Source organism: Microchirus variegatus (assembly GCF_963457635.1).
Source record: "Microchirus variegatus genome assembly, chromosome: 13".
NCBI lineage: Eukaryota > Metazoa > Chordata > Actinopteri > Pleuronectiformes > Soleidae > Microchirus > Microchirus variegatus.
The window spans coordinates 20,127,581-20,188,528 of NC_139814.1; the positions used below are offsets into that span (position 1 = coordinate 20,127,581).

The following is a 60,948-nucleotide window of genomic DNA, read 5'->3' on the forward strand; positions in this document are numbered from 1 at the left end:
TCATGCACTAGAGCTGGTGAAGACTGTGCGAGTGGAGGTAGATGAAGAGTCTAAGACATTAAAAATGCAGCTTGAGAATATTTTGTCTGGTAAAGACCTCTCACTACATCTTTAGATAGCAGTAAGAAAGTGGAGTTTGTGTAAACTGCCTCACTCCCTGAACCAAACCCCATAGAGAAAATCTGCGATTTTAGTCAGTCGATCCGTTGCTCTGTCCATCAGTTTTGTTCGAACGTGTTATTTTTTTCCACTGTGTTGGTTTAACCCAATCTTTTGGTTTAAGTGACACCAACTTGCCGAATGAGGCAGCAGTAAAGCAGCAGATCCTTCGTCCCCGTGAGCTAAAAACAAAGATTTTCCTCATGGAATTTGGTGCATGAGAGTGAACGGTTTACAAACTTCAGTTTCCAGTTGCCAAAGGCTGTCTAACAGTAAGATAACGTGTTGAGGACTTGAACTGGTGAACTTTATGGAAGGTCAGCTTTTTGTGAAGTGGAAAGAACACTCACTTCAAAATACACAAACGATTCAAACTTTAATGCCTTAAAACTCTCTTGCAGCCAACTTTTTGTTTGGGGAAAATTAGAAGAGATTTAGATTTTCTTGTAGATTTTACAGTTGACTATTTTTCCAATATTGCTAACAATAGCTAGCCTGAGATTCGTTTGCATCCATGTTTTTTTCTGACTTCTCAACTGGAACACGGTCAACTTGGAGGTGACGTACATGGAGCGTACCATAAGTCACCAACATTGGTTGTGCCCGATAGTTGGAGCTAGAACTTAACGTACTATTTCACCTCAAGGGAAGGGTGCCAAAAAAATGGAACCATTGGAGCTGCTTCTTTGAACTGAACCGTTTCACTCAATGCAAACGTGGCTTAATTCTTACCAGAACTTTAACTGTGTCTCTGGTAAATACAGAGAACTTTAGGTTATCCTGCATATTCTTTGAAAAGCCTTTTTTCCTGACTGAAGCATGTAAAGAATGCGACAAATACCCACAAAAATGTAGACTTTTTCCTCTCACACCTCCCACATTCACGCCTTTCCCAGTATCACATCCACATCCACATAATCCTCTCCAGCAGCGTTAGGTAAGACCATCAAGAGCTGTTGTGTAACTTTGCCAACACAAATTCATCCTGCTCACTGGTCCGCAGCAATGCACACACACACATACTATATATATACTGTATATACACACTGTGCACTATAATGCGGTGCCTTCAAAAGAATTTGCAGATAGTTAACTTTTTTTAAGTGGAGAGTGGGGATGCAAAGGGGCAGAAGATTCTTCATACAGTCTTGTTTTTTCACATTTTGGGGACTGGTATGGCCCCCTGAGTCCGAAATATAAGTACTAAAATGATTAAAAAGTTCATTTTGCACAATATGGGCCCTTTAAAACTTTGGGAATATTCTGGGAATTTGTGTGGATTATTGAGGGACATTTGCAACCCTAGTGGAGAGCTTATAAGTCAGGCTTGTGTCACAGGAAGTCGTGACACTGCTCATCTGTGTGTCATTAATGGTTTTTCTGACCCGTTTTCTGGGAATTATATATAATATATAAGCGGGCGAGGATTATTTTTGTAACATCCTGAACTGGCCAGATGCTCCGGCCACAGCTCGGTGTCCTCAGTTTCAGAAATGAATGATCACTTACTATAAAGTGATATATCGTGATTGTTTTTGACGGTTTTAAAGATCATTTTTCAGAAAATCAGAAAAGGCTAAAAGCAGCATTTGGTGTTTTGGACGTTCTGTTTATCGTTCTGAGTTTTTCTTTTTCATACGAGTTCTGAGTGACCACTCAACAATGGTGTTTGGGTACCTTGCTCAGGGGAAACCCCAGTCCTTGACCTGGCAAGGATTTTAACAAGCAACCCACCAGCTATGAACCAAAATCCTGTCTGTGCGGCCACGAGCTGCCTGCTTAACTGAACCTTTAAATAAAAACAGTAAAAGTATATGGTGACTATGCGCCTTTAACACAGCACTCTCCTGTGTCCTCTTCTTTCAATGGTGTCGTTTCTTTGTCTGAACCCAAGTGGGTCATTTTCTCTGCGATACATTTCACCTCACGTGATGGGATTTGGTCTCGTTTGACCTCCTTTCACTCTCCGCGTGATGAACTCACCTCCACAATTGACTTAAAGTAAAGTGATCAAACAAACGTCAACGGGACTTATCTATTACTGTCTCTTTTTAAGTCTCATTCGTCTCACCGTTTGCGATTGTGTGCGAGTCATTGCTGATAAATGACAGTGAACGTGACGATACAATGTCTCGTGTCTGCTGGTAACAGCACCGTCGCCTTTAACCCGTGACATTATCAGTGGAGAGTGGGAAATCACATGGTTCCCTCATGTACTGTAACGGTTTAATGTCATCATCACGTTGTCACTTTCTGCTACTTAAACTTAATCAGACCGGAATCACGTTTTTTGGCATGTGGACATAAAAGAGACAAATTTAATTCAAGTAGTGTCTGTAAACTGCAGGTCACTATCCTCACAGTCATGGTGCAAACATATCATAGAGTGACTCTGTGGTTGCATTTAGTAATGACTTGATAATGTGTTGATAAACTGTTGCAACCCTAGTTTAAAACCACATGCTGACGACCAGTCAATGTCCCCACTGGAGACAAACTGAAGTGTAGACGGACGGACACAGGAGACAGTAGACGTCTCTCAGAACCAAGTGTGACTCAACATTTCACATTTAGGATCACACGGTTCTTAAGACGGCTAAAGTAGCGCACAGTCTTTTTCTATTTATACCCGAGTGAGTGATAAGCTCTTGCATGTCTCAAATGTGTTCTGTCAAATCCACACTGACCTCGTGGCTGACGGTCAAACGCAAAGTTTTTTTTGTCACGGACGTCCGTGAAATTGTATGAAATTTCGTTTTCAACGGATCGAAATGTGGCGGTTCTCACTTTAGACTGGATTTTCATGGGAACGCACACAGTTATGTCTCCATCAAGGCCCATTTATACTCCATTTTTACATCCGTAACCTCCTAGCGTTGATTATGTATCCTGCTGCATTTTTAAGTGGTTATATCTTAGTGCATATACCTGCATGTCACATTAACGTCCCCACAACATGACAAAACACCTGAATCTCACACACCTGACAGATCTACCTCCAACTGCTGCTAATCAGGCTAAAGATAGCAGCAGTTGAGCCAGGGCTGTTCACGGCGTGACCTACTGTACAGACAGAGTGATCTCAATCCCTCACCTGCTCTGTTCTCACTGCTCATTTGTCCTTCACATCCTCAGTGTGGACTTCACGTGTGATGAGTTGGCTGAACATGGACAAACACGAGTGCAGATCTGCAAATGTATGAGCACAAGGAATGACTTGAAGATTAGTTTGATGCCTTACACAGACTACAAAAACCATTTGGTGCCATAAAAACATTAGCTTTAACCTTTAAAACGCAAAGTTATTACGCAAAGGTCCTTGTTTGGAGAGTCTACACTGAGCCATGTCCTGGTAGGACTTTAGTCAAATAAAATTCTTCGCTCCTGACGAACTCTTGGATGTTGCCAAGGTACATCATCAGCAGGCATGTATTTAAGATTTTATGTGGGTCTATAAACGTGGCTTTACTGGCTACCAAAACAAGAGCTCAATGACAACAAACAAAGGAGTATGATGTCAATCTCTGCCCAAGAACAATAGTACTCCACTATATCACACTTTAACCGTTAACTTTCTTACAGAAAAACATGTCTGTTTAGCTCTGGCCAACAGCCAGTTAGCTTAGCATACAATATATGCGTTAATACATGGAAAAATAATGACGACAACATCAATATATACTTTAGAACTTTGTTAGAAATCTGTTACAATTCATACTTTGGACCTTTAACTTTCTTGAAGAAAAACATGTATTTTCAATAAATATGTGGCTTTAGCCAGCAGCCAGTTAGCTTAGCATACAATATACATGTACAATGCCACTCTCTGCAAAGGAACAATAGTACTCTACTATATATTTTGTGTTCCATCATCTTGTATGTCAAAATGCAAAGTTTAACCTCCTTACATAAAAACATGTCTGTTTAATAATTATGTAGCACTGGCCAACAGCCAGTTAGCTTAGCATACAATATACGTGTTAAAACATCAATATATATTCCAGAACTTCAAAATCTGTTAAAATTCATATTTGCACCTTTAACTTTCTTGCAGAAAAACATGTATTTTCAATAAATATGTGGCTTTAGCCAGCAGCCAGTTAGCTTAGCATACAACATACATAAAACATGGAAAAATAATGACGAGCGCATTAAAAAATAAAATATTAATCCTTTCCCCTCTCACTTGCAGAATGTTGTTGGTTGTTTAAGCCTAAAATAAACATAATTTCCACTAAATCTCCAACTACACAAACCATTAATTTTACTTGCATGTTTACTTTTCCCATGCACATACATACATATGCTATAATCTCAGCAAGTTTATAGGGATTATGTTTTCATGCGTCCCACAACAAGGGAAAGAATGTGTTTGACAGGAAACAAAAAGACAACAACGAACCGTTTGTCTGTGTCAACAAGAACCCTCGACAATGACGCCAACGACTGTCGGTGACAAGCGGTCACATGTGAGCATCGCTCCCTCTCACGCTAACGCACATCCGACTTTGCACACCATCCGCTGCTCTCATTTGAATTTCATGCAAATCTGTCCAGTCACTCTGCCTCCCTGGGAAACACAGGCTTCTCTTTTGTTTAAAGAAAAAAAAAACATCCCCGCACACTTTTCTCAAGCTACACGATGCCGCCCTGTATTTATTTTCACTTTCCCTGTGAACTGTGTCATGCTGTGTTGTTGAAGGTGATGAGCGGGCTGGATAAATATGTTTGTTGGCCAAGTCGCCGCGTTTCAACACGAGGCCACAGATATGAGATGACTCAATGAAAGTCTCTCTTCAAGGTCATTTCTGAATTTGGGTATTGATAATTTGTGGTTACGGTTAAGCATCAGTGTCTAAGTATCAGAGATGAAGAAAATTCAGTAAAGGCTGCTCATTAAGTTTTATGTTCCGTGTCCAGTGAAAATTGCACACATGTTCCAGTCACACACTGATCCACTTAAGCTAAAATGAATGAGGGTTGTCATTGGACTTCTGTTTCACACATTCTGTTCCAGTAGGCGGAGATGAGGCAGGGGTCAACAGAGGTTTGTTATGGTCCGTGTCAGCACAATGACGTCATCCGCCCATGTCAGTAGTGTTGAGTCTGGGCCCCTTGTGGACGTAAACAAGCATCTACACATTCTCAGACCAAGTCGATTGCACAGACTGCCCAGCACATGCTCCCTAACGATAACGAGGATGCTCGCTTTTGGTTTTGCGAGGAGGTCCGCAAAGGATACTCTCCAAGATGCCACGATTTCTACCCAAAAGTTTGCCCCCCACTTGCTAGTGCTTGAATTCCTTGTACAGGTTTGGGTGCCGTAGATCTCCACTAACAGCCTCTCTTAAAACTAAGCATTATTGTTTTTCTTTGGGTTCTTTGCTTCTTAGCAACCAAACCAAGGTCGTGCCACTAATTACATTGGAAAGGATGATTAGATTTACACTAAGAAGATCACTGTGGGTTTTTAGGCCTTCAGTTATCAGTGAGATTGCCCTCAGTTGTATGTCCTTGTATTCTGGAGCGATGGGTTGTCCTTACACAACTTCAACCATGAGTCCATCGTTGTCATTATCTTACACATTTTCCCTTTTTTGACCAAAACAAGAACACATCACCAACCAGACTGGAAATATGGATGTGCTCACATACTTCCATAAAGATGTAGACCTGTGCAGGTGATGACATTTGTGTCACACAGAACCAAAGCAGAACTCTGTGGATGTGTAGATGCTAAAAGTATGACCCAGGCCACATCTTTCCAATTCAAAAATGTTGATTGTCACAAGACACTACAGAAGCTGGAAGTGAAATCCAGGAGGTTTTAATGCCAGCGTCACTAAAAATAAAAACCAAAACAGAAACGCAACAGGAATTCCTGAATGAGTGGTCAGTCCCACTTCCCACTCTCAAACTGCACTGTCATTGGGGAAGTACTGTAGTGAGCATGCCAACAGTTGAGCGGACTCGAAGCAGCGAAGTGTGTGTTAAGTAGTGTAGGAGAAGCAGACTGTGTCACATGTCAAATCTTCTGCTTCTCAGTTGAACAGCTCATGTGAAAGTGTAACCACAGCTTGTTCTCAAATGGCCTTGAAGAAATATTAAAGGGACACATTGGTATGCATAGTTTGGAAGACGGAACCTCAAAAGAAGAAGTAAAGGATGCTAATATCCAAAAAAGGAAGTGATGCAACATGACAGATGGCTGTCAAAACAACACAAAATAGCATATGCAGATGGTTTCAAAAGCATACGTTTTACAGATAGAAACTGGGAGACACTGCTGTTGGAGCAGTTGGGGTCACTGATGCTTTTTAAACACAGTAAACTTGGGTATTAGAGTGGTCACATGCTATGCTACCATCTACGTAAACTCATTACAGTGTGATTGACCTTCACAGGTGAATTTCCGTCAAATCAAAATAAACCATAACTCACTGCTGCATTTACTCAGTCAATGACGCCGTTGCTGCTCTTGTACGTCAACCCCAACAGACCCAGCTCTTCGTCACATAGGATTTGTTGTGTCTGATGGTCTACATCCTCAGGCAGGCGGCTAACGCTGCTATCAGGGCTGTCAGTGTGACTAAAACCGTGTCTCTAGTATAATAAAATAATAGTGTAACTATTCGGTATATGGTATGCATACTACACTACGGATCTCGGTGATGCAGTCATGGGGCGTAAAGGTAATGTTCTCAGTTGAAATGCAAGCCTGATCCAGGGCTTTACCATTCCAAACCGTACCATACCGTACTGTACCAAACCGAACCGTACCGTGAGCATCACGTGATACTTTCAGCCCATGAGAGAGAGTTAATAAAGGAGGCAGTGGAGGCTGATGAGGAGGCAGAGTGTCACTTGTGCAGTTGAGTCCAATTAAAAGCAGATTTAAAAGCCTCTCGGCATGTTCCCTGTATTCCTCAGGTGGCTTCCATGTCATGGAAACTTGGTTTCCCCTCCATTGGGACTCCCACACTCACGGGAGCCGTAACCAGACACCTGCTTTTGTTTTGCTCCATGCTTGCCAGGTGGATAAAAGAACAGATGAGGGTGGAGGAGGTGTTGGGTAGAGGAGGAGTTGGGGGTGGGGGTATCGAGGAGGAGAAGCAGGTGCGTCACAGATATTTGGTTTCAGCTTTTTGGTTCTCGACGCAGCGACGGGGCGATAAGTGGAAAAAAAACAGAAGAGGAGAAAAAGGGAAGAGCAGCAGCAGCAGAGAAAGTTATTCGCCTGTGAATGAAAGAGAGTTTCCTGACCACAGCTGCAGTGAAGGCAAAGGAGAAGACGGAGGCATATTTACAGGAAGAGACTGCATCTTTCTCAATCACCTCAACACTCTGCAGCGAGCAGGCGGTCATTCATCAGACTCTTGCAGCCTCTTAGCAAATATAATCACTTCTGGGGACATGAAGACCGGCAAGAAATCCTTCATAGGTGGGTGCTGCTTTAATTCTGTGTTGTGAGATGAGCGGGGATGAATGTGCAGAGCAGGATTTCAAGCCTGCGACGTCTCTGTCACCAAAATACTGCCCTTTCTTGCACACTAAATCCTCTGGCTCTTGTATGTTCATGACTGTTTATTAACGACTCAGCGTCCTCCTTGTAGCCTTTGACGTCATTGCGTCCACTTTGACAGCTTTTTGGCAACACAATTGCCTACATTTCTGAATTGAAAGGCTTCATCCAGAATTCTTTGTGTCTATTCTCTTCATTGTCTGGTTTGGTATCTGTGCTATTGCCCCAGAGCCTCTCACCTCCATCCACCCTGCAGCTCCCTCTGCTCTTCATCTCATGTGTCAGCTGGGAGGATAAAAGATACTCCTGGGCCTTGTTATAGCAGGGCCAGACTTGGATTATTCTCTCTAAATCAGTTTTGGTTGCTAGACACTGACGGAAAAAGGCAGAACTGAGAGAGAAAAGCTGCTCAAAGAAATCTCAAATAAAGATCTTGATCAACAATTTCTCATGTCAGTCTATTAAATAAGAAGCTATAGCTTGCTGTATTTCAGAAGATGGTACTCAAATAAGGCTGCAACTATTGATTATTATAATTATCTTATTATCTATTAATGCATTGATGATTTTCTCCATTAATCTATTGATTGTTTGCTTCAGAAAATTGTGTTTCCTGAACCCAAGAGAAGAAATAAATGAAAGCAAGGTTTAACCCTTTAAGGTACTACTCAACCATTTGGTCGACCACACTTTAAGTCACTATATCTCATTGAAAATGCATCAACCTGAACTCACTAACACTTAATGTGACTTGTTCTGAATGTTGTACTTTATGAATTATACAAACCAGGTTTATTATGAACAGACGTCTCAACCGTTTGGTAGAGGCCTGTATCTGAAATACTGTAGGGTCTGATTAAAAAAAGAAAAGAAAAAAAAATTATATCGTAAGTAAATAAAATAAAATAATAAAAAATGCAAAGAAATTATTTTTCCTTTGCTTTTTCTTGGTGCGTACCTTAAAGGGTTAAAGGATGGTGGCATTATTCTATCTTTACATTATACAATCTATTTTAACATCTTACTGAAAACATTTAAGCAAAAAAGGTTGGCAACATAGTTGCTTTGTTAATTAAGTAGCTGATGAACACTCAAGAACAGAATCTTTGGAAAAGAACAAGGCTCGTTGTTGTTAGTCGTTAAGCTAATTTCAGCTAACCAGCTGCTTGATTTACTGTGCAGACATGAAAGTGGTGTCCGTTTTCTCCTCTAACTCATCAATACAGGCATATTTCCCAAAGGTAGTCAAGTTAATATCGTCAGCAAACACGGCTATGTACTCCGTATTGTTGTTTCAGGGTGTTAGCGGTTAGCTGTACTTATATTTAGCATTCACTCTGTAGCCTCTCAAAGACAGCACATAAACACAACCTCACTCATTTGGCAGAACAAAATGACTTTTGCAGGTGGTCAGATCAGACTTTAACCAGCGGGCAGATTGTTATAAACTGCACTTGAATGAATAAATAAATAAATACGCAGCTGAGCTTTCATTTCCTCTTTTTCAAAAAGGACAAACAACCACTTTAAGCTGTTGTTTCCGGATTTAAAATGAAGTGACAACACACACTCCGTCACACAAATGATGTTTCATTTGAGCTCTGTGTGTTTTTAGTCTAATCTAAAATGCTGCAATTTCTTGTTCTCAACATCTGATTCAATTCCGGTTTGGTTTCAAGCGTCCAAAATGTAATCTTTTTTTACGCTTGGTTTCTTTCTCATTGAGTTAGTGTCTATTAAGCTAGCCTGTGTGCTAAATGGGTAATAATGGCTTTTTATGAGTCAATTCAAATGTAACACATAGTTTATTTGCCTTTTCCAAGTTAATTGCAAATGTTCCTAAAGCGATGGTATCTGCCATTGTTGGGGGCAACAAAAACGCCTTGTATGAATTGGGAGTGATGTCATCTCTGAGTTGACGCCAAAATATCTATTTAGCAATTTACGAAAGTGACAGCCATCTTAGAATACTACATCAAGGTTTGTTGGAGTTGGATATCCGACTTAAAGGGGGGTTCCAGTTGAAGGACCACCCCCCCTACAATTTGGAAACTTCCGACTACAAGTGGAACACTGCCACTTGGAAAGTTGTCACATTTATCAACATCCAAGCAAATCAAAAGCAACAGATCCACATTGCAGTGAGGCAATGTGACACATTTGCATTCAAAGTGAATGGGCCGCATTTCGGCTGAAGCCTCCACCGCTGGAGTGCAGTGTTAGTGAATCAGTCATCCACTGGTTTCATGGATACTTTAATTATCTGCTTCCTTTTTTACTGAACTGCAAGTTTCAGTTTAACACAGGAAACCTGCTGTACCAGAGTACTGAGCACATAATGACAAATCACATTATTACCACAGTCATTTCAGCAGCAACACTATAAAACACAATTATATAAACACAATTATTATCATTAAATGGAGAGTTTGCATTACTAAAGAGGCAGGGGCACCCTCACTCACTTGGCAGCATATTAAAGTCAAATGTTGGGGAATAATTTGGCAGCAACAGCCTGAGTCTGAGTCATCGCAAACGTTTCTATCTGAGCATGAGCGGCCATCTGATCACTGTAGAGAACTGAAAAACAACAACGTCTCAGCTCCTGCCCGAGAAAACAGGAGGGAAACAAAAGCAGCGTAATTCTAACTCTAACTGGTTTTCGAAATGTGTCGTTGAGGCCCCGAGGCTGCACTGCGACGCCGTCGGACTTGACCGTCACCTCAGTCTCTGCGGTTCTCTGTGTGAGTAATGCCAAAACAGTGTGTGTGTGTGTGTGTGTGTGTGTGAGGATGAACCTGAGAGGAGGAAGCTGCAGCAAAGCGATGAGATTTAAGCTAACGGCCAATGACATTAGGGAGACTGTGTGGGTGTGAGACGCACCGTGATCACTCCTCAGGGCCAGTCAATAAGACCCGCAGTGAAATAACAGACCCTTTCTCATTAGCCGGCAGACTTTCTCTCAGCCTCACGGTGGGTCACAGAGGAGCCGTTTGACGGTATGACTCATAAATCCACCGTCTGCTCTGCTGCCTCCTACAACCTCCACACTGGAGGTAATCAGCATGCAGGTAGTGTTCGATTAGACCCATGCTGCGCCTCCTGTGTATTAGCTTTCGATTTCAGTCAGAGGTAAACATCTGATTCTTTTGAAAGGGAAAAAAAATCCCCCGCAGGCTTTCTTTGAATAAAATGTCAGAACATGTTGAAAACATTTGATCTTCTCAAATGTCTTGTTTTGTTGTATAGAGAAAAGAACACACAGAAGATTAATTGATTAATCATTGCAGCCCGACTGAGCATCAGCACGAAGAAGAAATCTAATTTAAGACATTTAAGAGACTGCTGATCTACTGGGATTTTCACATATAACTATCTCTAGGGTTTACAGAGAAAGGTCCAAAAAAAGAGAAAATATCCAGTGAGCAACAGCAGCTCTGGGTGAATATGTGGTGCTGATGCTCTCCTAGGTGTCATGTGTACCTAATAAAGTGACCATTGAAGATAAAGCCCCACAAGGTTTTGTTTCAAGGCAGGGTTTTTGATTCTCGGCGTCACTGCGATTTTAAATGACTCTCACTCTACATGAGAGACTCAAACTGGGGCTAAGAGTAAAGTGCTGTGGGCCGAGGAACGACGGCACCCGATGAGAGGTTGACAGAGTTTCAATGGATTTGTTGGGAAGTGATTCACTCGAGTCTTTGGTCAGCGACAGCGCACCTGGGATTGGACAGAGTGATAGAAATCAGGGCAGCCTCTGAGAAAGTGCTAAATAAAACCTGACTAATCTGTCATGTGACACATGGCAGCTTCTGGCACAGGGGGAGGTTTTCATTAAAAGACGGCAAATCTATGTCAATGCCTGATTGGCTCATTGAAATCATCATCAATCAAATCAAAATTTGCTCAGCATCTACTACCATCTCAAATTGTAGTACATTAAATATCCACTAGTAAGTACTAGTAAGAAAACATTGATGCACTAAAATACTGCGATATCTTTATATGGATTATTTGAGGCGCTGTATCAATCTGCAAATATTCTTGACAATGGCTTTGTGTTGTATTTAAGCCTCCGGCCACTAGTTGGCAGCAGTCTTTCGGTCATTTGACTCCCTCCCCCCAATCCTTTCACTGGACAAATAAAAAAAAACATTATATATTATTTTTCTCTGATAACTTTTATTACAACAATTTACTGTAGCTCGCAGAATATTGTTTTGCGTATAGTATCCCGAGTTATCTTAATATATCGTATAATCATTCCTTTATCGGGAGTACGTGGCAACGGGTCCTGGCTTCACTCGTAAGAATCTGAACTCCCATGTCAAGGCCTTGATTTGACCGCCAAAGTGCTATGTTGACGTGTCGGAACGTCTCCTGCAACCAGGCTCAGATTGGACGACACAAATTAGCATCCACCCATAAGCGCCATATTTTTACTTATCGTCTATTTTTCTCAAAATGAGAACAAAACTTGCAAAATTGGTAGCATGCGAGTGAGAAGTAGACGCTCATTTTTGTTGTTTTTCTGCAACTAGCAACTAGCCACTGGTGGCTATTCAAGATATTCTTACTTCCTGACCAGCTTCATTTGGCAATCTGCAAAACTACATCCATTCTTTATATATGGTAACTGAACAGGATATACTGTGTATTGTAGCACAATTTCTGCAGTTGTAGTCGAGAAAGAACACTGCATCTAATCTTCAAACTGACGTACAGTAAATGAGAGATTCCTTTCTCACTTCACGATCTATACGTCACACGAGGGGAAATACCATTTCAGCCAGCTGCTCTCGTCGCTCTGCTTCTTTTCCATTACATGCCTCACACACCGTTGCCTCAGGACAGAAACATTGCAAATCAAAAACAGTACCAACGTTTAACCGCACACATGTTGAGTTACCAGAGATGAAATTTTAATAATTCACAGTAGTGACTCACACTATGGTGAGCAGTGTCGCCGTCGCGTAACTCATCTGCTGCGTTTCTCTGCAAACAGAGCAGACGCTGAGCTGTTTGCTCAGGTAGAACTTTTAAGACTTCAACAGGATGATTCACCGCAGGCTGAGAGTCCTTTATACATAACACAGATAAGACGCTTCATTTCCTATTTACACAAGAGAAGAAGTGCAGGTTCTGCAGAGTTTCACTTCCTTTAATGTATGCAGAAATGTCACATGACAAAGAAGGGACCGAAAACTCAGGAATTCCCCCGCAGACGCATGATTGAAACTCTGAGCAGGTGCCGTTAAAAACGCATAAGTCGAAAGTCCTCAAGCCAAACAATGAACTGTTCTGATCATCAGATATGTAGTTTTAGGGCCTTTAGGGCCTTACTCGCCCAAGACAATCTTTTATTTTTTTATTCTTAATACGTTGTCTGTAAACACAGCACAGTTTTAAGACACGTATTCATACAAATGAAAACCCCCAAATTACCAAAAACAGAGAAGAAGACGTGGGGCATGGGCGTAAAGCCTGTGAAGTCCAAATATTAGCAAACTCAAGAAATGTAAGGGAATTCCCAGAACACTACAGCGGCATAATATGATACAAGATTTTTCTGATTATTTAAGTTGTAATAAACTGCATTTCTGGGGGTTTCAGGGTGTTGGTCTGAAACAATATGACATTCAAAGGCACAGTCAGTTGAGCTACTGGAAATTCTAATTTTTCATCATTTATTTAAAGCGACACAATGTGGAGTTAGTTTTTGTTTCTAATATCTGGAAAAATAAAACAGTGTCGTCATATTTGTATAAAATGCTATAACATTATTACCGACTGTGGGGTTGAACCAGAGATCAAATCCTACATTGACAGAGAAATCCATTAATTGAGAGAATAATCTGCAGATTACCACATTCATGGCAGAATGTTTTGGATAATCCCGGGATTCCTGAAGGGTGATTTTTCTACAGCTCACTACAGCCAAGTTTTCACGTTGGAACACAGAAAATAAGTCCAAATAACGAGAACAGAAGCACAAAATCAAGGGGGAAAAGCCTTTAAAAAGACACCCGAGGGGGTAGTAACCAATAGTGAGTATAACAAAGAACAGGTGCAAACAATAAGGGCGGGGTTTAGGAGTCAGAACACAGGAAGTGAGTTATTTGAAATGAGAAAACTCCTTCAGGGACAGGAAGTGATATCAAATTGAAGCTAGAACGTTTGAAGACCTTAAATACTAATAATTTATATATTAATATTTGCAGTAAAGTGCACATACTTTACACCAGTGAGGGCAACAAGCGAAAGCATTTGGGCTTCCTCCGTGTGGGATAAAACAGTTATTAACACTTGCTTATCAAATAAACAGAGGACAAATAATCTCCGTCTCTGCCTCTCTCTCTGCTCCTCAGGCAGCAGTATGGCCGCCTGCATTATGACACACTTATGTAACGTATGGGGGTTAGTGGACCACAGCGCTCTGACAGCTGCTCTCATCCCTCGCTCTGAGCTTTAATGAGCACAGTGTCATCTGCAAATTCTGTGAATTTATGTAATACGGCAGCGCCAGAGTTCACCTTCACAACCGTGACCTTGTCAGACCACTGGATTTATATCTGAAAGCACACATTTGATTCTCTGGAAACTGCGCTGCTTGTGTATGTTGCGACCGTGATCGAGTAACGCGACCTCTTCGTTAGCATCGCGGCTCGACCTGAGCTATAGAGAGGCACGTAGGATTTTAGTTTGAGCCTGGGCTCAAAAATGTAAAGACATTAAATCGGCATCTGCGAGGAGACTCTGTCTGTAATATAAATATAAATAACTGTTATATGTTATTTATCAAGAATTATCGCGGTATCGGCCGCCATCTTGATTGCCCAAGGCGTTTTAGTCATGGGACAGATCTGTTGTGTTGTCGGCTGCGATGTCCCTTCACATGACCATAAGGAAACTAAATTGACACTTTTTCCGAGATCTGGCAAAGCTTCACCTTTTTTTTTTACCGACATCACAGCGCAGTGCATGCCGAGATACCCACCGCCATTTTGAAAGCCAAGTTTCATTCCCCTTTCTATTGCTATAACACATTACTATTCTTACAAAGCTTCATCAGTGATTTTAATCCATGTCCCCAAAGTGTACGATCACAATGTGTGTAAGACAAATCGAAATTTCATATTTCAGCCAAATGGTTCAGGTCTGCTCTTCAGCCTTTCAAAATAAAATGACAACAAAAACAGAAAATCATCAGCTTCTGCAGGTTTTTCTTGCTCTTTTCTATAAGTGCCTTCAGTGTCTTTGTGAGGAGCTAAAGCTTTCCATTCACAGAGGATGAGGAGGAGGAGGAGGAGGGGGGCGTGTGAAGGACCCCCCTCTCACCTCCTCCTCTTCCTCCTCCTTCTCTGCGGTAACGCTCTTCGTCATCCTCCCGCCTCCTGCAGGCACTGTATGGCTGCAGCGGAATCCCGTGACGTCACGATTACCAAGTGGTTGCTGTGGTGACAGCAGGAGAGGGTTGTGGAGGGGGCGGGGGGGGGGCGTGTCCTCCTCCGCCCTCTGGACCACATGCTCTATATAGAGGCTGGTGCGCTCCGAGCTCAGCGGCACTGCGGAGCGAAGCGCGCTCGATTTGGATTCGTGCGTCTTTTTTAAAAAAAAAAAAAAGAAAAGAGAAAAGAAAACACGTTTCGAAGGAGAATTACAGAGAGTTTTTGTCTTCTTGTTTATCCTGGATATTCGTATCTCCGTCGACATGGCTGTGACTGAAGCTGGATGTGATCTAACTTACTGCAAAATGAGGGGGATTGTCTCCGTGCTCGCCGGTGAGACTATTATCGTCATCGCTGACGCTCATCACTGAGCACGACTACATGTCTAAATGTGTCATATTTTTCTATACGTGTTGATTCGTTTAAAAACCTCACAGTAAATTATATTTTGTGCAAAAGTCGCTCTTAAAAATTGCTACTCTGTGAATGAAATCAGCCTTAAATTCACACAAATTGGATTATTTGCGTCTTGTTAATAATCCAGAATGGAAGATGCCATTGTTTGCGTTTGACTGAGTGACCCATGTGGTTGCACAACCTTATAAGCCTGCAGAATTAAGAGGTCTATAAATCTGACCCCAAAAACAGCACATTTGGAAGTGACACTGATCGGATTAAAGCTCCAGCTCCAGCATTTCCTTCCCCGGCAGTCAGTCACTGACAAATCCTGAGCATGTGATGCTTTTTCCTTTTCTTAATGGTCCACTCCTCTGTCTCCCTCCATTTTCAGCTTTCATCAAGGAGAGAAAAATGGGTCTGAATGACTTCATCCAGAAGCTGGTGTCCACACCACATATCTGCCAACAGTGAGTATCTCAACGTTAAATGTATTCAAATGTCAGATTACAAAGGGAGTTTTTTGGGGGGGGGCTTTAAAATTAGACACAAGTCACTTCCTGCATGGGCTTTATTTAGTATGATCAGCCCATTCATGATCAGTGATGCATTTCTGCCAATCCAATCAGCCACCTGAGTCTGGCAGGACATTCTGTGAGCGCTATAATCTGAGGCCAAGAAGCTGCAGAGTAAGAATAGTCCTTTCATGACGAGTCTTCTGTTAACCAGAGCTGCATAATCACCTTTCCTGCAAATCCCCTCCGTCCCCTGGACGAGGTTGAACCACTTAATTGAGTTATTACATGACACGTGTGATGATGGCACTGTCCTGGCCCGGACACATCAGGGTTCTGGTGATTGGGAAAATTACCCGAGCGTCACATCTGTTCCAGCTGAGTCCAGCAAAAGGAGGTGACCTCACCTTGTCTTGTCTTGGAAGGGTCAGCAGCTTAAGCCCTTTCTCAGACAAGGTTAGGCAAGTTCCATGGCTGACGAGCCTCAGCTAAATCTGGCCTGTCTGGACGTTTCAGACGGTCATTCACAATTAATCAGTTTTCAGCCACAAATCCATAGGATGATGGTTCAGATTGTTCTGAACTGTGATTTCAGAGCTTCAACAATTCACTATTTGGTGTAATTCAATCATTTAGGTATTGTTTGATGACCTACTTTGAAATACTATGTATGCTATTTTTTTGTCCTCCATTCCTACGACGACTTCTCCTTTTTCAAAAACCAGAAGTTCGAGCACCACCACTATGTGAATGCAAATGAGATATGGTGCAGGCTTTTCCCCCTCGAGCACCTGTCTCTGTCTCCTGAAAACAGATGTGCAGCCTTGTCTTTATTTGATTTTGTGACTTGAGAAAGTTTAAAGTGACTCTTTCTTTTCCTTCCAGCGTCGAAGTGAACGCTCTGATGAAGATTGATGAGAATCAAAATGAGGAAAATAATCAACTTCCTGATAATCCGGTAAGGGGAAATTGTTCGGCGACAGATTGTCTGACTCAATATCTTCCCAAAATTAAAAATATATTCATAATCCTCCTCCTCTTCTCATCCTCCAGATGTGCCTCAGTTCACTGGCTGACGAATCTCAGTAAGTAGCCTCGTTAAATCCTCCTGTATTTTAAATGTCAACGAGATTTGCAGCAGAAATCTAAATGTTATGTTCGTGTCTTTCTCCACTTCAGGATCAAACCCTGTGATTTCGACTACCTTAAAATCATCGGTAAAGGCAGCTTTGGAAAGGTAAGATTGCGACTTTGATGTTTGTTTATCTATCTGTCTCATCTCGTGCGTCATTTGTCGTCGTTAACATATTAGTGCGATGACTCTCAGGTTCACTGAGGCAAATATTTGTTGTATTACAGGTTCTGCTGGCTCGACACAAGGAGTCCACGAATTACTACGCTGTCAAAGTGCTGCAGAAGAAGATCATCCTCAAGAAGAAAGAGGTAAATACAGTCAGTTTATAGCTGTATCTAAAGTTAGAGATCGACTTATGTGGGGTTTTCTACGGCTGATCTTAGGAAAAGTGCAGCCAATAGCCAATTTTCGCCTGAAGCTGACAAACATTTATACCACAAAACCTAAGGTTCATCTCTCCAATTTGATTTAAATATTAAATACACGGAACAGGAGACTAAAAAGCATATAAATTAAAGTACTGGATGGAAGATTCTGAGTTAAAAGAATGCAGAATTTTATATCAACAAGTCACAAAACGCTAGTTTATTAAATATTTATTAGGCAAGACTGGCCCTAGTTGATCTGGTCTGATAACTGGGCTCAACGACTATGTGCAAAATGAAAATAAATGCCTATCACGTGCAACAAAAAGCACCAAACTTCTAAAAAGAATTTGTAAACGTAAAAAAGGTAAAAAATAAGCAGCGATTGGTCTACCTCGACCGAACATTACATTTCCTCATGTAGGACAGGTGAATAAACCGTCATATCGTCTTCTCTTAAAGCAAAAGCACATCATGGCTGAGCGCAGTGTGCTGATGAAGAACATCAAACACCCGTTCCTGGTTGGACTGCACTACTCTTTCCAGACGACCGACAAACTCTACTTTGTGCTCGACTACGTTAACGGTGGAGAGGTGAGTCCAGTAAAACGGTCTGAGGGTCAGAATTCTCACGCTCGCGTTTGGAAGCTAATGACAGGTGTTTTTAATTTTCCCTGCAGCTCTTCTACCACCTGCAGAGGGAGAGGATCTTCCTGGAGCCCAGAGCCAGGTTTTACGCTGCGGAAATTGCAAGTGCACTGGGCTACCTCCACTCCCTGCACATCGTTTACAGGTAACACACAGTCCTACAGCACCCCCTAGTGGACAAACGTGAGCAAAGGTTAGGATGACACATCAGCTTTGATGCACTTTGAATAATCCGTCTTTTGTTTTCGTTGGCAGGGACCTGAAGCCTGAGAACATCCTGTTAGACTCACAAGGCCACATTGTCCTGACAGACTTTGGTCTCTGCAAGGAAGGTCTCGAGCCCAGCGGCACCACGACAACCTTCTGCGGGACTCCTGAGGTACACAGCCGATCTTTAGACGATCACACCATCTAATTATCCCAGAAACACCACTGAGGATTCATTAGAAACGCCCGACTTGTATTGACTCGTTGTCGTCTTTGCAGTACTTGGCCCCCGAGGTTCTGCAGAAGCAGGCGTACGACCGCACGGTGGACTGGTGGTGCCTGGGATCCGTGCTCTACGAGATGCTCTATGGACTTGTGAGTGAAATCCTTTAATTTTTTTTTCTGACAACCGTCCTGAGAGATCCGCCCACATGCTGGAAATAGAACTCCGATGCAAAGAGGAAAAACAACTGTAGTGCAGTCCAAAATCCGAGCTTTTTAATCCAACAAAGCAGGCAAACTGATCTGGTAAAAACCAGAAAATACAATCTGGCATGGACATGTGGCAAGTAATGGAGTATATATGCTGCATTTTATTTATAGTCAGATCTCCGATGTCAGTGCCCAGAGTTAGGATTTCAAGATTGGCTGCCTCTAAAAAAACACTGCTACTTTTACCATTAATCGGCAAATACAGAGTAGACGTTGTTCGACTGGTATCTTCAACAATGGCTAGCCCGGTGTCCATGTGGGTGACATCACGCCTGGTGCAGAGTTCCAATTTAAATAGGGACAGGATGTGGGTGTGGCCAGGTAAATGGCGGGGAAACTAAACAAAGACCAGGAACAGGATGGGAGGCAACAAACGTCAAACAGAAACCACACAAAAAAACACATTCGTGCATAAGATCCAGTCTCAATCCCAGTCCACCGATTTCTTAGGACGGATGTTGATACCGGATCTGTCTGCAGCTTCAATTCCTGTTTGTTTCTGCTACAAATAAACTCAAATCGTTCTTGTGTTTCCTTCACAGCCTCCGTTTTACAGTCGCAACACAGCCGAGATGTACAACAACATCCTGCACAAGTCGCCGGTGCTCAAACCCAACGTGTCCAACGCAGGCAGAGAGCTGCTGGAGGGTCTCCTGCAGAAGGACCGCACCAAGAGGTTGGGAGTGAGGGACGATTTTGTAAGTATCTGATTCTGGAGAGCTTGTGTGATGCGGTGTGTTTAGTTTGTTTGTTTGTTTGTTTGTTTGTCGTCAGTCTGCTCATCCGGATTCTCTCTCCCTGCAGCTTGAACTCAAGTACCACTCCTTCTTTTCCCCGATCAACTGGGACGACCTGATGGCCAAGAAGATCACACCTCCGTTCATTCCCTCAGTGGTACGTTTGATTTAGGATTCTACCGATCATTCTTCTCTACGTACTATTTGAAAACGGTGAAAACTACCTTAAAACTTCGACCATCGCAATAATTAAACAGTTGCAATAATCAAATACAGTTAACAGAGTTAGGTTACACAGAATTTTCCAATAAAACTCGAAATATTGCTTAACAATAATCCCAACTTGTGTAATCTTTCGCAGACTGGGCCCACAGACCTGCGACACTTTGACCCCGAGTTCACCCACCTGCCCGTGTCGTCGTCCCTGTGCAGCGACTCCATGACTGTGAGCAGCAGCGTCAAGGAAGCAGCTGGAGCCTTCCCGGGCTTCTCTTACGGACCTCCGGCGGAACAGTCCTTCATGTGAGCGCCGTCATCTTCTCCTGGAAACAAAATAGAAGCGAAATGGGACAAAAGCGCTGGACTAAGAGCCTTATTCTGGGCAGAGGGACCACAGGGGGGCGCTGCAACTCAATTCTGATGAATGGATTTAAGTGATTAACGGAGAGGAACCGGCGAGGAGCATTGTCTTGAGGGATCTCTGTGTTTGACTGGACAGATGTGGATCCTCCTGTTACGACACCAACCCACAAATACGTGTTTGCGTGCCAAGCACAGATGCACCCTGGGTTCAAAACACACGGCTCCCTGACGACTGTGGTGACGTGACACGAGGAGAAGTGCCTGAGGTTCAACAGGCAGTTTGGACAGTGACGGCAGCTTTGACCACGAAGAGCAAGGTTTAAATAAAAAGAAAAGAAAACACAACAGTTGATGAGCTGTACAGTGTCACGCCTTCATTACATGTCCACATTATGTTAAATACGCTGTCGTCATGTTGACAGATTTGTCTTGTTTTCATGTAAATGCTCGATTGCACTTGAGGAAACAAGGGTCGCTAAAAAGAAGTCGAAATATTCCGCGTCTGTGGATTCATCTTAACTTTGAATTTCATATCCCAACACAGTAATGACTGCATTTCAATGGTGTACACTAGTAACGATCATACTGGGACCAAACACTTTAACTGGGATTGACTTGTTTTTCTGACCCGTTTGTCCTCATAAGATCAAAGTTTTACTGTACTGTGTCCAAGAGGAAAAAGTTACATATATTTTATTGCAAATATCCATTTTCAATGTTTAAAAAAAAGAAAAAAAGATAACAGATTAATACAGATAATTTACATATTATAAATGAAATATAAATATATATGTATAAAGTAGATTAAATGACAGCTTTATTTTTTTGGTTTTTCTAACTCTTGATCATCTGCATCTAGTTGACTTGTGTTATGGGCTGCAACGATTAATCGATCGATAAATCGATCGTCAACTATTCTGATGGATTAATCAGTTTGAGATGATTTAACTTCTTAAATGTGGAAATCATCAGAGCTGAGTCCTTTTTGGTCTGCGGACGAAATAAAATCATTTGAGAACGTCGTCATTCTGTGTTTTGGGAAATTTAGATCAACTTTTTTCCCGACACTTTATGGACCAAAACAATGAGAGGTCCATAGATTAATCGATTAAAAAGTTGCAGCCCTTCTTATGTCTCTGTATATCAGCTGTTGACAAACTTTACCACTTTAATGTTACTGTTGCCGAGGTTGTTCGACCAGCAATAACAGGCCGACGTCAATGAAAGCACACACTCTTTTATCAATCGTCGTCTTTTCCGTGACTGATTTCAGTGATTGCTGTTTTTTTGCAAACACTCCAAACTATAAAAAAAAAAAAAATATATATATATATATATATTTTGTATTTATGCATCATGTAGAGAAGAACTGTGAATGTCTTGTGCCTGTCCAAGGCGGCCTGATCCATGTCTACTGTATGTACATATCTCTTTTTCCCCCTTAAAACTTCTGCTCCTTTTTAATAGGAAAACACACGTTGTTTTTTAAAAAGTGCTTGATTAATTTGACGCAGAGCCACTACAGTAGGCGGAGCAGGCGCTGGTTCTCCAGTCGCAGTGCCGAGTCACTCGTGGTTCTGGAAAGTGCAATAAAATCTCATTAATTAAAGAAAAGAAGAAAAAAAAGAGAGAATTATCATAATTTCTTGTCTTTAAGACAAAAGCGTAAGATGTAATTTATGCTTCTTTGACATTCATTAAGTTATTACATGTTCAGCTTTTGCATACAGGAGGCTGAGGTTTTCAAGCCCGCTGACGATAATTCCAGAACACAAAAGTTCAGGCAAAACGCACAGCTCTAGACATATTTTTCTTCCATATTTGGAAGCGTAAACTTTTCAGTTTTATACTTTTTTTTTTTGGACGTGTATTTATTTTCATGCCACTGCTACCGTGTAAAGAGTTTCATTTACATGATCGACAGGAACATTGAAATGTAATCTGTGTCAGAAATGGCAAATAAAATCTCTAAATTCAAGGTTTTCAAAGTGTGTTGTTCCTTCTTTGCAATGTGAAGTAAAGTCACCTACGTATAAGTATTTTACAAAAGAGTGCATTTGAGGGATGTATTTAGGGGTGATGAAGTATCGCAATATTGATATTGAATATTACAATTTTTTAACTAATGCTACAAAAAACTTGTGGATTACTAATTAAATTAAAACAAATCGTTTCAGTCCACTAGATGGTGATGATATTGCATCGTATCGTAGTGTCTCTGGCAATTGCCAACCCCAGATTAATTTATAATATTAATTAATCAATTTTACAAATTAATCAATATTATCACATTGGACAAAGAGAAGAAGACAGGAATAACATGAATAAATAAATTGATAATACTAAATCATTTTGTGTTAGAAATTGTGAGAAAATTATATATATATATATATATATATATATATATATATATATACCCTGAATAGTTAATTCAACTCAATCTCTAATTCTATTCTTTGTGTGAAATATTCATTGTAAGAAAAACTATTTTTAGGTGGGACTGAAACATTAATTGATTATTAATAGATGATTAAATAAATGGTCAACTATTTCGATCGTCGATTAATCGGTTTGAGTGTTTTTTTTTTTTTACAATTAAAACAACCTTTCTTATTTTTCAGCTTCTTCAATTTGAATATTTTCTGGTTTCTTTGCTTCATACAACAACAACAAATAATTAAAACTGAATCGTTTTGGTTTGTGGACAAAACAAGACATTTGAGAACATTTGTTATTTCCAGGTTGGGGAAAAACTGGAAAAAATTTCATATTAATAAAAAAAAAAAATGATTTATCAGTAATCTGATTTCTGCTTCATAAATGTAAATATGTTCGTATTTCCTTTTTCCTCTATGACAACAAAACAATAACAAATGTCATTTTGAGATTTGGAGGGAAAACACATTCATTAAATAACATACCGATTAATCGAGTAAGAGAATAATCGTTAGCTGTTGCTCTAACACCCGGACACGATGCTGACATTTCACACAAAGCTTCAACTGTTCAAATAACACATGTTGGCAGTTCCCTCTCACCTGTTCCGACCCTGCCACACCTGTCGCCACCTCCTGTCCAAAGATGTATTATCAAATCTGGATAGAGCGCCGCCCCTTTGGCTCCGTTCATTCCTTTGGAGCTGCTCATATAGCATTGTGCTAAACAAAGTTTCTTACTTCCGTGTTTATTACGGGTTGCAGTATTATTTCTCCCATAATGCCTCCCGGCTACGTGAACGAGCGGTCCGCGCATTTTATAATACATCCATGATCGATGCTCCGGTCGCGCGCCAAGCAGCGGACTCGTGTGTGAACGGATGCGTCGCGCACGCGCAGTGGTGCGGCTCATCGTCAGGGGGCTTCCTGCCAAATAGTGGGTCGTCCCTAACAACAGACAAAGCTTGACACACAGTGGATTCCGCTGAAGACGCTGCTCTAAATGCGTTTCTCGGTCGCGCTCTCAATGGTAAGGCTCGCGCGGCGTCGCGTTTGTGTGTTGCAAGGGTGTCGTGCTAGCTGTTAGCTCCGCGTTTAGCCGCGGCGGCGGTGGTGAGATGCTCTCACACGCTGCCATTTGTGAGACCACTCCAATGGCCGCGGGGTGCCGACTAATCACTGGGAGGGAAAACTTTCACGGCCGGGCCAAACTAAGTCCAGTAGCTCTTTTTGTGGCCCTCTTTACTGCACACATTAGCGAGCTAATCCGTGTGCTAAAAGGTCTAAACATGACGATGCTGTTTGTTTGAAATCGGAAACGTTTGCAAGCTAACGTTCCTGTAAGAGAGCGTTCTCGGTGCCGTCTAATACATGGGTGACTGGATGATACGCTTCATGATTAGCCTGTTGTTTACATTAGTCGCTTATTTAACTTGTTGTGCTCGCTTGTCTTTCACATTTAAGCTAACCAGGACTACAGATTCCAGTATGTAGCCGGATGTGAAACACTTAACCTTCACAGAAAACAGTGATCGGGCTCGGTTATTTGCTGGAGGACAAACCACAAACAGGCTCTAACAGCTTTTAATGAGCATCGATCACTTCTCAGCTGCACATTTAAACCAAACAAACATAGAGTGAATGACGTCATAACCAGATGATACACACACATACAAACAGAAGCTGCTTGTTGCGTTTGCATTAGAGCTTATCCGATTAATTGACCCATGATGAAAGAAGGAAAACTAACCTGGAACTGTATTATATCGGGTGATTATGTTAGCCACCCAAAAGTAAACATGAGTGTAAATATGTGCTGTTAATATAGCTATATGCACATAATAAGCTATTTAAATTTACAAAGAAACTTGATCGACTCTGTGAAATGGTCTTTAAATGTAATCTTAAAGTTGCGTTGCATACATTTGTGTAGTTAATGAATCATTTTTAGATCGGAGAGTTGCACCATATTGGTTGATCTATATTATTGATCAGACAAATCTACCTCAGGCATATAGTTAAATGTAACTGTCAGTGTAAAGGTTTTAGGGCGCTTAAAATGCCAAATTTAGAACAAATTAATAAGAAGATTGGTTATATTTAAAGGAAATTGATGCAATTTTGATTATTGTCCTCAATCGATCGAGTACTTGTTTGGTCTATAAAATGTCAGAAAACGTTGACCAGTGTTTTCCAAACCCTTTGGAAGGATGTTCTCAAATGTCTTATTTTGTCCGCAAACCAAAATGATTCAGTTTATTTCTTAAATAATAGTCAAACCGATTAATGGATTATCAATTGACAATTCAGTTAGTAATGGATGAATAATTGACTAATCAGTGCAGCCTTACTTATTTCTGCCTTTTTCATTAAATTAATTCCATCAAGTGCATATTTCAGGGTTTGTGGCTGCAGACACTTTTTCTTCCTGCTCTGTGGTTTTCACTTTGTCCTCATACTTTACGCTTCCTGAAAAGACAGCAGTTTCTAGAAGGTTCCCGTGTCAGGCCACCGATATTCCTCAGGTGACGCTATTCAACCCGGGTGTTATGATCGTGGCAGAGTAGAGACAACAGTACGGGGCTTGATTACAGATGGGAGCAGCTGGTGGTGGGATGGTGGCTTCGATGGATTCAGTTCTGTCAAAATGGCCCCAAAAAATGGCAACAGTGGTAAAACCAGCACTGAGGAGAGTTGTGAGTTGGCTTTCCCGTGAAGTGTGAAGGGCAAATTCTGCTGTGATTGGATGATGGAAATCTGAGTTTTGCCTCATTATTTACTGACTGTGTGATGGAAAAAATTTACAAAAAGTTACAGGATCAGTTATGTTATGACAACAGCTATCCCGTCTTTGGAAATAAATGTGGATTACTTTCAAAAGTTTTTTCACCTACATAAGTAGATTTTGTCAATGAGTTTATATTGTATGACATGTATATGTAAAGCTCGAGAATGTTGTCAATAAACCTGGTGAAATAGACTTTTTTTCACAGCAGATTTTAATTTGACATGAAATAGTGGAACAGTGCCACTCCAGGTTTAAGAGAGTCAGAACACTTCCACTAAATACTTGACACTTATACCCATTGACTCTCAAAGACTTTGTCAGAACCCACAGATGGGACATTTTTAAGATTTTTTTTCCAAGCTTTATTTTTTTCATCACATGCTATTATAGATAGGGCTGTAAATTGTTCTCTAAATTATGCACAAATTTGCTCTCGGTCACAATAGTTTGTAATCTTTAAAAAGTGGCCCCTCAATTTCCAGTAACTTTTTTCTCATTTGACTGGGAAGTTTAGTTTAGTATTTCCATGGGAATTATGGGAACTAAAAGGAATTCTGTCAACCTAATAGAAAGTGTAGTGCTCATAGAAGGTGTGGACAAAAAGTTGTTTGATTTAGTTTTTTTTCCTTTTGTTGATATGTTCTTTTAATACTTAATTTCCAAGTTTTCTGCATGTGTTCCAGTAAAGTAATTGAGAAACAATTAGGGATGCATGATCTTTTTTTGGCACAATAACAGTTTTGGCCGATATTGGCTCCATTATCGGATGTCAAGATCCCCCAAAATGACTTAATCTGTAGGCGGAATAGACTCTTACCTCCTTGACTTCTACGTTTGTGCCCTCTACAGCTATTCTATTTATATTTTGCGCAGTAAAGAAATTGAATATCTTCATCTGCGGCAGTATTGGAGTGAAAAATATTGTGTTAATTTCACCATTGAGGAGAATAAATGACCTGCAGTTGGGCTCAGGGAAAAATTTATATCGATATTCAGCTTAAGCAATCCACGATATATTGGCAAAAATTCCGATATTTATATTCTGGAAATAAGGATACTGTATAGATAGTGCATTGATGGTCCAGTCGGTTCAGACTGGCACGCGTCTGATTCCGAACGTGCGCCCCTGACGACTGCTTGACACGTTCGTCGGATCTAGAATTTGCCGTCTGACCTATTTTCCGCGACGGTGTCCACATTATGTCAGGTCGATAAATGTGCTGTACCTGGAGCCGAGGGAAAAGACCAGCTGAGCGGAGCAGTGGGCAAAACCAGGTTAGATCTTATCCCCCTGTGACATCTATTGATACAACAGCTTGCACCTGAGCACTTAATGCTTCTGGAGAATATGTTTTCATTGAACTGCGGTGAAGTCACATGTAAGGCGGCACACTTCCTTAATCCCGCGGTAAACACAAGCACGGTGAGGACATGGGGCAACGTCAGGGAGACGCGTATCTCACCTGCAGGTCTCGTGCTGGAGATTAGACCAGGCTGCCCCCATTTACTTCACCTGCAGCCACCTACCCGCTGATCGTATGTGTGATAGCGTGTGGGCCGAGCGTCGGCGAGCCTTTGTGGACACAAGGGGAGGGGGAGATCACGCGTCGGAACACTACATAAAGCATCACCTCCTGACCATTTATTCCATGCCTTTTGTCTTTGTGTGAACCAGGGTCCGGACAGGTTTTCCAGGTAGAGAGAGTGGGCTGAGCGTGCAGACATGTCGGGACGCTCCGCTGCAGAGATGGACGACTCGCAGGAGCTGCCTGAGCTGCCGGTGAGTCCACACTGTGGGGACACAGAACCGTAATGTAGGCTTTTTGAATGTGCACTTTGCTCGTGCTGATGTTTAACAGCTTTTACTTGTTTAGTTCATCCTGTGGCTTCAGGTTTGAAGTTGAGCTGCAACTCTTTATTCTATTCTCTCAATTATATATTCTGTATTTTATTAGAAAAATGTTTGTTGGTAACCACTTCCCACACCGGGAAATGATGATGTCGTTTTGTTTTGTCCACAAACCAAAATGATCCAGTTTTAATTATTTCAAATCAGAGAGGCTGATTTGATTATTTAAATTATTCAATTAAAGTATTTAAATATTATTTTAGGCTTTCTTATGTGCTTCTTAGGTTTTATCTGAGGTTCACTGGAATATTAAAGCGAATAAAAGAGAATAAAAAGCCCTGGCAAAACTGAATTGTCACTGCTTGTAGTTATAATATTTATTATGAAATTTAATTCCATAGATGATTATAATTCTCTTTTCCTGTTGTCTTTCATGCTTTTAATGTGGTGTTTTATTTCTACTTACTGTAGAAAAACAACACTTGCAGACAGTACGGCATCTACAAAATATTAATATATGACATAATGGCAATTAAAAATACAATAAAGAAAGTTATTTGTAATTTTTCTTCTTGTCATCATTTAGCAAGTATTGTGTTTGTCTGTCGGTTAATGAGAAAACAAAGTGAGTATAAATCAAAGTGTTAAATGTAACTCTTTTAGTGTAACTTTTACATTAAATTAGTCAAATTTAACACTGTACCAGGGTGCATTTTGGACTTTATTAGACTTAATGTTAAATTTACTGTGTATGTACATTTATTTATTTGCTTTATAAAAGAGCAGACAAACTAAAGTCAAGTAAAAATAAATAAATAATAGTAATTTCAACGTTTTAGTTTCCACAGCGTTTGACTAAAACATTTTGCATAAAGCGCAAAATTGATTGTCTTGATTCTGTTGATGTAAAGCAGTGACTGAAAACAGAATTCAGGCTTACATTTTTTACATTATTGAGGGAAAAAAAAGATCAACATCACATCCCTGAAGCAACAGAGACGATTTAATTCAATAGAAAAACATTTCTGTAAATGTGTTTTTTGTGTGTGTGCAGGCAAAGAAAGTCAAGCGTGAGCTCGAAGGTGGACTGGAGAAAGAGCCGAGGTTAGTTCCTGATTCTTTTCATTTGCTGCTTAGTTACTTTGTTTGACAAACATCCACAAACACTAAATCTGGGGTTTGAACTTACTATTAAACATATTTTCCACTGTGGTTTGTTTGTCTGCCGTCCTTACTTTTTCATCGACTGCAGGAATGACATGTAATTAGAATGGACTTTTGTGTGTTTTTCTAGTAATCTCGGTGCTGACGGGAGTCCAGCGGCCTCGTACTCTGCCCTGTCAACGGCCTCGCTCGATCCAGGTCGGCAGGAAAAGCCCACAGGCTTTATTTCTATTTCTTTTTTTATGTCTCTTGTTTGTACGTACGGTGATGAGAAATGCTGCAGGAAAACATTCACAATGTGCCTCTGATTTATTTTTAGGTGATCAGGAACAGTCAGTCCTGGAGCGAGGGGCGACATCTCAAGAATGTGCTGACTCACTGAACCCGTACGCTCATTCTGGTACGAATCACGACAGCTTTGATTACACGTGTAGAGTTTCTTCATTCTGGAAAGATTTACACTACCGTTCAAAAGTTTGTGGTCACCTATACAATTTGTTTGTGTTTTCCATTAAAAGTCACACTTTTATTCACACTTCATAGATATAAGACATTGGCTAGATTAGAAATAATGATTTTATTCAAAATAATAATTTTGCCATTTTGTCAAAGAACCAACAAAACTGTTTTCAGCTGTGCTAACATTGCACAAGGGTTTTCTAATCATCCAATAGCCTTCTAACGTGATTAGCAAACACAATGTACCATTAGAACACTGGAAATGGGCCTCTATACACCCATGTACATATTCCACTAAAAACAGACGTTTGCAGCTAGAATAGTCGTTTACCACATTAACAATGTATAGAGTGTATTTCTGATTCATTTATTGTTATATTAATTGAATAAAGTGTTTTGTTTTTTTTAGTGACCCCAAACTTCCACTCTCGGTCTCATGATTCTGAACAAACTAATCATATATTTGATCGTGTTTTAGCAAACTGTTAGTCATGAAATGTAGGTGCAACAGTACATATTTGACCATTTATTTGCTGGTGTCCATGTAAACGTACTGTGATCTCGGTTTTGAATGATGCACAATAAAGTTTGTAAAGTTACAGAACTCGTCATCTTCAGCTGTGTTTTCCTTGTTTGTTTTTTTTCTTACAGCCACAGACTCGACGGAGACGCCTGAATACACCCAACAGGTTTATCAAGGAAGCAAGTGAGTACAGTCCACTGATGCAAGAACTGATGCAATTTCTGCTTGTGGAAATCAAACAACTTTCAGTGTTTGGAGATTGATTTTTGTCACTTGTCCACCAGTCGACTTCTCCTGTTGTTTGTTAGGTTAGAAAAGTGAGAGAAGTTGAATGTTGAGGGCTTGTGTTGCCGCTGTATTTGATGCGTACCTGACACTTTGCTCTCTTTCAGTCCATCAGTGACGTCATATACCAGTCAGGTGGCCTTTCCTTCTCTGGCCCAGTCCAGTGTGTACTCGACCTTCCCTCAGACGGGACAGACCTACGGCCTCCCGCCCTTCGGTTAGTCTTCTCTATCATCCTTTATTTTTAACACCCTCTTGCTCACTAAAACCACAATCACTCCTTAGATCATTTGCTTTAAAGGCCTCACTGTGCTTCGGTGCTGTGGACTCCTCCCGTTTGCTTTTGACCTCTGCTTCAATCACACAAGGCCACACAAAGGCTCTTGCCTCCGTCTCTGATGACCCACACTCCTCTCGCCCGCTCCTTCACATTCTCTGCTTCCCTTGCTCTCGTTTCATCTTCAGGTGCTATGTGGCCAGGCATTAAAACAGAGACAGGGCTGCCTGAGGCGCCCTCTGGTGGCCAGCCTGGGTTTCTCAGCTTCAGCACCACATATACCTCAACCCAGCCAGGCCAGCTGCACTACTCATACCCCAGCCAAGGCAAGCTGCAACCTCCTCACTCTGCCTCACCAGATAACGCTGTCACACTCTGAAGCACACTCTGAGTTTCCCTCTGTTGTGGTGTTGTTGTTGTTGTTGTTGTTCACTAGTTTTCTCCCTCAGGACGATGTTTTTCATCAGATCTCTATTTGTCTCCAGGCTCAAGTTTCACCACATCTAGCGTGTACTCGAACATCCCCACAGCGACGGCCACCACGACGGCTTCCACCACAGTGAGCCACCAGGTGAGCACTGGAGCTACACAAGTGTGAGAACTCTTCAACTTTTGCCAAAATAAAAGTTATTATTATCATCCAATTTCTCCAGGATTTCAGTACCTACAACTCTCTGGGTCAGGGTCAGTTCTCTCAGTACTACAGTTTGCCTCCCAGCTACGTTCCCACTGGGCTGCCCAGCAGCGATGAGTCGGGCGCTGGTGTGGGTGTGGGTGTGGCCGGATATTCTTCGGTGAAGATGGAGGAGGCGGCTTCAGCCGGGCTACCTCCCAGAGGTAATTTCCCCGCGCTGACATTTATTTGTCATTATAAAATCTCTCTTTTTTTAAATTTTAATATTCTGCACTTTACTTTGTTGTAATAATTTTGGATTAAATTGTTGTTTTATGCTATATTTTAGTCTTTACTTATTGTTTTTGCTCTCTCACCTTGCTTATTCTGCACATTGAGTTGCCCTTGCTGTACAGATAAAGCTGCCTATTTTACTTTACTCTCCCATCTTCTTCGCCAGATGCGTCCCCAACAGAAAACCTCCCAGTCGGAGCTGCTCTGCCTGTCAGTGTAGCGCCCCCTGCTGGAGCCAGAGAGCAGGACGAAGTGGGACGCAGGAACTCTGTGGGCAAATCCAAGGGCAAAGCCAAGAAGGCAGAAAACTCTCCACCAGCTGAAAATGACCTGGAGGTAAACGGGCTTTTCATATGTCTGTCCTTTGATGTTGAATATTTAGTTGTGACTGTTTTATTCTCTTTTTTTTTGTTAGCGTGTTTTTCTGTGGGATCTGGACGAGACCATCATCATATTCCATTCACTGCTCACTGGCTCCTACGCTCAGAAATTTGGCAAGGTTTGTTTACGTTAACGAATTAGTCTGTGAACTGTTTCGCACTCGTTTTGTTTTTGTTGTGTTTATTAACTTTGTTATTTTGTTGTTTCAGGACCAGGCGACTGTGCTGAACATGGGGCTGCAGATGGAGGAGCTGATCTTTGAACTGGCAGACACTCACCTCTTCTTCAATGACCTGGAGGTAACGACGAGCCGTGATTATTGAGAATCATGCACTACCGTTCAAAGGTTTGGGGGTCATGTAGAAATGTCCTTATTTTTGAAGGAAAATCACTTTTTTTTAAATGAATGTAACATTAAATGAATCAGAAATACACTCTATACACTGTTAATGTAGTAAACGACTATTCTAGCTGCAAACGTCTGGTTTAAATGGAATGTACAAAGGTGTATAGAGGCCCATTTCCAGTGTTCTAATGCTACAAAACCCTTGCCCTCCTATTTGAAGCTTTGTCGGCACATCTGGTCCTTGAATTTGAGGGTATAGGTCCTGGAAAGTCCTTGAATTTGATGCCAAACAAGGTGTTGGAACCCTGTGAATAAACCTGGTGTAATCAGATATATAGACAATTGTGCTTTTCTTGTTCCCTTTAAGGAATGTGATCAAGTCCATATTGAGGACGTGGCCTCTGATGACAACGGACAGGACCTGAGGTTTGTTCTCTAATGGACTCAACGAATACATGAGCCTTATTGACATCTTTGGGGGGGGGGGGGGTTTCTGTCAAAATAATCACAAATTTGTTTATTATTTTTCAAATCTCCCCCACAGTAACTACAACTTCTTGACGGACAGCTTTAATGGTCCCAGTGGTGGAGGAGGCGTGGAGTGGATGCGTAAACTGGCCTTTCGCTACCGTCGCTTAAAAGAGATCTACAATAACTACAAAGGAAATGTCGCGAGTGAGTTTTCTTTGATATGCAGTGTAAATGTTTTATATACAGCACACAATAACAAATCCATAACCCACAATTCTGTCTAGAAAATAAAAACACCACCCTTGCGTTTCACTGTTTCAATCTCCGTTGCTGCCGTCTTCTAATAATAATTTCCATGGGGATGAGACTTGAGAGGCTTGTGATATTTCACTTTATATGCTTTTTAAAATGTAATAGTTGTTTTCAGCTGATCTTTTCTTTATATATATTTATATAGAGAAAATTCTTTGTTTTTAATACATTACCACTTCACTTCAGTTTCTTTATAACTCTGTTTGTTTACCACCTCAGTGTTGCTTCAGGCAGGAGATTACAATGAAAGGTAAAACATGCTGCAGCTGCAGCTAAACAACACTTTGCTATGAGTTAAAGCTAAAGAATACTGAAAGACCCACATTACTAAATCCATAATTATTAATCCTCAACCACACGATTGATCTAAAATGAATCCACAGCTCTTGGTTCAAACATAAAAGTTGATTTAAACAGGTGCTCTAGTATGAAAGAAGACATTTTAAGATGTGCTTTTCCTGTTTGCTAGCAAAGACGTAAACATGTTTGACAACAGTGAAACTAGTTTCTCTGTACAATGTCCAAAAGGCAAAAGGAGGCAAACCCAAAGTTTGGATCCGAGGCCAAAATAAACAAACCTGTCTCTCTTTTATCTCTCTGTGTGTTTGTGTACGAAAAAACGTATACGTATATGTGGAGACATTTTGTCCACTTCCCACAATGTTTTTTTTCTCAGGGTTAAGACTTGGTTTTAGGATTAGGGTTAGAATTGGGTTTAGATTAGATTACACTTTATCGATTCCCACACTGGGGAAATTCACATGTTGCAGCAGTTAAAGGAGAGGGAATACAAAATCGAATAGAAATGGAACTAAAAAAAAGATTATATTACAAGAAAAATTGTTGTGCAAAGTCTAAAATTGGTACAAATCTGATGTTGATGTGTCCTTTGGATGCTGAACCCCACGCTGAGGGTGTGAGTGAGTGTATTTGCTGCATATGAAGTAAAAAAAATATTTATTCAATAATACATGTTGTTGTTGTTGTTTTCCAGGTCTATTGAGTCCCATGAAGAGGGAGCTGCTCGTGCGGCTTCAGTCTGAGATCGAGAGTGTTACAGACGCCTGGCTCAGCACCGCACTCAAGTCTCTGCTGTTAATCCAGTCCAGGTCAGAGCTCAGCTCAGCACAGCACAGCTCCAACTGGCATCTGTTTTATTTGAATTGCCTTTTTTTTTTTTTATACCAAGTATCAGGTTTCAGCAGACATCTACACATTAACACACTAACACTAACCCTACACAATTATCTGTGTATTCCACATTTCTTTAATTTGTACCCTCTTACTATTTAACCACTTCTTCTCAAATGTCCAAAAAAATAATAATATTCACGGAAAAATCACTCAAACAGATTAACTGATGATTAAAAATAGCCATTTGAAATGAAACAAGAGAATTACATGACAAAATATAACGAAAATGTTTGTTTTTAATCGTCTTAACCTGTGTTGTGAACAGGGGGAAGTGCATGAACGTGCTGGTCACCACCACTCAGCTGGTTCCGGCTCTGGCCAAAGTTCTGCTGTACGGCCTGGGAGAAGTCTTCCCTGTGGAGAACATCTACAGTGCAACCAAAATAGGTGCAGTCTGCATTTTGACACCATAAAGTATTTCATATTACGACAGGTAACGCGTGTTAAAAGTGTTGAAGTTTTGAATTATTCCTATGTTGCAGGAAAGGAAAGTTGCTTTGAGAGAATCGTCTCCCGCTTTGGGAAGAAAGTGACATACGTGGTGATCGGTGACGGTCGAGATGAGGAGTTTGCAGCAAAACAGGTGAAGTTAACATTTTTATTTCTCCCTTCCTGATCTTTTTCGTCTGACTAAAACCAGACATTTAAAATAAGAAGTTAGTCACGCTAACACATTTGTCTAAAAGCATGTGAACACACTGACAGCAGTAGATGAACGAGTGTCTGCCTTCGTAGTCCGAGTTAACAGGAAATGTCCCTCTGTCTCTGCGTAGCACAACATGCCGTTCTGGCGGATTTCCACTCACGGTGACCTCGTGTCCCTCCACCAAGCGCTGGAACTGGACTTCTTGTAAAGGGGGAGAAGGTGGCTGGCGTTGAGTGTCGCGCACTAAAAAGGGAAAAATGTAGTCGTCGTCATTGTCGTCGTCGTCCCGTTGGCTCATGGAGCAGCACTGAGTGACAAAATCCTCCACAACCCAGACTCCGACTCTAACCTGGCTCGTTAAATCCACCGATCATGCTCCCTCTGCGACGACGACCAATGACCCGCTGTGTGACGGCAAACTATAATTAATGAGACGGACTCTGGGTCGGAGCTGACGGCGAGTAACGGACTGGCTGACTTCAGGTTCCTCACGTCCAGCGCTCCGTCCTGCGGCAGCTAAACCTGGCACTGACTTAGACACAGAACGGAAAAAAACTCCTCCTCCTCCTCGGTCTTTGTCCCACATTTATAATTTAAAAAAGAATCTCCTGCAGTGAACACCATCCTTCTTTTTGCTTTTTCTTTCTGGACACAAACAACCAAAGGACCGTTGTTCTGTTTTTCTTTTTGGAGTCGTGTAGTTTGAAATAATCATATCACAACTTTAAGACTTGAAGGCGTCGTTTTTTAATTTGTGACCTCTCGTAGCCACTCCCATATTTATCATCATGTGTGTGAGATGTGCATTTAAAGACGAGGAACTGGTAAGTGGTTCCTCCTTCGCACCTGACCTCCTCACTGTGTCTCAGCAGCCTGAGCTCGAACAGTGATCACGTGACCTGCGGTCAGTGAATCACAGGTTTATGTGGATGAGCTGCTGGGGGTGGAAAAAAACACACACCATTTAGTCCACCATTTATTTCAACAATTTTACAAGCTTTTCCTCCATTTTCTGTTGTGCATTAAATGCGAGAATTGTATACATTCAAAACCGGCTGCTGGTGTGCAGTATTACATGCTTAGAATTAAAGGTCCAGTGTGTAAAATCTTTGATTAAATTTGGTAGAAAGTGAAGATAAAAATAACTCTTATTTTAAACTTAATTTGTGAGGCTTTGTCAGCTCTACAGATGCGGCTTTTTTGGACCACCATGTTTTTACAGTTGCCCACAATGGACAAACTAAACCTCTTTTGAGTTTTGATGCTAACTGAAGGCTACGGAAGTTCAACAACACACTTGGAGAAGGAAAGCGTGAAGTAAGGAATAGTCAAATACAACATGAAACGTCACCATTTTACACACTGTATCTTTTAATACTGTAATTTAAGATGAAATGTAAAAACATGGCCTGATATAAAGACAAATACTGTGGTAGCAACAGTTCATACAATCAGTTGATTATATGCTTATAAAACAAATGATTTTATCTTCAAATGGAGGTAATTTCTCCTAAATTTGACAAATCACCGGGCATAAAAATGAACTCTTCAAAATAAATAAGGATGATGATAATAATAATACAGAGTAGACGATAAATAATTAGTGTTCACTGCTGTTTTTGTGGAAACAAAACCATAAATGTTGAATTGCTGCATTTCGTTCATTTACCGCAAATATTTTTGTTTACAAAACCCGCAGGTTTTTTTTGTGTTGCAGCTGTCGCTATTTTCATTACCAGATAAATATTTTGTCTTGAGCTGCAGTCGTTAAATAATGATCAGTTATTTTGGTTTTCTATGATTCTCACCTGAATGCTGTGTGAAGAGTTTTCTGTTATTTCTTCTACAAAATATGGGTAAAAAAAGAAAATGGTGTAGAGAGTCACGCAAAAAGTTCACGTTGGTGGACGTCAAATACATTTGTTGACTCATAGATTCAAATTAGCTAATTAAAACTTACATTTACAGCTTTAAATATTCACAATTTCGGCCGCGTGGCGACTCACAAACTTGCTGAGTCATATCGGAGGAGTTTTTTTGTTTTTTTTGCAGTGCAATACATTTCTCATTAACTGTATTTCAAAGAGATTTTTTTTCCATTGTTGTCATTGGACGGTGAAGGAAGGGGGCAGAAGTGGGCGGAGTCAACCTTCCTGGGTCTGTATGAGATTGCGACTGAACAATACTGAGCCTGAAGATTTAGTTGTTTCTTGGTATTTTACCTATAACATGCAGCTTGACCGTTACGAATGTGTACTTCTGTTTGTGTGCGTGTGTGTGTGTGTGACTGTTTGTATTTATATCGTGCCTTTAACCACCACGTGTACGCATAATCTCAAAGGGAAAAACGTAAGCGTTTGTGTTGAAAACATTTATCACTGCGTTGTTATATTATCCAAAGTGTTATCTTCTTTTAACCCCCTTTTTCTTGTTGTTATGTTAGACTTTTTTTTTAACTATCCTGTCTGCACTGTATTTTTTAAAAAGTCTCTGAAAAAAAAAGAAGCTTTGTGTTGATTTTCTCTGCGTTTTTTCAAAAATAGATTTTTTTTTTCTTTTAAAGAAATCTCTGCTTTTTATTTGCTCTTTTTGAAAAGGAGCTTGCATTTGTGTTGTTGCTGTGAAAATCGCTTAGAGACAATCATGATCTGTAATTATACATGCTATCTTATATTTCATTTCTTTTTTTTCTTCTTTTTTTTTAAATGCAGGACCGTTTAAACCAACTGTCTGTGGGCCACTGAGCATCTAGTCTGGTCAGTCAGGGGTCGGTCAAGTGAAAAAAAACAATATTTGTGATGATATTTCCACAGTATTTCCAAAATAAGTTTGTTTTTGATAAAAAACATATTTATGATGCAAAATTAATTTTTGTTTTGGTCCCACAACCTTTTAGTTGAGTATACATTTAGAATAACTTGGATAAAATTCAGTTGTAATCAAACATCTGATTGGAAATTATTATATTTACATATCCAACATTTTAGATGTTGCACATTGGTCGCTACGTTAGGCTTTGAGTTGCTCTCATCATGATTTATATTGTGATTTTGGTCGCGAATCTTAAAAAGGATACAGAAAGTTTGGGTAAAAACATACAGAAGTAACCCATAATAACTTTGTGGCGGGCCACGTGGATTCATGCAGGCCACCTCTGACCGTTAGAAATGCAATATATAATACGTGTTTTCTTTTTTTCTTTCTGATGCCAAATAACTAAAAAAATGCTGTCTTAGTGTTTCATCTCATCTTCAAGGACCTGTGAGGATACGCTGAGTCATGTTAGGAGCCTGTCAACTGAGCATCATCATCATCATCATCATCCTCTCTGCTAATTTAACTCCACACGTTTTCACTATTTTCACAGTCATGCTGTAAGGTTTGTAAACCAAACACTCTCGGTTCAATGTAAATAAATTTTAGAGTTTCAGACTCAAGTTTGTTGTTTGTTGTTTGTTACTAATGATTATTTTCATAATCGGTTATTATTTTGTGGAGTAATGGATATTCTTAAATGTCTTTTTTTTTTTGTCCACAAACCTTATTATTCATTTTTAACAATTTCTTTGTTTTATGGAGCAAAGAAGCCTGAAAATATTCACAGAAAGGAGTCGATTAATGGGAAATAAAAAGCTTAGGAATGACGTGAAGGCATCTATTATGAGTCGAAGCTTTTAAAATGCTTCCAGTAAAGCGCAAAATACTTATATCAGACATTATAGACATGGCAAGAACGACAAGCTGCTGCTGACGTTCAAACCACCCATTTGGAAGAGAGTCATCCAATTCGGTGGTTCCCAAAGACTGGGTCGGGACCCACAGGTCGGTCGTTGAAGATTTGTTTATGGTCCCTCAAACGTATGTGTTGCATTTTCACAGATACGGCTGGATCACAAGTTTGCGTGGAACGTGGAAATTTACACCACGGCTAATTCTACCATCGATGGAGAACTAGCAACCGTCAAGTTACAAGCCCAAGTTCCCTTTCTACTAGGCCATGTGAAGAGAGGATTGCATATATTAAGTATCGTTTTAACATTAAAAATACATTTTGAAAAGTGCATATGAGGATCAAGTGTCTCCACTCTTGTGTCAGTCTGTATCTGTGGTCCATCAGGGACGAGGTCACGTCCAGCCCACACTGTCCTGTGATCCTGGAGATGTACACGTCGCATGTGTGAACTTCCGAGTGATCCAGGTCACGTGTAGAAGTTCTCGGCCAACTTCCTCATTCTTTTATTGCAGTGTACGGCACTGGGGGGTTCAGGGGGGCTCGGCCAGCTGCGATTAGCGACGCCTGTGTCGCCTAAAGGCCGCTCCTCGCATGGACCGTCTGAGACGACTTGTCTTAACGCTCGAAAGTCCACCTCATCACCCGGAGGTGATTCATCAGTCGTGACCCCCACTAACTCCTTTTTGGAGACGTTTGGGTGGTAGAATTTATAGTACATCACTTTTAAAAAGAGACCAAAGATGTGAACGGCAACCACACTGGCGGCTATGATGATGGGACGTAGGGTTGATATTTCTGTGCTCGTGTACCAGCACCACAGGCCGCAGAGAATGGAAATATCAAGCAGTTTGTAGCCGTGGTAGATCGTAGTACTGAACCTCGTCCCGCCTTTGACTACGTTAAACCAGGCGAAGTACCATATGAGGCCCACCGTGGCGTTGTAGAGCCTCTCTCCGGCGGTGGAGTCCATGAAGTGCGTCTTGCTTCGCCAGGCGAAGAAGAACAGCACCAACCACGAGCAAAGGAAGTGGGTGAAGATGAAGCAGGGCAGCACGGAGGCGAAGAATGCCAGGGCAACGAGGCGAGACGAGATGAGTAACAGGTTCCAGATGAAGTACATCACCGATGACATCACCTCCTGGTTCTTCTTCTCCTGCAGGAAGCTGCGCAGGCAGCGGTGGTACATGGTCACACTGAGGGCGATGGCAGAAGCTGACCCTATGGCCTTCAGCACTGTGGAGGTGGAGAAAAGGTCAGTGGGTGAATGAATGAATGAAACTGCTGACCAGTGACTTTTTTCAGAAGGCTAAATATAGATACTCAGGTTAACTTTGACAATACCTGCACTAATTCAGTTGTTACTGTAATGATACGGCCACAAATGCTGTGATAGTAGTCTTGAGACATGGGCATCAGCTAAGGTGCACTGTGGAATAAATCCAGAGGGTGGCAGCAGTACTGGCTTCACTTATGACAGGGGTTTTCAAAGTTTTGATACCTGAGGGCCAATTTAGGAACCCAACATTGGATTGAGGGCCGCCAAAGGAAAAAAAACCCCAGAAAGAAATCCCATTTGTTATATTTTTAATGACCAGATTGAAGTTCTACAGTTTTTTGGTCTGTATCCAGTAATGTCCAATAAACACTTAACAAACTTAGTAGCTCCTGGATTAAAACTATCAACTGTAATTCATTGCGGGCCGCCAGAAATGTTACTGCGGGCCGCCATTGGCCCGCGGGCCGCACTTTGAGAACCAATGACTTATGACACTGGTGCAAATATTGAAACTTTAGTTATGGCTTGATAATGACCAAACGTAAAGAGCCTCAGTCCCCTCTGAAAAATGTCTCGACCTGATATGGACATTGTTCTCCTCAACTTGAAGTAAAAACATGCCGTTGTAGCACGGCTCAACTCTACGCGGTTTAAATACTATAGTACCACCTCAACGTGGAGAGTTGGTCCATTTTTGTGAACGATATTACTTTTATTATTATTACTAAAAATAACTGCTCTTGTAGCCCCCGCGTTGTGTGTGTCATGAGATTGAAGTAAACTCTTGGAATGCTAACACGGTGGTTCAGAGCACCTGTCTCGGGGTTGAGCTGGCCGCGCTGCAGGATGATGGTTAGCATGAGCACGAACTGAGGGCTGCTCTCCGAGAACGTCTCTATGAGCCGCAGCATGCTGAGGTCGTGGCTCAGGAACACCGCGAATCCCTCCGGGCTGTGGACTTTTGTGATGCAGCTGCAGACGCACATCTCCACGACGCCTAGGTGCCTGCGGAGAAACAACCGTTAGATATCGAGGAAACCTACTTCTACGTATTTCTCTGAGGCACCATGTCATCAAATATGTACCGTGTTTACATTTCGATACCAAACGCGCGCTTGAGCGGGATTAGAGAATGTCACTAGTTAGTTCAGAATCGGCTGTTAAGGATCGTCTGACGTGAGCCTCCGCATAGGTTTTTTTTCACTTATAATTGGACAAATGCGGCAAAAACTTCCATGGAAGCTCAGCTTCTCTGGGAGTCAATGGAGCAGTGGGTGGTCAGGCGTGGACCGGTTATGACAGTTTCATAAGAGTCTTTTCTGCCTCAGTCTTGTGTGGATTTTGTGACGAAGTCTGGAGACAAACAGCTGGTTGTTGTGTATTATTTGCTCTGTGATATGGGTTCATTTACATGTGTACATATGCACTGTGAATAAATAACGCTAGCCTATTATAGCATTTCAGGTTTACATAATTATTGCGTATCTTTGTTCATTTGCAGAATTTATGTATAAATAACTGGGCGTGAAATGAGCTTCCCTTGTTTTAAAACCAACTGTCACTGGTAAATATAAAGCCTTGTGTTGAGCAGAGAGTAAACATCACACTCTTGTGTGTCGTAGTTGTGTCTCTGATCTGGTCGCTGATACCCAACAGAAAAGTTGGACCTGTGATGTCCTTCATCCTCTCTGTGTTCGTCCGGTTTTATAGAAGCACCTTTATTTAGGGAAACTTTGCATTGTTTCATCACAGAAGAATGTAGTACAGCAGCAACATGGATCAAGTTTCACTCTCAGTTTTGTTTAGAGACTTCCAGACCAGATCATTTCCAAGAAATCCAGTTTTAGAAAATGCTTTTTCTTTTCTTGAAAAAAAAAAATGCCTCGACGTGAACAGACGTTGTTTTAAGGACGTTTCCTGTTTCAGAGCAAACGACTCAGATGATGTAAGTCACTGTTGTCATTCTTTCTTACTATGACTGATTATATCACATGTGCTCACCACTTTTACATGACAGTCTGTGGTTTTGGTATTCCCCTTATATTCAAATAGATTCCCCTTCATTTTTTTAAATACATTCCGTATTTCTTTTTTTATATCTGTTTTTGGAGTTCTTCTTATGTTTAGCTTTTGTCTGCAGGTGCACAATATTGCAGAAATCTTTATATATTGTTAATATAATACATTTTACTGTGATATATTTCAGTATTGGAGCCTTTTGTCTGTGTAATTCTACACTCTAGGGCTGCAACTCATGATTATTGTCATCATTGATTAATTTGTCGATCATATATCACACTGTTTGGTCCATAAAATGGCAGGAAGTATGGAACAAATATATTCTCCATTGTCTTGTTTTGCCTTCAAACCAAACTGATTCTGTTTTAATGATTTCTTTATTATATGGAGCAAATATTCAAATTTAAGAAGCTGAAAAATCAGAGGGACACAGTTTGGTGCTGTTTTCTCTCTCGTCTGACACAATTATTCAAAGATAACAGCCTGAGTCTGCCTTCAACGCCACAATGATTAGAATAAACAAACAAGGTTTCTCTACAACCTGATGTAGATCCCCAGCTGGAACACATGCAGCAGCCTGAGCTGACACGGGCTCAGACTTTTCTCCACTTTTGTGTATCGCTCCAGATTCTCGTAGCTGTAGAAGAGCCAGCTGAAGGCCTGGACGAGCACGGACGAGCCCAGCAGGAAGAAGACCAGGATCCCCAGGCTCACGTATGCCTTTTCCTGGTAGAAACTCACTACTGTAAAAATGTCCAGTATTATGTCCGCCACCAGGAACAGCAGACCCAGACACATCAGGAGGAAGTCCACGGGGGAATATTTGAACTCAGCCATAGTTTCCCTGACGACGACTCACTTACATGCTGGAGCTGAGTTGAGTTTTAAATACAACTGAAACTATGTAGAGGCAAGGTTCACTGGTGTGAGGCCACTCCCACTAAAAGGAACACTGCCCTTAAGACCGAGTGAAGCAAATGCAGATCCATAAAATGCCAGAAAATATGGGTATGAAGCATTAAATCATACCAAATCTATCCCATTATTACATACATACATTATACTTATGCATATGTTAAAAGATAGTTATCAAATTCTCTGACTCCACCCCATTAAAATATAGTAAAGATTTGTTTGGGGACCCAAAAGATTTCTCCTGCGACCCATGAGTGGGCTTGGCCCCCGTCTTTGGGTATCACTGTTAAGAAAAGTGATTGAAAACATGTGAAATGAATGTCCGAAAAATATGTCTCGATGAACGCTGTAAAATGGACCAACTTTTGTAATATAAAAAAACATTGGTTAACTTGAACAACAGTAACGGTCTTTGCTAGCTGAGAGGTCTTTGTGCTGGAAATGCGTCTTTCCTGGATGTAAAAACACGCAGAAAAGCTCCGACTATTTAAAATTTCTACTAAAGATACGAAAAGGACGTAAAGAAAAAGAAAAGCAGACTCCTGCTGTGAGCCTGCAGTACCGTTGATAAGAGACGGAGGGAGACAGAGAGCAGGACTGTAGCAAAACCAGCTCTGTTTGTGTACAGTATATCGTAAAAATCGTGAAAATATCACTTCTTTACGTATTTTTCAAAAAAGTGGTCCGATACCAGATAATTTACGTTAATGTTCTATACAGACAGCAACGTTCAGCGCCCCCCAGTGTCTTGGAGGGGAGAATAATAATAATTTCACTTTACTGTCAGAAACAAAAGCAAACAAATTAACAGCTGTGAGTCACAGGTAATATAACAAAAGGCATTTATTTGATGTTAGTAAAATACCAGTTAAAACAGACCGAGCAGCAAAAATGTGGCTTTGCAACACTTTGTTGGAACATTGTTCAAACTAATTAATAAACCATTGACAGATTTAACAGGTAAAAAAACACTAATATGGTATTTTGGATAGACTGATAGATTGTCAAAGTCTGGACTCGGGCTGCAACTAACAATTATTTCCATCATCGATTAATAGTTTGGTCAAGAAGATGTTGATCAGAACTCAAAATAACGATGTTCGTGTTCAAATGTCTTGTTTTGTCCACAAACCAAATTAATTAAATGTATTTGTTTTATGGAGCAAGGAAATCAGATATTTAACAATTAAGAGGCTGAAAATGTGTTTTAATAGTTTCAATTAAACACAAACAGATCAAATAATCAGAATGGACGATTCATTTAGATTAGATTAATCGGTTCTGCCCTGAGAGTGAAGACTGACTTTGGCAACACTCGGTGAACTTTGACACCTAAAGGCAGAGGAATGGGTTGTTAAATACCGTAAAACACTGAACAACCAGTTCTTAGTTAAATATGTAAATATTCTGCACTTGACCTATGACACTGGAGCTGTTCAGCCAGTTCAGTAACACAGGAAAAGAAAAGCTTATGATCAAATCCTCATTCAAGTTCCTTCAAAGGAAATGTTGAATTAAATGTTATTTTCACAACAAAACTGCGCAACATGGTATATAAAAAATACCACCAAGTACAATATTACTCAGTGTATAAAGAAAGTAAAAATACATTCACTCGCTTGTGAAAAAAAAAACATATCAAATATCAAATGTAACCTGCGTTTTACTAGAATTTGAGCTTATTATAGAACTGCTGCTTCAGGTAGCGTTGCCTGTGGTGAAAGAACGAGAATACAGAACCATGTTCCTCCACCAGGGGGCTCATACAGGTGATGCCCATGCAGGTAAAACAGCAGCACAAACAAGTAACAGTGAGAGGTAGAGCGATTCATCATCATTGTTGTTCGCAGAGAATTGATAAATGTCACTAAAACTTTCAATTTGCATCCAAAAGTCACGACACATTTTATCTGAGGGATAGTGTAAAATCCGACCAGCATAATCTGGATTAAAAGCGAGTGTGTGGAAACATTTTGGTTTATATTTAGAGTTGTTTTTTTGTTGGTTCTCAGTGCAATATGTTGTTCTAATGGAAGTAAAATTGTGTATTTCCACCCCTGGTATGAAAGCTGTGAAGCACTGATGATTGGTAGGATTGCGTGGGATTATTGAAAACCAGGACGTGACTGTGCATATAGTCATTTGCAGGTGAGACACACAGCACCATCAGATGTGTGAAGACTCTGCTCTGTTTGTGTCGTCCGTCTTTGTAACGACTCTCTGCTCCGAGTAGAACAAAGAAGCGTGGCAGGCCATTCGTCTGTTGAGAAGCTGAGAGAATGGCGTTCCGTCCTGGACGGACATGTCTCTGACGGACACCTGGGCGTCGGGCAGGTCGTCGGGCTGACCCGGGTCCCTCACCGGGGGCCTCCAGAGTTTGGGGTGGAAGCAGCAGTAGTAGAGCGATTTGAAGAGCAGGCCCTGGAGGTAAGTGAGAGGCAGAGCGATGACGAGAGCGAGAGCGTACGACTCTGTCTGGACAGGGTCTCTGTAATTCCACCATGTCACCAGCAGGATTCCCGCGTCGGTGGTGATGAACGCGTGGTAGATGAGGCTTCTAGCTCGGGTTTGACCCTCTGCGACGTTAAACCAGCTAAAGTACCAAATGAGGCCTACGGTGGCCCGGTAGAGCCACTCCCCGCCCGCGCTGTCCATGAAGTGTGTCCTCTGTCGCCACGCCCACAACACAAAGACGGGCCAGAGCAGGAGAAAGTGGACGGCGATGTAGCCGGGCAGCACGGAGGAGAAGAGGGCGAGGGTCGCCACGCGGGGAGCGATGAGCAGCAGATTCCACAGGAAGTAGATCAAGGAGGAAGACCAGCCCTGCTTGGCTTTGTCCGGGAGGAAGGAGCGCAGGGAGCGGTGGTAATCCACCACCATCCACGCCATGGACGTGGTCGACGCAGCGATGCTCACAACTGAGAAAAAACAGAAGTTACACCATCAGTGTAATGGAGAGGAAGTGGATACACATTTGTGGTTATGTCATGTTGAAAAAAAAATGTCTGTATCTTTTCCTCGAGTGTAGATATAATAACTTGTGGGATGATAATAACCACAGAGGAACTCACACTGGACGGTCCTGGCCTTGTTGGTGCGCAGCATGACGTAGATCATGAGTGTGAGCTGAGGCGCGCTCTCGCAGAACGTCTCGATGAGTCGCAGCATGCTCAGGTCATGGGTCAGGTAAACCGCGTACTCAGACCCTTCCTCTTTCCGCCACCAAACCCTGAAGCCCTGACGTATGGCCGAGATGTGCCTGTGAGGATTGACATGTGAGAGAGGGACGGTCATGTGACGACGCCTACACCGTGAGAACATGACACACACACACACACAGTCACACAGCCACACAGCTTCTGACAAGAATGAAACTGACATCAAGATTCAACAACACATCATTGACTCATTATTTGTGCATTTTATGAATTCACTCCTTTCACATTAGATCACATTGTCACACCTGACTTGTATTCATCACCTCAGCACCTGTCACATCTGTATTGCCTGCTCGACTGTGATAAAAAAAACAAAGGTTAATTAAGTCTATAAGTAGCTTGTTTAATATTGTATTTTACAACACTTCATCATTTAAATCAACATTAGCAGGCTTTTAGCTATATAAGTTACATACTAGAGCTTTAAGAGCAAAAATGCCTCAACATTATGAATTTTCATATTCACAATTTTGAGAATAGGCTTTGTTTGTATTGTGTGGGGTTGCAACAACAAATTAATTATTATTATCAATCGTCAACTATTTTGCCTGGTATTACATACACACACACACAGTTTGGTTTTGATGACATTGTCTATTTGAATTTTGGATCCATCAATATTTTTTTTTTTTTTTACAATTTTGTTAAGATATTTTGAGAACCAAAACAACTATTAGTCAACTGCCTGACTATCCCTTATATGCCAATAAATCACTTTGTAAACTTGAGTTTTTATACATACTTCATATTGATCAATAATATTAACATATACACCACAATGTGAACTACAACTGTGCCATTAAATTGATTAAATGTATTTTATGTTTGTTTGTTTTGGTATTGACCTGAAGAGGAACCCCAGCTGCAGCACATGTAACAGGCAGAAGAGCTTCACTCGGTTCCCGAACAGCACGGTCCCTCCTCCGCTGTGAGCGGCGCTGAATCCCGGCAGCTCTCGGTCGTACTTAAACCAGAACCAGCTGAACATCTGAACCACGACCGAAGAGAGGACCATGAGGCCGACCAGCACCGCGAACCAGAGGAAGTCCCCGCGGCAGTAAAACTCTGTGGCCACCCACACGTCGGAGCCCCAGTCCACGAGGAAAGTGCAAACTCCGACCACAGAGAAGGCGAAGTCGATCCAGGAGTATTTCGAGAATACAGCGCCCTCCATGACGGAGCACCGCAGATAGCAGCAGCAGCTAGCTGACCTGTTGCTGCGAGGCTAACATTCAGCTAACACCGCGGACCGTTATTTCTCTCCCAAACTGACTCCACAGTCTGGAGGAAGTTGTCTCAACTTTCATAATTTGGCAAGAGCGTCAAGCAATTTTCATTAGAGCGATATTACAATGTAGAAGTCATTCTTTTTTTGGGAGAAAACTGCCTATAAATGTTAGATAAATAGCCACCGCACAAGTTAGCAGCGGTGTGTTTGTGTGCGGAGTTGTTAGCCCCGCCCACCACGGCGAACTGGTACAGTCCAAGGACGGGTTGAGACAACCCAATTAAACTTTTCTCGAGTAATCGATCTGTTGTTTGGTCCAGAAAATGTTAATAATCTTGAAATGATGATATTCCCAAATGTGTTGTTTTGTCCACAATTAATCAGTTTTAATGATTAGCAAAGAAACCAGAAAATATATTTACATTAAGTGGCACTCAGAACTCCAAATGTAGTTCATCAATTAGTCGGTTTTAAATTAATAATAGTAATTAAAGGTAAAGTGTGTGTACAATTTAGCAACATTTAACATTCACATGAATTTGCATGTTGCAGCTGAATGTTCCTTTTTTGGACTGTAGAGGGCACCATTACACTGAAAGTTTGTTTTATTGGACTGTTTTTCTACATATTATTTTAAAGACAATGCAAGAACAGAAATATATAGGTAGTTTTGCCTTTAATGAAAGTCCAGTGTGTGAAATTCCGGTGAATGTATTTGAATAAGGCAGACATTGAATATGAAATAAATATACTTTTCTATTATTTTGAACATCTATATGTGTACAGTCACCTTATTGTGTGAACTGTTGTTTTTAATTGCCACAGAATTAGGCTTTTGTATTTATATCCAGGAAGGCCACAGGAAATCGACTGAAAGAGCCGCGAGTTTGAAACCTATGTATTCTAAATAAGCCACACCCCTTATGGTTGCAACCTATTGTGAGAGAGGAGCGCGTGTATGTGTGTCCCCGCCGCCTCGCGCCTCCTTCTCCATCTGTGTGTGTGTGTGGGGGTTCCCGTTAGCTTCTGCTCACGCTTCGGTAGCACACAGAAGCTAACAAAATGTCGCGAGTATACATCGGAAGGCTGAGCTACAGAGCCAGAGAAAAGGACGTGGAGAGGTTCTTCAAGGGTTACGGCAAGATTCTGGAGGTCGACTTGAAAAATGGGTAACGTTCAAGCTCTTAAACTGTTTCCTTTTCGGATTTTTTCTTTTCTTCCGCTCGTAGCTAACGTTGAGCACGGGCCTAGCGCGAGGCCTTGTCGGTCGCAGCGTGTCTGGTTAGCTAATGCTACGTTGCACTGGCAACGACCGTCGAATAAAATGTGGCTACACCTTTTATAAAACCATTATTTCAATCCATTTCGCTCTTTAAGGTTTGAATTTAACGGGGTTTTGTATTTGGCGGGCTTCGGTGTAGCGCCGGTTTCCCCCGGTAACTGTTGAAGCTACTGTTAGCATATGTTAGACGTGGCAATGTCACGGGGGATCGTTTTTGTTGCGAGTAAATCGTTTTTCCATTGTGTTTAACCACAATCCCACTCATGTGTAGACTACTCAGCTTTTCCCATACGTGCTAATGCTTTGTAATATCATGTATCTCGTGTTATTTACGTTTCGCACAACTTTCAATTGCAGCATCTTAATCATACGCATATTTGAATACATTTATTCCCTTGGAACAATACAATATTTGTGCAATATAAATGGGCATATTTACGTGGGGATTATTTAATGAATCAGTTTAGGGTAGCTACAATAGACAGTGTAATGTGTGTGTATATCTATAATTAATGTTCTAAAATCGGATTAAAACGGATCGTCCATGGCTTTGTATGTGTGAACGGGCGTTTTGAATGTGACCGATAACCTATTGAATATGAACCTTCGTGCTAAATTAAGATCCAGAGTTACGATCGTTGAAATCGAATCTAACTCGCACGCGACAGCTCCACCTGAAAAGCCTCAGATTCAGCAGGACATGTTGTTCCCTAATATTGCTGTATACGGTCATTTACATTTGGTTTTATACTAAAAAACAAACAAAACAGTTTGTGTTTACCATACCTGGAACTGAAGTTCTCAATTGTCTTGTTTTGTCCACAAACCAAAATGATCCAGTTTGAATGATTTCTTTGTCATATGGATCAAATAAACTAGTACATATTCACATTAAAGAAAAGTCAGAAAAAGCATTTTATATTGGAATTTTTTTTTGATTATCACGGAGAAGAAGTTATTGTTTCGCAATCCCTGTCCATTTGCATTGCCAGCAAAAAAGTGTTATATAGAGTGATATATAGAACGCATTGGATGAAGCTAAAAAAACCCAACTTGTTTTAATTGTTTAAAACAACAACACTCAAAGTGATTTATTTAAATAGTAGTCGATTCATTGCGTAGTTGTTGCAACCCTAATTTGTATATGCTAAAATATTAAGTACATGTTTAATTGCACCCTGAACATAAAGTTTCTATGCATTGTTTTTACTTGAAGGTTAAAGCATGTCGTCTTCTCCTCTCCAGGTATGGGTTCGTTGAGTTTGATGATCCCCGCGATGCAGATGACGCCGTGTACGACCTGAACGGCAAAGAGCTGTGTGGAGAGCGGGTCATCGTGGAGCACACCAAAGGACCCCGTCGTGACGGAGGCTATGGTGGTGGAGGTGGGGGTGGTGGAGGAGGAGGAGGTGGCGGCGGAGGAGGAGGAGGAGGCGGCGGTGGAGGTGGTGGTGGAAGGAGTAAGTGTCCACAAGAGAACTGTTCGTATTTCACTTCAGTGATGTCTTTGCTAAGAACATTTTTATTCATTACAGGGAAACATTGATCTAAAATTCGAAGGGGCAAAAAAAATTAAAGCTCGTCCTTGGTGGCTGATGTGCATTTAATATAAAAGTTTTTTGTATTAGGAATTATGGGGAGGAGGAATCAAGGAAGCAACGGCTTTATTCAGATCTTGATAGTGGTACAATAGAAAAAAGCTTTCTTACAGCCAGGTTTCAACTGTGACATAAAATTGCCTAGTTGTTCTTTTGTCATGGATCTGAAAGCACTGATTCTTACACCAGTCCTATAATTCTGACCTCGCAGGTTTTTGATAACCTGTATAACATACAGATGTGTCTCAGTTTCAGTATAGTTCACTCTCTATAGAAGTAGTTTCGTGCCGTATTGTCTTGCAAATACAAGGGGCAGACAGTTAAATGAGTGTCGTTATTACGACACTTGAGATAGTTCTTTACTCTCAGCTACGTCCATACTACTGCCTTTTAAAAATTTTAAATGAGCGATTTTTAAATCTGATAAAAAATCTGATAATGGCCGTATCCACCCAGAAACACAGCTTTTCCTTTGTAGTCTTTTTGTTTGAAAGTTTTGCATCAATTCAAGGATGTCTTTCTACACATGAAGCCCCCCAAAAGGACACTAAACACAACAGTATACTGTTTATGCCAGGCCTGTAGGTGGCGCTGTAATGCCGTCACAGAAATGCACCACAAACAGAAGACAAAGTGGTGCTAGTGCATAAAGATGGCAGGATTAAGGGTTTTTGAGATTTTAAAAACTAAAGAGATGGTAGTATGATGGATATAGCCTAAAAGAACAGTGGGAGCAGGAGTAAAGAGACGTTACTAGTATACAGTATGACCTTAGTGCACAAGAGCCACCAATGACTTGAACCATTTCCATGTGTTGTGAATATGTGATGGGGAAATGGCAAAACTTTAACTGTTTTTAATTTAAATTTTGTGAAATTAAATATCTTTGTAATCTATTGATGTCTTATATTCCATTTTTTTTATTTTATTTAAAATGACTGTCAATTTAAAGGTAAAGATTTAACAAAGAACCTCAATGTTTTAATTGAAAGAGTCCTTTGCTGACTGCCTGCCCCTATTGCTGGCCATGGTGTCCCCCCTTTCCAAGAGTGTGGTTTGACCATTCTGGGCCCCTGGGCAGACCAAAAAAGGGAGCCATTGTGAATGAAGACCGCTTTTCCCATTAGGCCCAGGCCGGGTGGTGAGGATGCCATGGGGTTAGGATGAGATGTGGGTTCAGCCTGAAAACAGAAAATGTTTTGTAACAGTGAAATGTTTTTTTTTGTTTTTTTTAAAGAAAAGATTAAAAATAGCATAGACTCTTGATTTAGTTCACCGGAAGTACTTCCTTGATCAGTTATTATTTTAAATTTTTAAAATTTTCTTATCTAGTCATTAGGCCTGTTGAGCTTTTACAAAAAATGTGCTAAAATTGTGTCATAGGCTTAAAAATCGAGCTATTTCAAATAAATCGAGGACATATTTTTCCTTAAATTTTTTTAATCGTTTCCCCTTTTTTGTATATATTTTGTAGCATGTAGCTTGGAGTTTAGATTAACTGCAGCCTCTCAGTTTCTGCATGGTTCTCATTTCTCCTTTTCTTTCCTTGTTGCATTGAAAGGTGGATATGGACGCTGGGGACGGGACAGATACGGTCCACCTATAAGGACAGATTATCGGCTCATTGTTGAGAATCTTTCCAGCCGCTGCAGCTGGCAGGACTTGAAGGTATGAGCGACGCCTGTGGTCTCTAACGTTGACAGAAATGACACATGAAGCCTGTAACTCCAGTTCTCTCTCACATGCCTGGGTTTTATAGCAGAAAAAGACCAGTTACACCAGACTGATTCTATCAGACATGGTTATTAGCATTCCATGTGTTTACCCAAGTGACAAAACTCACAGTTTGCTTGTTTTTTGTCTGAAGGACTACATGAGGCAGGCTGGGGAGGTGACGTACGCCGACACCCACAAGGGCCGGAGGAACGAGGGAGTGATAGAGTTCAGGCTCTACTCCGACATGAAGAGGGCGCTGGAGAAGCTGGACGGCACTGAGGTGAACGGCAGGAAAATCCGACTGGTCGAGGACCGTGCGGGAGCCCGACGCCGCCGCTCGTACTCCCGCAGTCGCAGCCGCTCCAGGTGAGATACGGTTACTTGCATATATGACTTTGAATCTGGTTTAAGAGTTTTTTTACCCTTTAATTCACACAAAGTTTGAAATATTCCAACTCTAACTGCTCGTTATTTTTACTGAATTTTCATTGTAGCGTTTTTCACTGTTTTGAGAGTTGTGATCAGGAGATGCCACCTGTGATGTCTTTTCCTGGTTCAGAAGACTGTTGCAATGCTCTGAGGCGTTTAATCAATTATAAGGTTTAAAATACAGATATGTGGAATTGACATTGTACAAAGAACTTGGTTATGAATTTCAGAATAGAATAGAATATGACATTTTAATTTTTGGACACCATTTTTTTTATCATGCATTAGAAAGCAGATACTCCACCCACCACCTTTTTGAATGTGTAACATAAGCATCATGAAGCCATGACGTACATTAAAACTGTAATGGTCGAGTTATGCACACATCGGTGTTTATAGAAGCAATTGTTTCATAGCAGTAGCAAGAACATGAAACAATTTGTATCATCATTTTGGGAAAACACTTATAATCAAAAGCTTTCCAGCATTGAACCTTGTAAATGAACTGTGTTTTTCTTGTCAGGTCTCGCTCCAGGAGCCGCAGATCTCGCAAGAGCCGAAGCCGCAGTGAGAGCAGCAGTCGTAGTCGCTCCCGCTCCAGGTAAGAAATCACAGAAAATGAGCAGTGGTGGTTTTTTGTATTAGCTCTACATTGAAAATGTATTCAGATTTTTTACAAGTAATAATATTTGCGTTACCAACAGGGCGGCGTCTCGCTCCCGCAGCAGATCTCATAGCAAGAAGAACAAGGCCAAGGGCAAGAAGGAGGAAGAGGAACGCAGCAATGGCGCTCAGAAGAGCAAGGACAGCAGGAGCCGCAGCCCCAAGAGCAAAAAGGGCAAGAAAGAAGGGAAGAAGGGCAAGAAAGACGACTCCCAGTCCAGATCCCGTTCTCGTTCCAGGTCTCGCTCTCGGTCGGGAATCAAAGATCGTTCCAGGAAGTCGGGCTCGAAGGGCCGTGAGCAGCCCAAGAGCGAGGATGAGGGTGGCGAGCCCGAGAGGGGCTCTCGCTCCCGGTCCCGCAGCCCCATCGAGTCTAAATCCAGAGCCAGGTCTAAATCCAAGTCCAAGTCCAAATCCCGTTCTCCCTCACCTGCCAAAGCCCGCTCTCGTTCCCGATCCGCCTCACGTTCAGAGTCCCGCTCCAAATCCCGCTCCCCATCTCGTTCCCGCTCCCGTTCTCGCTCTTAGTTCATGTTTTGGACAGTTTGTCTCGATCCCAGTGTCTCCTCCCCTCGTCCTTCGTCCACATTCCCCACACCCCTCAACACTAGCCCGCCTCCTGTTTTTGATAAATAGCTGTAGAACACCAGACACTTGTGGTCGATGTCTTTTATGCACATGCTTCTCCATTTCATTTGACTCTGACGCAGCAGATTTTTTGTCATTAGATGCGTCTCGTATGGAGGTGTTTATTAAATAACAGGGTGCAAATCTCAGTTTTATAAGTTTCAATGATGATGTGGTGCGTGTCGTAGCCCCCTTTTTTTAATCACATGTATTCGCAAACTGTTTTTGTCAATATGCTTGGTGGGTATATGATCCAAATCTCGCCGTTGTGAAACCCTTGTATCGTTTTATTTCGGATTAAAAATTGCCTGTTCTGGATCAGTGACTCTTCCCTCTTTATTTCAGTTTATTTTATCTAGCACTTATTAGAATGTTAAATCAATGGTACTTTTGACAGATTTCGCTGGAAAAGCACAGGTTGTTTGGGTGGATTTTCAACAGCATAGTACAGGTGTTGGTGAATCTGGTAAAATATTATTGACCTTACGAGAGATGGTGGAGTTTTCAATACTAGGGAAAAGTTAGCTTCAAATTGTTTTTCTAGCATTACAAATTGTGTTAATTCGCTGATTTCAATGACACATTTATGGATATATTACAGTGCATAGTTGTTCTTTTGTCATAGCACTGACTTTGAAGGCACTGATTTTTACACCCAGTCCTATAATTCTGACCTTGCAGGTTTTTGATTACCTGTATAACATACAGATGTGTCAGTTTTATGATAGTTCACTCTCTATAGAAGTAGTTTAGTTCCATATTGTCTTGCAAATACAAGGGACAGACAGTTGAATGAAACGGCTGAATTTAACTTTTCTTTAACTGACTTGTGACCCATTTACCAGCAAATTACAGAGGAAGACTGTAGGGTGAGTATTGGAGTTTAATTCAGTAAAAAAACAGTACACTTTTTTTTTTTCATGCTAGTGCAGTACCTTTTAATATAAAAGACATTTTAATTAGGGCTGCAACTGACAATTACTTTTGTTGTTGACTAATCTATTACGCGTGTGCTGTGCCTGAAAAAAATCATAGATTTCTTACAGCTTAAATATTTAATTTATATGCTCTAAATCACACTTGATAAGTGAAAGAAGTTTACAATTAATTATAAACGCTAGTATCGACAGGGGCTGAAATTAAGTATGCCAAAGCAGCTTTACCTGCGTTTCACTGATTATTGCCGTAAAGTATGCAATAACGCAAGTGAACGAGCGTTTGCTAAGCTAGCTTATTCCATGATATTCCGACTGATTGACGTTTTCAGTGAAATGTTCCCAATCTTTGGAGACTTTGGGTCTTGTAATCGATTACGCCGACTAATCATTGCAGCCCTAATTTTAATCACATAAACATACAATAACCGTACATAATCTTGACATTCACTTCAAATGCGTCGTCTTTCCTCTTCCTGTGTCAGTCTCAGAAACTGTCCTCTCTTCCTGTTACAGTGTGATCCAGTGCTCGTCCGCCTGATGGCGGGCAGGTCACCACATCAGTCGTCGTCCTCTTCGGAAGAAGAGCGCGTCGTCCCGCCACTGTCGTCGCGGTAACACCGGGCCATGATGCGCAGCTGCTCCAGGGCCTCCTCGTAGTCGCCCATTTCAGGCCCCTGGGACAGGAAACTGGGGGCCACGCGGCGGAGGTCGAACGCGCCGACCCCGCCGTGCAGCTCTGACAGCCACGAGCCGAGCGCTGGCCCCGACTGGAGGGACGTCATGACGGGGACAGACGAAACCACAGAGGCTTGAGACACAGAGGAGAAGCGTTAAAGGTACATTGTGGAATAAATTAACCGTACAGTCAGTTTAGTGACAATTCTAATAGAAATTTATGCATTTGTACATTTCTTGTACAGTAAATAAAGTGATTTATAAATACATTTATCTTCATTCAAGCATTGCTAAAACAACAAATCAAAGAATTACATACAGCTGTTTTTAAAAATCAGTAAATGCAGAGTAGAAAAGCAAGGGAGAATAAAAGAAAGGTAAATGTACTCACACGGAGGTGGAGGAGGCTGACTCTGCAGGAAACCTTGAGGATTGATGGACGGACTGAAAATCTGAGGGAAAGGTGCCGTCAGTTTACTGGGAGTGGACACCAGCTGCAGAGCGCTGTAACAAGAGAGAGTGACAGTCAGATTTTTGTTGTTTTTCCTGTTGGGGAAATAGTAGTTCAAAGTTCTTTCTTCCAGAGTCGGGTCTCACAGAGGAGAAGAAGGGTAGAAAGATCTGATGTAAGACGACAGGACGTCTTCTCCGCTGCAGAGACTGTGCAGAGGAGTGGGAGGTTTAGTCCCTGGAGTCAAAGAGCTGCGGATTAGAAGGTGTTTTGATTTATTAATTAAAATGTCGATACTAAAAACAAGTTCTGCTAGAAAAACGTACATTGTAGATATTATTCAAACCTTATAAGTCTCTGTCCGTCATAGCCTCTGAGCGTCGTCCACTGTCCGTAGCATCGACCATCGCCTAGTTCAGAGCAGGCGGACAGAGGTTTCCAGGGCAGAGCGTCTGAGCAGGCACTCAGAGCGTCGGGCAGAGCGCTGCCGTACGTCATGGGAAAGGGGACCGCGCCGTACGCAGCCACCACCTATGAAGACACACAATCAATACCAGCGGACGGGGAAAATAAACAAATAGGTTTTTACTGTACGTGACGATAAAAAGTCACCTTTCTGCCTGAAACGGCCAGCGTTTCTGCCACCTGCCACATGGGGACGCTGTTGTTTCTCAGCCTGTAAGGCACAGTGAGAGCATCCAAGGCCAGAGCCAAGACCGCGCTGGAGTGAAACCACAGTGACGGCTGATGGAGAGAGGGAAAACAGCGAGACACAAATGTCTTTAGAGAGAAATCACTATTACATGTTAGTTCAACTTCTGAAATTTAACCTGAGTCGGTAAAATACAGAAATTTAACCGACTCAGGTTAAATTTCAGAAGTTAACTCAGATGTTGATATTACATTAAGAAACGAAGACTCACATCATAGTTGAGGTGAGGGAAGGTTGTGGGGCACGAGGGTCGCCTCCCGAGTCCACCACGAAGAGTCAGAGGACAGAAGAAGGAGCTGTTATTGGCCAGGTGGGCCGTCGCTAACGTGCAGTTCAGCAGGTGATACAAGTCCTTCACAGGAGTCTGGTGGAGTAAAAATGAAAATATGATTAATAAAAATAATTTTCTTACAACAACAACAGAGCCTGGACACTGGAGGGGGTCACTGAGTTAACTGACTCACAGACTCTGGGTGACTGACAGGTGCTAAACCCCAGGTGAGGATTCCTCTTCCACCATACGAGTCCTGTAGCATCTCTGTGACCTTTGACCCCAGGCCTGCAAAGCCATCGGCCATGTCGCACAACACCTGGAAACCCTGAGAGGAGACGGGGAAGAAGGGAAGTGTTCAGAGTCCACGCATGTGGAAATTGGAATTTCAAACATTGTTTTGCTTTAAAAAAAAAAGTTAATATTTTAAAGAACCAGACGGAGACAAACATTTGTATCAAAAGAATATACATCTATCTACCTGAAGATAATCACACTCTTCAATGAAGAAGTGCAGTTTGTCCTCAAGGTTCTCGAGCAGCGCCCCCTGCAGGAGAGACTCTCCCTGACCAAATGCCTCCAGTCGATGAGCCTCCCTGCACACACACACACACACAGGTAAATATAATATATAGATTTGCTTATTTTCATGTAATTGGATAAGCAAATCCATGTGTTGGGTAAAGCCTGACATCTGCTGGAGAACAGCAGGTACTGCAGCACCAACCTTTTGGCACACTCACTCAACATTTCACTTTTACCAGAGGGGGGAACTCTCCGTGTAGGAAGTGTGACTCTGCACGATGACCTACCCGTCATGGTTGTACTGGTGGATGACGGAGATGGTGCGAGGGTGAAGGTGGATCCTGAGGAAATCGGACCACACCTTCACGTTGCCCTCCAGTCTGTAGCGTTTCTGCACTTTAGCGAGATGACTGTTGACCGTGTCCACGCTCACTGAACGTCCTGCTGCTGCTGCTGCTGTGGGGAGGGTTTTTTCACACCGGTCACCGCTGTTCACGACAATACCGTCTATACGTTCACATGCACGGTTTAATCAAGCTAACCCTGACGAATGTAATTACATGACATTAAGAGAACTGAATTATTGTCTTAGTCTGCCTAAAATTGGACTTTTGAGTGAGAGAAAAATCTGATAACAGACGCCAAGTTTACCTGAAGACTGAGGCTTTGAGGAGAAATCAACCTCTGCGAGAATCTCTCCTTTCTAGAAAAAAAAAAGATATTTACAGAAAATCAAGAAGCAAAACTTTACTTTGGAAAGGCACCGAAAAGGATTGATGCTGTAGTGAATGTTTAAAAATGTCCGTGTTCAGACAAAAAAAATGTTTCTTTAGATCTTTAAATATTTTCTATTCGCCAGTTATAAAAAGTTAAACACACAAAATAGCAGTATCTAGAACAATTCTAACTCATTGATTGCACTACTACTATTTCCTGATTTTATAATGTTAATAACAACGTTTGTAAACATTGGTATCTTATTGTTTGTTGATTTTATAATTTATAACTATGATTTAAATTGTTCTATAGGAATAAAGCCTTATTTACTCCATTTAAAACATACATTTGGACACATTTGTGGCTCAGGCTGTAGAGGTCAAAATCATTGTCATTAACATTAAGATAAGGTCAGATTTAATTCTCATCATCATCATCACACTCACGTCAAACATGTCCAGCTCTTCTAGAAAGCTGTTCTTTGCTGGCGGACTTTGTTTGTGCATCTTCAGGTTTCCCTCCCTGCAAAAAGACCAAACAAACAAACACGTTTTTATATTATAAATTAGAACATGCAAACCATGCAAGAGACACAGTAAATACAGTCACAGAACATATAATACAAGAATGTTAATCCAGGAGAAGACAGTTTTAAAGGAAGACACACCCAAAGTTTGTTGTTTACATACGTAAAAACTGCATTGATTACGTACATGTGTTAACAAGTGTACCTAATAAAGTGGCCTCTGTGAGTGCCTCCTATTTTGGTACAAGCTTTGAAAACAAACCCTTGTGTTACCATGTGACAGCAGACGTGTCTTTGCCTGCGTCGTACAGATGTCCTTCCTGTCGCAGAGTCCGCAGACTTCCTGTCACAATAAAATGCAGAGATGAATCTGATTAATCTCTACAGCGTGAGATTATTTATACATTTATATACACGACTAGTAGTGGAATAAATTATAAAACCACTGACCGACAGAATTTTAAAGAACCTCGTACGTCGCCTTGAGACTACCAAACTTAAATGAAGAATGTGAGAGGGTGAAGTACCTTTGAGATCCATGGCAATGAGGCGAGGCGTGTAGGTGACGTGTCCGCCCAGAGTCTGACCCTCACGGAACATGACATCGCTCTGGATCTCGCCGTGCGGCGTCTCCGGGTCGTACGATAAAGACGCATCCTATGGACAAAAGAGGAGGTCAGCTATTTTAAATTCATTTTTGGTTGAAAATGAGAAGGGTTTTAGTGCGTTTTATCAAGTTTAAGTAATGACAATAAGCAATACCAATTATTAAAAAAAAAAAATGTCAGGTCAATTAATTGGCAGAACCGCTTAACCAATGTTAATTATATATTTATATAATTATTAGAAGTTTGCTGATATTTTACTTGTTTACAAAATATTCAATGATTTACATTTAGGAAACAACTTAGCTTTAGTAGGTAAATCTGGTACAGTTACATAACTTGTGAAATGACAACACTAAAGGAATCATTTAAAATACAAATACACTTAATAATACAGTGATGTGTGCATCATCTAAATATAGCGTCTGGTAAATATCTCGTTCCTCATAACTTCGTAAACTACAGGATACTAAATGAACCTAGTTTGTAATCAAAAAATATTTTATTTATTCTGAATATTTTACTTGATTGTGACGTGATCAATAAGCAATTCTCCCATTTCAAAACAGGCTACAAACCTGATGCACGAGATTTAGCATCTTTAGCGACATAAAAACACATTTCTTCATGCTCTAATTCTTACAAACTATATCACCTCACATTTCCCCTTAGTTTATAGAGTGTTAGCGTTGATAATGTTCATATTCTCACTGTTGTTTACTCAACGTCGTGGTCAGTCTCTGGCAACCCATGCAAAGCTAACTCGGCTAAACTAGCATAGCGTTAGCCGCTCCGGAGTTTCCCCACCTGTAAATTCCACCAGTGAGTCCCGACAAAGTTCGAATAATGTCCGAGCTGAAGAGTGACGACTTCTCTACAAACGCCGCTCATCGTGACGGGATCCAACAAACGGGTTCGAGTGGTTTATGTCCTCCGTGTGGACATGATGGACATATTTGGAGATGACAACGCCGGACAGGACAGCGACAGACTAGCTGAGAGGGGGCGGGCTTTCGAGAAAATACGATGATTCTATTGGCTGAGTGGAAGACAGGGCGAATTGTGATTGGATGTCGAGGTAACGGGGATCATAGTTGGGTTTCACCGTGCCGTAGTCTCACATGTGGTGTAAACAACCGTAACAGGATATTTTATTTTATGAAAGGATCTGTTTTTAATTCTTTTTTTCCGGGTCTGTTTTTACGACATTTTTTTTCACCTAAGACATTAGTAAGACAAAAAAAATTAAGGGTTTAAAAAAAAAAAAAAAAAAAAAAAAATTTTGGAAAACAATGAACAGAATAGTATAGACAAATCTGTATGTGAACATTAAGTTTGAATAAGTGTTTTGTTTTTGCCGTGTTATTTTGTTCCATTTCTTGTAGAACACCATAATGAGAACTGGGGTAACCCATACTTGACATATATAAAGAATATGATAAAACTATATATTTTTTTTTATTCCCTTTATGTCAAATAAGCACATTGTTGACTTTGGGCCAATTCCAATTCCTATCTTAACCCTCATCAAAACCAAGTGTTGAGGGTTATTTTGTCACTTAGAAATGGGACACCCCTTAAATGCAGATACGTCTTCAGACTGTGGGGGGCAGAATAATGTGAAAGCTGCGTCCAGTCTGTCAACTCCAAAAAAAGTTGCATTGCCACTGTTAGCAGCGAGACGCCATGTTTCTACCGGCGCCTGTAAGGACAAACGCCAGAGAACAAATCAAGCGTCTCTTTACTTGTAGCGGAAGTCCGAACCTCATCTGCTGACACAGAGAAAGACAACGAGGACGACATTTGACCAGCTGTGGACACCGTAGCGCTCAGGGAAGGGAGGGGGTGAGCAGAGGAGCAGTTCTTTGTTGTAAATTTCAGCCTCTCCTCTAGATGGTACTATAAACTACTTACTTCACCTTTAGAAAATACTTAATTTGTATCGCACTCGCTTCGCTGCTTTCGACGCCATCTTTCTCATGTGAAAACACGCAATGCATTCTGGGTAGCCCTTGCTCCCATGGGTGGTCTTGGAAAATCTCAATATTGAGGGCGATACAGCCCTTAAACTCGCCCCTCAACTCAATTTTTCTGAGAATCGGGACAGCACTTGCACTAGCGGGAGCGCGCATTTTTGAGATTGAGGGTTAAGATTGAGGGTTAAGCAAGAAATTGGAATTCACCCTTAGTGTTTAACCTGGATAGGCAGTGAGTCATTTCATTCTGTGATTTACTGTCTGTCAGCATCTAGTCAGTAAATACACTGCAGCTCTTTGTTCACCGAGGTCACAAAGGAACACATTTGTTCTAACTGACGGCTCCTGTGTGCCATGATATAGTTGACGATTCATTTATCCATTAATCAATTAATTGTTTCAGCTCCAATGCAAACTCCATGCAGAAAGGCCCCTGTTGACAGTTGAATAGATTAACAGTAAGAATAGCACATTTATTGGTGTTCCCAAGATATGAAGAAAACACAAGTTTAACATGAATGCACAAGAAATGTATACTGTATGTAAATCTTAAAATAATATGCCAGAATAGGCTACAACACGTGTATGACACATTTAGTGTATGG

The 60,948-nt window shown here is 41.3% G+C and overlaps 6 protein-coding genes across 7 annotated transcripts; 3 read left to right on the forward strand and 3 right to left on the reverse strand.

Annotated features, from left to right (window-relative positions):
- The first annotated feature begins 15,340 nt into the window (after positions 1-15,340).
- LOC310936321 (serine/threonine-protein kinase Sgk1) lies at positions 15,341-20,949 on the forward strand. Its single transcript, XM_083900364.1, has 13 exons — positions 15,341-15,462; positions 15,920-15,995; positions 16,926-16,998; positions 17,094-17,125; positions 17,220-17,277; positions 17,400-17,483; positions 18,003-18,134; positions 18,221-18,333; positions 18,444-18,567; positions 18,675-18,770; positions 19,430-19,585; positions 19,692-19,781; positions 19,986-20,949. Exons 1-13 carry the CDS (start codon positions 15,393-15,395, stop codon positions 20,148-20,150), a joined length of 1,269 nt encoding a protein of 422 aa, XP_083756490.1. The 5' UTR covers positions 15,341-15,392; the 3' UTR covers positions 20,151-20,949.
- A 2,619-nt stretch (positions 20,950-23,568) lies between these two features.
- Positions 23,569-37,584, forward strand: eya3 (EYA transcriptional coactivator and phosphatase 3). The gene is made up of 18 exons (XM_083900300.1): positions 23,569-23,671; positions 27,105-27,209; positions 28,333-28,382; positions 28,573-28,640; positions 28,762-28,842; positions 29,553-29,607; positions 29,817-29,926; positions 30,472-30,557; positions 30,640-30,823; positions 31,060-31,229; positions 31,309-31,392; positions 31,484-31,573; positions 31,988-32,046; positions 32,165-32,295; positions 33,398-33,512; positions 33,863-33,984; positions 34,080-34,180; positions 34,371-37,584. Exons 2-18 carry the CDS (start codon positions 27,153-27,155, stop codon positions 34,449-34,451), a joined length of 1,644 nt encoding a protein of 547 aa, XP_083756426.1. The 5' UTR covers positions 23,569-23,671; positions 27,105-27,152; the 3' UTR covers positions 34,452-37,584.
- Positions 37,585-38,442: 858 nt separating this feature from the next.
- On the reverse strand, positions 38,443-42,108 carry LOC310935618 (XK-related protein 8-like; the record flags this gene model as incomplete). The annotated part of the gene is made up of 3 exons (XM_083899551.1): positions 38,443-39,209; positions 40,067-40,257; positions 41,813-42,108. 3 exons carry the CDS (start codon positions 42,106-42,108, stop codon positions 38,443-38,445), a joined length of 1,254 nt encoding a protein of 417 aa, XP_083755677.1.
- Positions 42,109-43,140: 1,032 nt separating this feature from the next.
- xkr8.3 (XK related 8, tandem duplicate 3) lies at positions 43,141-46,734 on the reverse strand. Its single transcript, XM_083899267.1, has 3 exons — positions 46,250-46,734; positions 45,258-45,445; positions 43,141-45,104 (listed from the first exon to the last, which is right to left on the reverse strand). Exons 1-3 carry the CDS (start codon positions 46,576-46,578, stop codon positions 44,353-44,355), a joined length of 1,269 nt encoding a protein of 422 aa, XP_083755393.1. The 5' UTR covers positions 46,579-46,734; the 3' UTR covers positions 43,141-44,352.
- Positions 46,735-47,645: 911 nt separating this feature from the next.
- On the forward strand, positions 47,646-53,259 carry srsf4 (serine and arginine rich splicing factor 4). The gene is made up of 7 exons (XM_083899965.1): positions 47,646-47,801; positions 49,160-49,299; positions 50,640-50,669; positions 51,017-51,180; positions 51,380-51,594; positions 52,181-52,258; positions 52,362-53,259. The coding sequence occupies exons 1-7, from the start codon at positions 47,695-47,697 to the stop codon at positions 52,846-52,848; spliced, it is 1,221 nt and encodes a 406-aa protein (XP_083756091.1). The 5' UTR covers positions 47,646-47,694; the 3' UTR covers positions 52,849-53,259.
- A 613-nt stretch (positions 53,260-53,872) lies between these two features.
- On the reverse strand, positions 53,873-59,279 carry msto1 (misato mitochondrial distribution and morphology regulator 1). Of its 2 annotated transcripts, none has more exons than XM_083899261.1 (14): positions 59,175-59,279; positions 58,290-58,419; positions 58,036-58,105; positions 57,683-57,758; positions 57,171-57,222; positions 56,807-56,972; positions 56,476-56,590; positions 56,188-56,322; positions 55,935-56,087; positions 55,624-55,755; positions 55,358-55,542; positions 55,158-55,262; positions 54,952-55,064; positions 53,873-54,693 (listed from the first exon to the last, which is right to left on the reverse strand). In XM_083899261.1, exons 1-14 carry the CDS (start codon positions 59,256-59,258, stop codon positions 54,443-54,445), a joined length of 1,767 nt encoding a protein of 588 aa, XP_083755387.1. In that variant the 5' UTR covers positions 59,259-59,279; the 3' UTR covers positions 53,873-54,442. The 2 variants fall into 2 exon arrangements, with proteins under 2 accessions (XP_083755387.1, XP_083755386.1); XM_083899260.1 differs by having other exon boundaries at positions 56,807-56,975.
- Between the last annotated feature and the right edge of the window lie 1,669 nt (positions 59,280-60,948).

What these genes read in the sequence shown, in the direction of transcription:
- srsf4 (XM_083899965.1), top strand. Translation starts at nt 47,695, where the DNA reads ATGTCGCGAGTATACATCGGAAGGCTGAGCTACAGAGCCAGAGAAAAG. An exon ending in CGGAGGCTATGGTGGTGGAG is followed by an intron (nt 49,300 to 50,639) that starts GTGGGGGTGGTG and finishes TTTTCCCATTAG; the next exon opens with GCCCAGGCCGGGTGGTGAGG. An exon ending in GCAGCTGGCAGGACTTGAAG is followed by an intron (nt 51,181 to 51,379) that starts GTATGAGCGACG and finishes TTTTGTCTGAAG; the next exon opens with GACTACATGAGGCAGGCTGG.
- LOC310936321 (XM_083900364.1), top strand. Translation starts at nt 15,393, where the DNA reads ATGGCTGTGACTGAAGCTGGATGTGATCTAACTTACTGCAAAATGAGG. An exon ending in ATCAACTTCCTGATAATCCG is followed by an intron (nt 16,999 to 17,093) that starts GTAAGGGGAAAT and finishes CTCATCCTCCAG; the next exon opens with ATGTGCCTCAGTTCACTGGC. An exon ending in ACGAGATGCTCTATGGACTT is followed by an intron (nt 18,771 to 19,429) that starts GTGAGTGAAATC and finishes TTTCCTTCACAG; the next exon opens with CCTCCGTTTTACAGTCGCAA.
- xkr8.3 (XM_083899267.1), bottom strand. Translation starts at nt 46,578, where the DNA reads ATGGAGGGCGCTGTATTCTCGAAATACTCCTGGATCGACTTCGCCTTC. An exon ending in CAGCTGGGGTTCCTCTTCAG is followed by an intron (nt 45,446 to 46,249) that starts GTCAATACCAAA and finishes CAATCCTCACAG; the next exon opens with GCACATCTCGGCCATACGTC. An exon ending in CAAGGCCAGGACCGTCCAGT is followed by an intron (nt 45,105 to 45,257) that starts GTGAGTTCCTCT and finishes GTTTTTTCTCAG; the next exon opens with TTGTGAGCATCGCTGCGTCG.
- msto1 (XM_083899260.1), bottom strand. Translation starts at nt 59,258, where the DNA reads ATGAGCGGCGTTTGTAGAGAAGTCGTCACTCTTCAGCTCGGACATTAT. An exon ending in CATTGCCATGGATCTCAAAG is followed by an intron (nt 58,106 to 58,289) that starts GTACTTCACCCT and finishes TTATTGTGACAG; the next exon opens with GAAGTCTGCGGACTCTGCGA. An exon ending in AAGAGTGTGATTATCTTCAG is followed by an intron (nt 56,323 to 56,475) that starts GTAGATAGATGT and finishes GTCTCCTCTCAG; the next exon opens with GGTTTCCAGGTGTTGTGCGA.
- eya3 (XM_083900300.1), top strand. Translation starts at nt 27,153, where the DNA reads ATGTCGGGACGCTCCGCTGCAGAGATGGACGACTCGCAGGAGCTGCCT. An exon ending in CCACCACAGTGAGCCACCAG is followed by an intron (nt 30,558 to 30,639) that starts GTGAGCACTGGA and finishes CAATTTCTCCAG; the next exon opens with GATTTCAGTACCTACAACTC. An exon ending in CAGCTGAAAATGACCTGGAG is followed by an intron (nt 31,230 to 31,308) that starts GTAAACGGGCTT and finishes TTTTTTTGTTAG; the next exon opens with CGTGTTTTTCTGTGGGATCT.